This window comes from Mirounga leonina, unplaced genomic scaffold (assembly GCF_011800145.1).
Source record: "Mirounga leonina isolate KUSES-001 unplaced genomic scaffold, KU_Mleo_1.0 Mir_169, whole genome shotgun sequence".
Lineage (NCBI taxonomy): Eukaryota > Metazoa > Chordata > Mammalia > Carnivora > Phocidae > Mirounga > Mirounga leonina.
Genome location: NW_023270431.1, coordinates 5,787,841 through 5,859,929, shown reverse-complemented (window position 1 = coordinate 5,859,929; position 72,089 = coordinate 5,787,841). Strand labels below are relative to the sequence as shown.

At 36.8% G+C, this 72,089-nt stretch overlaps 1 pseudogene; it reads right to left on the bottom strand.

Moving 5' to 3' along the window:
- Window positions 1–35,481: 35,481 nt before the first annotated feature.
- LOC118017291 lies at window positions 35,482–67,068 on the bottom strand (annotated as a pseudogene).
- Between the last annotated feature and the right edge of the window lie 5,021 nt (window positions 67,069–72,089).

Below are 72,089 nucleotides of genomic sequence, written 5' to 3'. Positions count from 1 at the left end.
CTCCAATTGAATGTAAAGTAGGCATCAGAAACACTATGCAGCCAAAATAAAATATTTGATTCTTCCACTCCATCTCAATCCAGGCTTTCCTCTATCTCTCCCATCCCAATGTCCAGCACTTCCTTTCATCCAGTAGCTTAAGTGAAAAGTATTGAGTTTATCCTTGATACTTTGTACTCTCCCATCCAATCTGTCAGTAGGACTTGTTGACTCTGTTTTCAAAAGATACCCTAAATTAATCACCCTCTCTCAATCTCCACTGTTATCATTCTAATCTGTGCTTGTACTCTTACAATCCATTTCTCACACAAAAACAAAATGATTTTTTATAAAACCTAAATAAAATCATACTGCTCCCCTACTTAAAGCTGTCCAAGAGACTACTTTTTCATTCAGATGAAAATCCAAATTCCTCTTTTGGCCTCAGGATTCTTTCTAACCTGGACCATGCCTATTGCTCTAAATCCAGCTTCCACTCCAGTCCTACAGACAAACTAGACATGTAGCACCCACACACTTCACAAGTTTGGTCCCATCTCAGCGCCTTCATATTTGCTGTTCTCTCTGTTCAGGATGCTCGTCTCTGAAACTGGATCATGGATGGCTCCACTTAGATATTCAGAGCTTGCCTCCAAAGTTGCCTTTTTTCAAGGTGACCTTTCCTGGTGGTAATATTGCCTTACCTATTATCGTGTGACTCTGTTTTGTTTTCACATTAGATCTTATCACTATTGGAAATCAAATTATGTATTTCTGTTTTCTTATTTATTTTCTATGCCCCCTAGCCCCAATTCCATATTTATAGCTCCATCTTCCATAGTGAGAATCCTGGTCCCCAACCACACTAATATATGCATTTATTTGTTCTACCATACAATACACACAAAACATCTACTACTAACAACTACAAACCTACCAAGTGAAGTTCTCATTTCTTTGCAGCTCTGTTTGTCCTTAGACTCTGTGCTCTGAAGGTGTCTGGTCAGGACTCTATGTTTAGAAGTTCCATAAATTCTTTTTCTCTGTGGTTATATTACCTGCTTGATATATAGTTACATTCATCTGTTGATAATTTCAACTCAAGTTCAAGAGTAGCTTTTCATTCTTTTTTATTGAATACTGTTTCTGAATATGGAAAACACTTACATAGCACATAAGTCAAAAGTTACGCTCCAAGAAAACTTGCTCCCATCCCAACTTTAATATCTTAGAAATCATGGCAAACATATGATTACTAATCTTTTAGTTAAAATTACCAATTCTCCACTGTTGTATTTTTAGAAGTCTCTTGTCCTTTTTCTCTTTAAATGATGCTGGCATCAACAAATGTGTCTTTTAAAAAAATTTCTTGATACTTTTCTGATCTTTTGTTCTAACTGTGGTATAGAATATTTGCCATTATGAAGTTTTTGCTATTTATTGTTTCTCTGTATCAAATATCTGCAATTATAATTAGTATAAGTATTAGTCCAAATGTAGGGGAATATTACCTATTACAGATGATAGAGTTTCTCTCTGTATAGACACATAACAAATTCAAAATTGAACTTAGGTTCCTCGCCCGCCCCCGTTTTACCTGTGCATATGGATCTCATTTAGCTCAGTCTAAAGTGGGCTTAATAGTAGCCCCGTTTTGGAGTTCACTACATAGTCAATCATTATCCTGACCTGAGTGATTTTTCTAGAAGTAGCCTATATTCTAATTTATTAATGGTCCTTTGTTTAGATTCTTTTAAACTCATAGTCTTAGGAGATCATCTATTTTCTATCACAGAGTTGTCTTGCGAGTGAAGGTGTTCTGGCAGACATGTTTTCCTCTCTACCTGCCCCTCCCACACCTCCCCGCAGAGAAGCTGACTGGGGGATGTGGGAGGGAGAGAGAGATACAAATGCACTAGAGTCCCTGGATCCACATAAAGACATACAAAGTCTCATTTAGGTAGTTAGATTAATATCATATATTCCCCTCTCAAAGAGTTTACATTCTAAATTTATCTAAAACTTATTCATGTGTTACATGGCTAGTTATAGCATAAGGCAGAACACTACATGACTGTAGCAGAAATGTCAAATGTCCTGGAAAAAAGATAGAAGATTTTCATTTCAGTATGAAGGATCAGTCAAAAGATGCTGTTAATAGTGTTTTTTTTTTAAAGATTATCCAAGAAATGAGTTTGTGAGTATTTCATTCAATTTAACAAGTATGTATCAGCCACACCAATAGGCCTATACATACCGCATGTTGTGGGTACACGGTATTATGAGAATCACTGAGCATACAAATATTGGGCAAAAAACAGCATCAGCTTACAAAGAAGTGTAAGGCTATCCACATAATAGAGTCACATGGACTCTGCTTGAACATCATCTTCCAAAGCCATTATCCTCCTCCTAATTTATCCTGCACACAGCAACCAGAATAATGTGGCTAATGCAAAGTTTTGAACATTTGGGTCTTTTACTTGAAAAGTTTTAGTGGCTTTCCATTTTCTAGATATAATTAAAACAAGTGTTTTAATTGCTCACCCTTATAAATATTTTTTTAAATTTGAGCACTTCCCATTGCACTTAGGTTTTTTATTTATAAAACACCTATATGTATCCTTGTGCTACCAGGCATAATAAAATATACAAAAATAAACAACAGAGAAAAAGAAAAATAATGAGATGAAAAAATGAGATCGACATGATAGAAGTCATTTAAAAAATATCTTGCTAACTATGATGGCATTTTACTATAATTAGCTAATATTTGAAGGATATATAGATACAGATTTGAAGGATATATAATATTTGAAGGCAATATACCTATGTACACATACATACACACATGCAGGTGAAGTATTTTAAATAGCACTCTGAACACAATCTTCTTTTGATTTTAGATAGCAATTGTTTTTACTCATTAATGTGATCGATGAAGAACTCAGTCTAGTATTAATAACAGTAGTAACTATTAGTTAACAATTAGTAACTATCAGTAGTAAACTATTAATATTAATAATCCTAATTAATAACATTAATACTAATGTTAGTATTGACAAGTTACTGCTATTATTAATACTCAATAATGAGATACACTGTAACACTATAATAATACTAGCAGTGGAAACAATACTACCGTTGTTTCCTTTTGCTATTTTCTGGTTTACTTATACCAGAAAAAAAATATAGGCCCATTATTATCTTTTTTCTACCTTATCCCAAAACACCACCTCTCCTATTCTGTAAGATGTTTGTACACTATCACACTGGAGATTTAAGCCTGAAGTCCTTCATCCGGCTTCAGAATTCTCTGTGACATGACTCTAAATTAGTCATCTTCGTCCAGTTATTTGGAAGGATTGATCCGCATCTCCTGACCAGGCTGTGTGCCTAGATCCACATTTGGCCTCCACTTGAATGCCCTGTCAGCTGTCACGGGAGAACAGTGGGCACCTCTCAGTCATGTTTCACTGCCTCACATCTAGAACAATCACAAAGAACGCAGATCTCATTGAGAACTCACTCTTGACCTTACTGTATTGGTTGATAGTAAGACCTCCATAATTTCAAATTAGTGAGATTTTTACCCTCCTATTTGCTATTTCTTCGTCCATTCATGAAGGGACCAATCTCAAGATTACCAGTATATCAGTAAAATTTATTTTTTTCTCTTACCTTTTTTTTTAATTCTGCATTATATGGTAAGTTTATATAAAAATAGAAAATATTTGGATAAATGAATCAGTAGGTGAACACAGTCTCTGGAATTCTGTATACACTGATGTTCATAGCAGGGTTTTTTTTTTCATATATTTTTAAGTAAATCACACATTCTGATGTGCTGTGTTTGTTTCTAATTAAAACCTCTTCCAATAGCTCATGTGAAAAACAATCTTAGGTACTAATTATGGGTAAAATTTACTGTAATGTTATAGTATCCAGGTATTTCAATACTGGGAATCTTCAACTACTTTCTGAAAAATGTCAGAAACAAGAAATTCACACTGGCACATTGGATTCAGTATCATGCCCTGTTCAATTATTTTACAAAAGAAAATAATTAAGAATTTAATTTGTAAAGAGCATTTTAATTGTTGGTAAATCTGTCATGGAAGCTGACTACTTCTTATAGCTTGCATCACTTGAAGATGTGTATTTCTGGAAGCTATCTCCTTGAAGTTTTCTACTTCTTTACTAGGAAAATTTTATATCTGTTTTTTGTTTATTTGTTTGTTCTTTCATCTGCCAGTTAGGTCATTTTTAATTATTCTATGTTTTATCAGCTAGCAAACCATTCACAAGGACCAAATGAGATTCTTTCTTTTACAGAAGTTCAGCATCCAGCCCAGGGAGGTTTCACAAGGAGTTGCAAGTTCATGACTGATTATTGCATGAGAATTTCAGGTTTCACATTTTTATCCAGCAAACTTTATGTCACCTTTAGGATTAGCTGGTCTTGTGGAAAGATAACCCAAGAAGACATGGAGATATTCTATGCAGCCGTGTAACATTACAATGATGATACTGACTTATCAAAAAAAATCCTGTTTAGCGGGACTTTATCTTCACCAACATACCAATCCCTATGCTCTTCAGCTCCAGGCGCCGTGGTCGTAAACTTCTTGAATTTGCAGTCCTAAAAAAAGCAATTTCCAAACATTTGTGACAACACTTGCCCATAAGGAGACATAGGATTTTGGATTTAGATATATACAGAAAAGTTCAAAATAACTGAAACCATCTAATATTGATAAATATGCATTCGGTTTCTTCTTCTTCTTCTCCTTCTTCTTCTTCTTCTTCTTCTTCTTCTTCTTCTTCTTCTTCTTTTTTTTATAATTCAAACTTAACTTCAAGTGCCAAAATTTAAGAAACATGAACAGCCAAAGTCCTAATGAGTGAAAATTATTCTCACTCATAGTTGGGATAGATCTTTCTGAGCATAGGACTGGAGAAAAACAAGCTTTTTTTAGGCACTTTTCATGTCAGAGTAGCTGACCTCTATTTCAGAGCAACATTATTGTGATTGTCTCAGTCTTGTCCAGTTGAAAATATTCTGTCCATGGAATTTGATACAGCAGTTTCTGTTTCACCGTCCCTGTGGAAGAAAGCAAGAGAAGATACTGAATTTTCCTGTATTGGACAAAGTTTCCCAAGTAATGACTGAGCCTCATGCCTTCTCTTCTTAAAATAGGTATTATGAGACCATCTTAGCGCATACTTCCATGTAATCATGAATATGTCCATAGATGCTTGAAAAAAATGTGTGTATGTGTAATTTTCCATAACCTAAACACAAATAGATCTTAAAGCAACCTTTAGGATTTAATGTCATATTTGACTTGCGTAAAAGGGATTAGGCAAGTAAGCCTTAGAAGGAAGTATTCCAAATCAAACTCAGCTTTATTGTTTGGTGATAAACTCTCATATAACTTGTAACACAATAATTTAAAAAATCTTCTCTGTTCAGTGCCTAATTGAATTTTCTCAGATTTATGTGCTCTCTTCCTCATAATTTCTTAGTTTTTTCCAATTCTTATATAATTGGCCTTTACTCCATGACATAAACACCTAGCAGATGAATGGCTATTTATATATCGTTTTCATCTCTGTGCATATTTGCTTTGGTATATGTCTTATATTTGTTTTTTCTTTGTATTTTAAGACATACAGTTTCAGAAAATAATTTTGAGCATTGTGTTTTCTATGCATATGTAGAATTCAAAATAGAATTTTAAACTTAGAAGACACAATGTGATAGAAACTGAAGAATAACACATTCAACTAATCATCAGTTGTAGAAATAGTCTTAGCTTTAAAAAATAAAATAATGAAAGTATATTCATAGCTCTGTAATATTATTAAATAATTAAATTGTCTGTTAATCCACAAATATTTTCCTTTTGGCAGCAGTTGATCACTCTCAATAGCTTGTTTTTATGGAGATAAGATGTTTTGATGTACTGCATGTGTGATATATCCAGTCCATCTGTTATGAAAAAAATTGAAATTATCTCTAAATTAAACCAACAATCCTCAAAATAAACAACTAAATAAGTATATAAGGCATATGGCACAAACTGTTACTTTTGTGTATTGTCTAATCTCTAAAAAAAAAAACCCCAATAACTAAGCATTTATATTGTAAACCACAAAGAACCAAAGCTACTCACAGATAAAGGAACAGTTAACTGACCTGCCTGGTGTATACTGGCAATTCATTTAATGAAGCTTAACCCATGAAAGAAGGGGGGATTACTAGTATAAAAGCCAGATGAGACATGGGCTATCGGAGTACATGGATTTCAAAAGGGACATGGAAATGGCCATGCCTGCTTTCCTTTTCAGGTTTGCTCCAGGTTAATAGGACTAAAAAATCATTTCTTTCTAGGGAAAGTTTGGCCAAGGAAGAGAAGGAGGAAAATGTGGCTTATTTCCAGCTCTTAAAGAAAAGCAGGGCTGAAAGGAACAAAGAGATGAGACTATCAGGATGTGTTTGTAGTATACCATCTTTAAGAATCACATTAAACTGAACCACCTTGTCCACTGTTTACTTGGTTTCTAATGTTTGACGTCACTTACTACATTTCAGTGAGAAAAAAAAAGTAGACAAAATTACTTATTCTCACATTGTTAAACATGGATGATCCTATAGAAATTCTTTTCCCATTCTGTTATCAACCTTTCAGGGTTAAAAGTGTGTGTGTGTGTGTGTGTGTGTACCTAGATATATAAGTAAATAAATAAATAAGCAAATAAGCAAATAAGTAAGTAAATAAATAAATAATAAGAATACTTACAGCTCCCAAGTGGAATAAAATCAGTACAAAAGCTTTATGCAGCATTCAAGGTAGTCAAAAATAATGACATTTCATTGTATGGCATTGATCTTGCATACTTTAACTTTGATTTAAAAGGAAATCTTGGCAGGCAATTAACCTACATATAAAGATTTGTATAATAGGAAGCTCTTTTTGAATTGCTAATAGGTAATTCCTTTTCTTCCTAGCAGCCCATTGAGGACTTCTATTTTTTAATGTGAACTCTGTCTTCCATAGTATATTAGCATGAACTCTTTCAACTGTCCTTGGTGTCTAGTATTATATGAGTTCTCCATAGGGCCGTTTCCTCCTATTTCTTACGAGATAGATTCTGTGTAAGGGGAAAATAGCTGAAATACAAAGCCCTACTGGAAAATGCCAGCATCTGAATATGTATCTCATTGCCTATGCACCTTGCCAACTAAGAATTGATCAAATTAGAGTAGAAGGAATATAATAAGATTTTTAAAACCACAGAAATTAGATGTCATTGTTTTAGAGAAACAGACATCATGTACCAAGAAAGACCAGTTGTTAATCAAGAAATTTAAGGATATAAATTGAGACTGTGATGAAACTTTGTTCAATGGCCACATGTCTGAGAGAAAATGTTAGGAAAGTTTCAGTATCAGCCTTATTAAGAACCATACCTTTTTAAAAAAGAATCATATATTGGGTGCCTGGGTGGCTCAGCTGGTTGAGCGACTGCCTTCGGCTCAGGTCATGATCCTGGAGTCCCTGGGATCGAGTCCTGCATCGGGCTCCCTGCTCGGCGGGGAGTCTGCTTCTCCCTCTGACCCTCCTCCCTCTCATGCTCTCTGTCTCTCATTCTCTCTCTCTCAAATAAATAAATAAAATCTTTAAAAAAAAAAAGAATCATATCTTCAAGTTAATCTTTAATAACATCTGGACTAAGAAACATTGTCTTTCCTCAGGCTATATTCAATATTATCCAATTATTTTATAAGAAAATTGTTCAATTAACAGCATCTATTAGTTCAGAGTATCTTAATGTGTCCAACATCTTTAGCCCTATATTCAAAACCTTTGAAAATCTGGTCCTATCACATGTTTCAAAATTTATGTTCCAAATCCTTTCCTAGACAAATCTATCTTAGCCAAGCGAGTCTACTGATTTTTCTTGAAGTATACCTCTATCATTATTCCTACTTCAATTTATTTCCTCTTGACAAAAGTCATTAATTCTAAATTATACAGTAGGTACTTTGTTATTATTAAGTGCACTGCTTTTCAAATATATCCCTGATAAAGTTTATTATTGCTAGTTTTTTTTTAAGATTTATTTATTTATTTATTTGAGACAGAGAGAATGAGAGAGAGAGAGCACATGAGAGGGGGGAGGGTCAGAGGCAGAAGCAGGCTCCCTGCTGAACAGGGAGCCCGATGCGGGACTCGATCCAGGGACTCCAGGATCATGACCTGAGCGGAAGGCAGTCGCTTAACCAACTGAGCCACCCAGGCGCCCGCTAGTTTTAATCATTACTCCCACCTTTCCATGTTTAGGGGAAAGGTAGGGGATATAGCTTCCTGATTGTGTCATCCAAAGCGCTCCCTATTTCTCCAACTTAACATGACATCTGATTTGATGATCTTGTTCTTTCTATCTCCATGCCTGATGAAAGATGCAGTGATTTAGGTATGAAGTGATAAGAGTTAGGCTCAACTGGTGATAGTAGAGATGGAAATTAAAGATATCTAAGTAAATATAAGAGAATTAAGGATTAGGAAACAATTGTGAAACATGAGAAAATACGGCTGTGGGCAGAGGGCCAGATTATATGGAGAAACAACGAGTTCTATTCAAACATATTAAATTTGAAGACATGTACAAAACTACATTTGGTTCATGTATTCTTGATTATATATCACTATAAATATATATTTATACATGCACATTAACATATAGGGTTTCATATATAAAGCCATGAATTCTTTCATTTATAGGCAAAAGAATAAAGCTTCAAGTATGATTTTGATACTTTGCAGTTTTGCCCTAAGTCCTGTCATTGGCCCTCGGTCATGATCTGAATGCACTTCCATCCTATGAGGCTAGAGATTAGGTAAGACATTAGAGCTGAAGATGATACTATAAAGTGATATTCACATAGATGTGGCAGTTGAATATATTCCGGATAAATTGGCACAGTTAGCAAGGAGGGTGAAACAGTGATGGTGACACCTATAGCCAAGAATTATGCTATTAAAAAACAAACACACAAAACCTACTTTTGTATCAGTTAACTATCGTATCACAAATCATAACGGGGTGCCTGGGTGGCACCGCGGCTGGTGAAGCAACTGACTCTTGATTTCAGCTCAGGCCATGATTTCAGGGTCCTGGGATCAAGCCCTGAGTGGGGTGGGGGGGGGGGGCCCTTGCTCAGCAGGGGGTCTGCTGGAGATGCTTTCCCTCTCCTTCTCCCTCTGCCCCTCCCCCTACTCATGCTCGCTCTCTAGGTAAATAAATAAATACATACATACATAAAATCTTAAAACCAAATCATACTAAAACTTACGGTTTATAATAACCCAAATTTATTATTTCACAAAGGTCTAAAGTCACCTGGGTGTCTCTGCTGATGGAGGCCACACTCACCAGAACTCAGGTGAGTTCACTCGTGCATGCACAGTCGACTGCAGAGTCGGCTGAAGACTGGCTGGTCAAGTAAGGCCTCAGCTGGAAAACGTGTCTTAGCTCCCCGTGCCCATGCCCTCTCTGTCTCAGGCAGGCTGTCTTAGTCTTGTTATTATAGTGGGGCCACCATTTCAAGAGAGAATGAACAGAAGTACTCAAGGCTTCTTAAGGCCTTGACACAGCCCTGGCGCACTGTTTTGGTTAAAGTAGGATTCAGACGGCAGGTCCAGACTTTAGGTGTTCAAGTTTGCACAGGAAGAGAGGCCTTCCCCTGCTCCCTTGCTCTTCTCAGGGTACTGTGCCCCAAAGTATCAGGCCGCATTGTATGGAGAATGCAACAGTATTATAAACAGTTGTTTCCACAACAAGTTTACTTTTCTTCTGAGAATATAAAGTGTAGAGGCATGAAATTATCAAACTGAATGCATGCAATTAAAAAAATAAGAGAATAATAAAACAGGTCTCCCAAGGCAGCATCTGATTAATTGCAACAAGTAAGAGAATTCCACAGAGAAATTACAATAGCTGGATGAAATGTCCTACTAATCAGTGTTCCAGAATAAAATTTGGAGTATTTTGTGAAAAAGAGAATACAAGAATTTATATATTCTCCGAATCAATTGTAGGTTCTTCACCCCATTGCATGAGCTTACATGTAAGATGAACACAGAGCAAGATCTTGAGGAATTCGGGGACAGAAACAGGAAGTTTGGATGGGGTTGGGGGGTAACAGTGCTGATTAGAGGGACGACTGTGTGACTCAGTCATTTAAGCGTCTGACTTTGGTTCAGGTGATGATCCCAGGATCCTGGGATTGAGTCCCACATCAGGCTCCTTGCTTAGCGGGAGCCTACTTCTCCCTCTGCCTTCCGCTCCCTCTGCTTGTGCTCTTTCTGTCTCTTTCGGAAATAAATAAATTTTAAAAAGGTGCCAATTAGAAAGTGCTGCTAGGAAGGCATGCCTGTTGGGGGTGCTGCAATGTGGTAGACAGGACAACAAGAACTGGGACAAGGCTAGGGGCATGGGAAAAGAGATTTCCCAGACTAGTTACTTACTTCTAGGTGGTTATAAGGCAAGCCCTGCCTAAGGCTTAAAGTGGACAGAACTTCATAATGTGTGTGTGTGTGTGTGTGCGAATGAGAGAGAGAGAGAGAGAGGGGACCAGGTGTTGGGGGCGGGGCTGTTGATTCCATATGTGCTTTAAACAAATGTGTAACTTAAAAGCACAGTAAATATTTACTTTCTCTGCAATCAAAAGTGTAAGTGCATGTCGGAGGCAATGTGGGGCGGGGGAGGGGGGTGGCAAGGAGCCAAGGTTGCCGCATGAGAGGACATCAGAACCATCCTTCCAATTAGTCACTGTTTTACCTTGTTATGGAAGCCCCGCTAATCTGCTTTGTTAAAATAGTCAAGCCCTTGGTCTGTACTGTTTGGATTGTCAAATTTTAAACCTTTGAAATGTTGCTCAGGTTTATCTTCTCTGATGTGCTAGCAAGAACACATCGTTCCATATGAAATTAAGAGAACAGGAAAGGGTGGCTGGAGCGCACAGAACCAGAGCAGTTGGGCTCTGATGAGCCGGATCAGTGTGGATATCAAGGGAAAAGTACTTAGCTGTTCTGAATGACCACCTTTCTTCATTGGTGCAAACTGTGGTGAATTACTGAGTGACACGCGGGACAAAATAATATATGACACCGAGATAATGAAGAGGATAAACATGCATGTGGAGCAGAAACTATAGCTAATAAATTAATCAGAAATAAATAGGTAGTGATATTTTCAAATAAAAGAAGTACAGTTCTAATGCAAAGTGGTTCTGCAGTGGTTTTTCTGCTCATTGCTCAATTAGGTCCCCAACTACTACTAAAAATCATTTTGTATTAGAATAATTGTATAAGTAGAAACATTATCAAATACCCTTGCTGTTTCCTTAAAGATATTTGGCAGGATTGGATTATTTGTACAATGTTATATTCTGTCAAGAAATTATTGGAGAAAAGCTGTTAAATTTTTAATTTCTGCCAGAACACTTTGGGTGTCAGGAAAATGAACTTTTTAATACCCTGGCAACAGATTAAATAACATCTTTAAATATGGTTTGACATTTATTTGAAAGAATTATGTATTTTTTTCATCTTTTTATTAAATTATGGCTGTCACCACATAAAGATGAAAAGAATGTATTTTTTAAAAGACTGCAAATACAGTAATCAGCCACCAAGTTTGCTCAGTCTATTGAAAAATTTGCTTTTCTCAGCAGGTTGGCTTCTTAATTATCTTATCATTTTAGAGCTCTGCTATGTATTTTGCTTAATGATCTAATCGTATATTTTTATTTTCCCCCAAACAGTGCAGTTGTTGATTATATGTGTTTTTGCCATTTGATAAAGTGGAAGTGGTCGGCAAAGATTACCTTAAATCTTGGCCTCCTGTTCTTCATTTCCTTTGAGATAATCCCTTCACTCATTCTTTCTAACCAGGCCTCTCCATAAGTATGAATAATAACTATTAAACTCATAATACTAACTATTAAACTACTTTTAAGTTTAAAGCACTACACATTACATATTGCCATTTTAACATGGAGTAAGTGGATGGATTTAAATTCTAGAACTTGAGGCTTCAATAAACATGTCTTTTTTTTTTAAAGATTTTATTTATTTATTTGAGAGAGAGAGAGAATGGGAGACAGAGAGCACGAGAGGGAAGAGGGTCAGAGGGAGAAGCAGACCCCCCGCTGAGCAGGGAGCCCGACATGGGACTCGATCCCAGGACTCCAGGATCATGACCTGAGCCGAAGGCAGTTGCTTAACCAACTGAGCCACCCAGGCGCCCAATAAACATGTCTTAAGAAGCGATTCTGACAAAAGCTCCTGAAAACAAGCATTATAGGTACCTAAATCATAATGTTGGCTTCTGGTAGACACTTCATTAATAACTAGATGTGAACAGTGTTATATACAATGCAGAAGTTTGGGGAAGAAAGAACTGTATAGTTTCTACATGATTTCCAATAGACTAAGAGTCTCAAAAATGAATTAGGTGCAGTTTTAGAAAAGTTTAAGAGGTTTTTAAAATATTTTGAAGAGTGCAGAAATATATTAAAATAGCATCCTTTAATTACTTAAACTTAAAATAGTCAAGCTACATGGATTGGAAATGATGTACAATGTAGATACTGATTACCAGAGCAAAAATAACCCTCCAGACCATTTTTTTTTTCATTTTATTACAGTTGAAACAATGTTGCATTAGCTTCAGGTGTACAACCTAATGATTCCATAAGTTTATACATTATACTCACTACAAGTGTAGCTCCCATCTGTCAGCTTGCAAGAGTATTACAGTATCATTGACTATATTCTTCATGCTGTGCCTTTTTTTCTGGTGAATTATTCCTTCCATAACTAGAAGCCAGTATCTGCCACTCCCCTTCACTCATTTTGTCCATCCCCCACCCCCTCTCCTCTGACAACCATCAGTTTGCTCTCTGTATTTATAAGTCTGATTCTTTTTGTTTATTCATTTGTTTTTCAGATGTCATGTATGAGTGAAATCACATGGTATTTGTCTTTCTCTGACTTATTTCACTTAGCGTAATACCCTCTAGGTCCATCCATGGTGTTGCAAATGGCAGGATCTCATCCTGTTTTATGACTGCATAATATTTTCTGTGTGTGTGTGTGTGTGTGTGTGTGCGTGTGAGAGAGAGAGAGAGAGAGAGAGAGAGAGAGAGAGATCTTCCTTATCCATTTGTTTATTGATGGACACAGGCTGCTTCTATATCTTGGCTATTGTAAATAATGCTGCAATAAATATGGGAATGCATGTACCTTTTTCAAATTCGTGTTTTCACTTCCTTTGGGTAAATATCCAGTAGTGGAATTATTGAATCATAAGGTATTTCTATTTTTTTTTATATTTTGAGGAACCACATACTGTTTTCCATAGTAGTTGTACCAATTTACATTCCCAGCAATAGTATATGAGGGTTCCTTTCCCTCCACATCCTTGACAACAATTGCTATTTCTTGTCTTTTTTATTTTAGCCATTGTGACAAGTATACAGTGATATCTCATTTTGGTTTTAATTTGTATTTCCCTGATATTCTCATTAGTGATGTTAAACATCATTTTATGTGTCTGTTGGCCATCGAACACCATACACAACAATAAACTCAAAATGGATTAAAGACCTCAATGTGAGACCTGAAATCATAAAAACCCTAGAGGATTCTGAGCATAGGCAGAATTTCTCTGATATGGGCCATAGCAACATTTTTCTAGGTATGTCTCCTGAGGCAAGGGAAACAAAAGCAAAAATAAGCTATTGGGACTATATCAAAATAAAAAGCTTTTCACAGCAAAAGAAATCATCAACAAACAAAAAGGCAACTTACTGAATGGGAGGAAATATTTGCAAATGATATGTCTGATAAGGGGTTAATATCTAAAATATATACAGAACTTACACAACTTGACACCAAAACAAACAAACAAACAAACACTTTAAAAATGAGCAGATGACCCAAATAGACATTTTTCAGAGAAGACAAACCCTTCAGACCTTTTGATGTCACCTGACCTCTAACTTCTGTGAAAATTCATGGCCCTCAGGCCCAAACCTGATCTATAATATAATGTATACTTGCTATGCACTTCTGAGAAAGCTCTTTATTCTTTCATATGTATTTTAGCCTCAAAAACAAACCAGCTACAATATCATAGTTTCACATTTTTCAGTAGTCCTTTTTGTAAATGTACAAATCCATGTCTTTCTAAATAAAAGTCATAATACTATTATCATCTAGCAGAACTAGAGAAAAGCATCTCGGATGTTCATCAGTTTTTGGCTCTAGGCACTTAATTAAATCTGTGAGTATCTGTGAGTTTTTCAGTGGCCAGCTGTTGCATCATGTCCCAGACACTCTCAATGTAGGTGAAAAATGCTGATTTAATAGGCACGTGCCTGTTAGTGGTCCTCTGCTCAAAGCCCTATCAGATCTTTCAAGCTATTCCAATGGCAGCTTTATATAAATAGATCATTTGATCTAAACTTCTAGTATTCTAACAGATTTGTTTCACATTAGTTGGTTTCCAACATGCTACTGTTTTTGGAATGAAACAGGATTTGGGAAATAGAAGCCTTGGGTTTAAGGTCTAGTTGTATCATTTCCTGGTTATGTGATAGTAACCTCTTGGCTTGTTCCCGCTCTAGCTTCTTAATCTGCAAAATGTTAACACTGTCAGCGCTGTGAGGACTAAAGACCAAGGCTATTCCATTTAACCATCTGCAGACATCAGCTTTTCCTCCTCTAGTGGTATTATTCCCAGTTCACCAAAGTTTCCTTTTGGAAACTTCTGTCCTGGTCCCAAAGTGAACTGCAGCCCTGGGGGCACCGAAAAAGCACAGAATTTCTCTGAAGGGAATAGACCACGTCATTATCATCAGGGCCACTGGCTGGTGACTATTTCAACTCTGAGCCCTAGAACTGAAGTATAGATGTTTCTGTTACTGGGCCTTTTGCCCTTGTCCTGGAACTGGTAGGGAGGAGCACTCTTCTGACTAATGAACAGTCACAATCCCATTGTTAAGAAGTAGGAATTTCAGGGGCACCTGGATGGCTCAGTTGGTTAGGCGTCTGCCTTCGGTTTAGGTCATGATCCCGGGATCTTGGGATCCAGCCCCATGTCAGGCTCCCTGCTTGGCGGAGAGCCAGCTTCTCCCTCTCCCCCATGCTTGTGGGCTTGCTCTCTCTTTCTCTCTCTCAAATAAATAAATAAAATCCTAAAAAAAAAAAAAAGAGGCAGCGATTTCAGGTCACCCCATTGGGCTACAGATCTGCTTGGAGGCCGTCCACAATAGGCTCAATTCCTCTAGCACCACCCCCTTGCCTTTCCTTAACCTCCCCAAACCTGTCTATCTTGCTGTCATCAGACTATCAAGTTGCCAACTTGTATGAGCCTTAACAACCCATAGGATACCATGCAGTTTCCCTGACCCTCCCAACTAAGAGGCATCTTTCACATATCTAAACTCTAGATTCATATCCAGGTTATACCACTTTACAATGCACTTCTTGACTATTTGAATTTCCATAATAGATTTGAAGACACAAATTTTTTCATCCTGTGATGTTTAGGACTATGTTTTAAATATCTTTGACACTGAATAAATAAATGTTGCATAAATGAATCAGAGAATGAACAAATGCATAAATTGTATTGGAAATACTCCTTAAGTACGAATCTCTTCAATAAGAATGAAGAACCATACTACCTAAAGTTAATTTCTTGGTATATTTTAATTTTCCTGGTTGCATATGACCTTAAAATGTTGGTCTAGTAAAAGCTATTGGAGAGGATGACGGATTCTCTCCAGGATTTGAATTTAAAACATTTTTGACTATAAAATGAAGCCTGAAAAAAGACAGGTTAGGCATCCCTTCTATTAATATGAATAGGAAAAATGGGATACATGCCAAACCATTATTCCAACCAAAAGGTGGGTTCAAGTTAACTCTTAAAATGTCAAATTTTCAAGATGGAAAAAATAAAAACAAATCTTGAGCTTGAGATGCTGCATTCTTATGTAAGACTAAATACTGCAATTAAACAGTGATACCATTAAAGTATTTTACAAATGGTCAGTGCTTGTGTAGCAAATGCCAGCTTCTATGACAACTAATCATTTTATGCATGGCCATTTAAAATATGCACATATCTTAAGATTCAAAATAATATCAAATTATACCAAAATTGTTTATATTTTAATGACTGCCCCTCACAAAAAAGTGACATACAGATATGTTTTCCTTCTTTTTAAAAATTAATTGCTTATTTTCATTGGTCAATGTCACTAAGTAGCTTGGGGATAGGTATCCTTTTTCTAAAGAAGAGAGAGCGTCTTACATTTTAAAACATGTATTAATCATTTTATGTTTAAACATATCCATGTGAAAGAATGTCAGAGCTGTAAGGTTATTTTAATATTTTTTATCCAGGTGTCTGTGAAATTATTTTCAGAATCTTAACATGACAGTCATTTACATATTCCACAAGGGACTAACATATTTGGAACTGTCATTGGAATAGGGTGATAAATTAAATTCAGCTGAAACATTAGCCTCTATCCCCTGAAGGAACAAGTTCCAAACTTCACCCCTAAGTGGCTCTATGACTGATACTTCTTTTTCTTTTTGAATTCCACTTTTTAAAAAGCCCTTTCCATTCCCACAACTTTTCTATGTAGTTCTTCAATTGTTACTGAGACTTGCTTTTGTTTTTAATATAAATGTATGGCATAATTACTAAATAAAAAAATAAGAATGATGGTCCTATTAAAGAGTCAATATGAGATAAAAAGCCAATTAAAACCCCAGATGGAAGTGATGCATGAGAGAAAATAGTATAAATGGATAACGGTAATCAGTTGATTGGTTTAGAGATCTAATGTTCCCCACGGGATGTTTTAAATCCACATAGTGGCCTAGAATGCTGAATTTTGCATTTGGGAGCTTTTATTGAATGGAAAGATCCTTAGAAGGATATGTTCCCTCTTGGCTTCACATCCAAGGAAGACTCAAAAGTAAGTTAATTCAGTCAGGGTCTGGAATAAATTGCACACAATAAATTCACTTTAGAAGATCTTGTCAAATAAGCTGGAGGCTGACCCATTACAAAATTCTAAAGATTGGATACAAAGCCATAGTTTTAGGGAAATGGCAGAATTTCAGTGGCTCAATATTTGACAATTTATTTATTGTTCTCTGTAGAACTGTAGTCATTCTGTGTATTTCTGTAGACTTCAGGATGATCCAGCTCCCCTGACTAGCTATGCTTGCAAGGTCTGACAATAGAGAAACATTTGTGATGTGTTATTCCCCTTCTCTGTAAGCTATTCAAAATTAATAACACAGTCTCTCAAGTGTTGTAAAAGAGATCATAATCCATAGATCATTTGCCATCTGTATTCTGGGTCAGAAGTAAGGCAAAATAAAAGAATAAAGGGTAGACAGGGGACAGTCAAAAGACACATAGCTTACATATAGGATCAAAAAAAAATTCTATTTTAACAATGAAATACAATACTTCAAGTATGAAGCAAATTGAAGCAGACATCATTAGCTTTGCTTCTTGCTAGTTACAAATATTGAAGTTTTTTATTCGTTTTAATAAAGGTAAAGGAGTTAGGATTTCCTTGTCTATTAAGAAAAACCCTAAACCTTAGTATTAAACCTAACTTCAGCCTCTGTTTTAGTCTGTTCATGCTGCTATGACAAAATACCACAGACTGGGCAGTTTAAACAACAGATAGTTATTTCCTCACTCTCTGGAGACTGGGAAGTCCATGATCAAGGTGCTGGCAAATTCAGTTTCCGGTGATAGCTCGCTTCCTGGTTTGCAGATGACTGCCTTCTCTGCACAATCAGGAGGCATAGAGCTCTCTGCTGTCTTTTTCTTTTTTTTTTTTTTAAGATTTTATTTATTTGAGAGAGAGAGAGAGCACGCATGAGAGAGAGCACTAGCAGTGGGAGGGGCAGAGGGAGAGGGAGAAACAGACTTCGCATCGAGTAGGGAGCCCAAGGTGGGACTCAGATTCCAGGACCCTGGGATCATGACCTGAGCCCAAAGCAGACACTTAACCGACAGGTGCCCAGGTGCCCCTCAGCTCTCTTTATCTATAAGGGTTTCAATCCTATTGGATCAGGGCCTGACCTGTATGATCTCATTTAACCTTACTTGCTTCCCCATCTCCAAATATAGCCCCTGGGGGTTGTGGTTCAACATATGACTTTGGAGGGGACACAAACCTTCAGTTCATAACAGCCTCAAAATAAATTATTTTGTTCTGATGTACTTTCTCAATCCTCAGTGTTTATGTATTATCCCTTATACTGCATATTCCTTCAAAAACCAATGTATTTTGTTTCTATTTGTGCATTTGTATTTTGGTGTTCAGTACCTTCATATGAATTTAAACTTTCCTAAACCAGATTTATATTTATTATGAATTATCATGGCTTTTTCTTATCTGCTTCATTTTCTCTTGTACATCATTTTCTTTTTTTTTTAAGATTTTATTTATTTATTTGCGAGAGAGAGAATGAGAGACAGAGAGCACGAGAGGGAGGAGGGTCAGAGGGAGAAGCAGACTCCCCGCTGAGCAGGGAGCCCGATGCGGGACTCGATCCCGGGACTCCAGGATCATGACCTGAGCCGAAGGCAGTCGCTTAACCGACTGAGCCACCCAGGCGCCCTTGTACATCATTTTCTATCTTCTACATAAATGGAATGTATCTGCGTAGTACCTTAATTTCTTTTACATGTCTCTAGATTCTCTAAAGGATACACTGGTTTGTAGTCATTTGAAACTTGAAATTCTATCTTCATGGAAATAGATATTCAAATATGTTTCCAGAAGACATATCTCGCAGGTTGGTTAAATATTTATTGTCACTAAATATAAATCATAACATTCTGTTGAAGAAATAGAGGAGGTGAGAAGAAATTTTATAGTACATTGGCAAGACTTGGATATCAATCCCAGGCTTGACACTTTGTGGATGTGTGATCTTGGGCTGGTCATTGAGCCCACCCACCGAGTTTCTGTGTCCATTTCACAAAAATATGGACTTTTTATAATAGTTGTCCTATCTATGCATAGAGTTGTTGCAAGGATAAAAGGAAACAATGCATATGAAAAATATACAAAAGTTGGTTATTATCCAGGGAAGCAGTTAAGCATAGGAACAGGTTTCATATATTCTTCCTTTGCTTCAAAAGAAATATAAACAAAAGTACAGAATATAAACTTGTATGCATTCAAAAAATTAAGTATAGCAGGATTCTGTCCCACCTCTAACAGGTGAAATTTCCTCTTATATTTCTAATTTATATTTTACCTATATTTTTACCTAACTTTTAAATTTAGCAACTCTGTGCAAAATGTTTAGAACTGATAATTGGATGAATTATTTTTAGTAAAGAGTTCAGTTTTACTTGAACAAATTTAAGGAATATAAGTGACATACTTTTTCATATTATAGTGTCCTTTCTACAATGACATAATATTAGAAATACACCAGAAATCTGCACATTCAAGATCCTCCCTACCCCGTTAAAAAACTCTACAATTTGCAAGAAGAAACCATGCAAATGGTTGCATATTCAACACAATCTAATTGTACAATGAAAGATTTTTCTGAGAAGTTTGCTCACCGACCTACAGATGGCAGAACAATGTAGCAAATGGAAAAGAGGTGTGTTCTCATTGTACTTGCAAAAATCAAAGCAAAGGATTATATCTAAACTACCTTTGTGAGAATTGTATGAGGTCAGAGAAGGGAGAGTCAGGAAAGGGAAAAAAGCCACTGCCAGTTACTTTTCTTTTTTGTGGATTTTGTTAGGTAAAATCCAGGGATCTTCTTTGTGTTGAAATATGTTGAGAATAACACTTAGACTGGAAGCTTGGTATTCAGTAAGTGCTATGAGCTGACTTTTCCTAAAATGTGTAAGGGAAGTTGCTTGTGTAAGTGGGCCAAAGGGATTTCACATATGGAACTTATTTGGGTTTTCCCATATTGTAGTCTTTCTACATGGGGAATTTAGATTTCTATGTGACTAAGGATTTGCAGATTTTCTACAGCTTACTGTATTTTAAAGCAGGGAGAAGAAAAAGACAGTATCTTCCTAAATGGAGTTTTGTGGATCTCTTATGTCTTTACATTAACTAGTGCAATTGGTTTAAGACACATTAATTTTGGTGATGTATGCACAAGAAAAGATTTTCTAATTTGCTTCCCACTATTCAGATGGCCCTATAGATTGTGTAAACTCACTTCCATGTACGTTATGGTATGAATTCACAGGGTATTTGAAGGTATTAGTTGAAAATAAAGTGTGTTCTTACAAAGTTTTGTGTAAATTAAAAATGTATTAGTCAAATCAGATAAAAAAGCACAGAGGGTCTGGTATTAAGGCATTATTGCTCTGAGTTCTCTGAAAAAAATATCAACCTTTTTATGGTATAAAATATTTACCAATATTTTATCTGTTTGGGGGCTGTCTAAGTGACTGAAAGTATGACTCGCCTGTATTTAGTAATTTCTTTCTGGGTGAGACAGGAGCAAAAACAGTGGAAGTGGATTTAAATGGCCAAAATCAGAACAGGTAGTTTACAGTGACTACAGTCTGAGTCGGGTGTGGGGGAGGAGTGAGGACAGCAAAGTGAGACAAGCTGCAGAGTGTGCCTGGGGGAGAAAGGGAAGTGGATGTTTGCAGCAAGAGAACACGTTCCTGTGGTTAGCGAGGGCGAGCCTGCTTCTCAGGCATAACAGCCTCGCACCTGGCAAAATTTTAGGCGGTTGGTTTGTGGAAGCTCTGAGCCCCCAGAAAACGCCATCACCAACCCCTGAGCCCACTGAGTTTCGGTTTCCAAGGATTGCAAATACAGTCTACTCTCTTTCAACGTGCAGATGGTAGTAATAGCATCTATCACTTGCATAATAATGTGCAGGTATTTTTAGAAAGTGATTTTCCACAAAGTCATGCTTGTGATCCTGGCAAAGAGGCTCTAGGACTTCAGTACTGAATGAGTTTATCAGGTACCTTTCGAAACCACACTTGACTATCTGGTTGTGGGAAAAGACAAAGGAGAGGCGCAGAAAAGAAAGCGTGTATCATTCATTCATCCTTTGTTCATCGGCGTTCTCTATGTGCCAGGCAATGTGCCGGGACAACGCAAACATCATCCCTATCCACTTTCATGAAATGCATAGCCTCATACAGCAGAGCAATATTAAGCTAATAAACCCATAATACTCAATTACGAATTGTAAGAAGAGCGGTTAAGTGTTGATCAGGGAAAGCCCCTAAGGAAGCCATATTTCATCTAAGACTTCAGTAGTAATATGTACTCGAATCTACCGTAGGAGGTGCTGTTATCACCCACAGTCGTTGTCCATGATCAGCATCCGTATTTTAGAGCGGAAGAAACAAAGTTGCTGAGACCTGGAACGCAAGTCCAGGCGCACGGTTCAGTAAGCAGCGCACCTGAACCAGGTATCCCGGCTTCGATGCGCCGGCTTCACCGCTGCCCACCGCGACCGCGCAGCTGAAGAGGATGACACAGCACTCTCTCAGGGCTCCAGTGCAGAGAAATCTGGAAAGCAATTTCCACCTCCCAGTCTCACATAGGTCGGCTTGACCCTCAAGCTGTACAAGCTACCGGAGTCAGCGTCCCTGCAGGTGATGCTATTGGTTATAAGCTCGGGGACTCTAAGGGCGCACGTTGTCTGAAAATATGCTTACGGGAAGGAGAGCCTCGCTGTAGGTGGCCCCTGAGCCAGAAGTCACCTGAAACCTGGAAATTCTCTTATCCCATTCAGACTGAGCCAGCCTTTATCTCCTTGTGATAGAGACCACGGACAGTGAGTCAAGAGCGGGGGAAAAATTACTATACTATAGATGATACTTCCTCCGTGTAAGATTTTTTAATTGTGTTCAGCTAGTTAGTGTAATTACACCTAATCACATAATTTCTGTAAATTGGTGAAGTGACATAATTTAAGTGTTTAACAAGAAATGTAGATTAAATAATTATAATGTATAGCTGCAATTTATGGATAATGATGGGCAAATTTTTTAAACTTTGCAAAATAGTGTAATTTGAACCTTCATGAAAATTTCTCACCGTTTCAGTTTCCTATTTCTGACCAAGTGCAACAGCTTTGAAAGCTACCTAATGTAAACTTAGGGGCTTCTCTCTTTCTAGGACATCCTTAATATAGAGTATTCTTAGGAGGCTAATGTGGTTTTAGCCTCTTCCCAGAAATCTAATATGAAATAAACTGCCTCAGAAGGAATTCAGAACTCCAGCTGTTTCTTGAGTAAAATGACCATTCCAATGTCAGAACACTGTAGAAATAAATGGTGACTTTGATCCTGGAGCTCTCATTCAGTTAAGTCAGGCAACACATATTTATCGGGGGCTGTTATGACTCATGTGTTCTGCCAGCTGAGTGCTGGACATCCTATAGAGAACAAGAGTCTCAGGGAGCCAAGAAAAGAGAGAGGATGCCCCACATTATCTTATCAAGAGAGCAACGAAGATAAGGGTCTTTCAACAGGGAGCTGATGTTGGTGACTTTTATGGGGCTTTGCAGGAGAGTGGTGAATGTCAAAGCCAGAAGGAGTAGCTTGGGAGGCAAGTTAGAGGTGAAAGGGAGAGACCACTTCTTTTAAGAAGTTTCATAGTGAAGTAGAAGAATGAAATCAGATAATTATTGAAAAGAGGTGTAGAGCTTAAGGGAGACTACTGTCCTCCCACACCCTCAATGGGACTGGTTTATTCAAATCCAGTTGGGAAATACAGTAATAGCAAGATTTTATCAAAAACATTCATGCCAGATTTTTCCCTGAACCATTATTTTCATTTATTCACCACTCCAATCCTGTGAGGTATTTGCTACTATTATTTCCACTGTACAGGTAAAGAAACTGAGGTTGAAGAAGTTAAGTATCTTACCCTGGATTGCTAGCTAGTAAGCAACAAGACTATAAAGAGCACCAGGTCTGTCTGACTGAGTCAGCATAAGCAGATTTTCTATAGGTAGAATTAAACATAAAAGGATGACAGCTTATAATCAAAGCTCCAGGTCCCTGGAAGTCTGGAGTAGATGGAGAAGTGGAAAGAGATGACTCAATCATCCAAAGCAGAGCAGTACCATTTTAATAGAAGGGAGAGTTAAAAGTGGAAGTATAGATCCAAGTTGATAGATTCACTGGAAGAAGTCAGTGGTACTTTCATGCAATGGTTTCTATTTCTTTCTAAGTTCAAGGTCCTCTGATGATGGAGCAGAGAGATGAAGGAGCCAAGATTTCAGACTGAGAGGAAAATGGTGCATAGCCTGAACCATTGGGAAAAGAAGAAGGAGCTACTACAGAATTGCATTTGCTTGTTCTCCCTTCAGGACCAAGTATAGGTTATTGACAATGAGTTTAGTACAGATGTACAGACATTATTGCCAAGAGCTGGATGAATACACAGTTGTAGCTTTGCAAAGCAAGTGACAAAGGAGATTAAGGGCACTCGGAGAGCAAGAATACTGACTGGTACAGTGTGGTTATGGTCATAGGTAAACCTTAGACTTTAATCCTGAGAGGAAAGGAAGTGAAGCAAGGAGAGAGCCAATAGATAAGATGGAAGTAGAAGATCCTAAGGACTGGAACTTATAGTGCATATTTAGATATGTTTGGGAATTGAGTGAGAGAACTGAAACATTCGAGTCTGTAGTTACAGTGAAGAATGGCTGAACTTATTATTTCAGAACTCAGTCAGAATGGAGATTGCCCCCATGTATTAGGAGAGAAGATAGCCCTAAAGGGTTCTATTTCTAAGAATATTTACTCTCATGGCTTCAGAGTTACATCAGTACCACAGTATATTTTCTGCCAATTCCTTAGAAAAGGAGTATACATTCAGGAGATATCCATGCTTATTAAACATGTTAAAACTAAAGTTAAGTTTTCTGACATGTGCTTACCATGAATAGCTGTAAAAAATGTTTTGTATGAGTTTCCAATGTCAGTAAGTTTTTGATAATTAAAGTATTTTATGTAAAAAGAAAAGCAAGTATGGCTAGGAGCCAAAACTGTACAAAAACTGGATTGATTAATCCCTGCTAATTGTGACCATATAATTTAAATTATGACAGAGTACATAATTAGCAATGACTTAAAATTGATGTTTTCTAGAATTTAAGCATTCAGCATATTTAAAGTGAACACAAACTCTATTTTTTAACTTCCATTATATTCTAATCCTTCAGAATTTGAACCATGGTCCATGTGCTGAAAATTGCTTCTTGGCAGATGATCACTCAAATGATGATGATTATTTTTATTGTGAACTTGATATTGGGGCTTTCAACTTGTAAGTCAGAGGAAGAAGGGATTGTGAGGGGGAATGTGTCTGTGTGTGCTTACACATGCATAGATGTTCACATGTGGGCATACGCGGGAGTGCATGTGTATGCTTGTAGGCCCTCTGGTATCATTCTCTGCAAAGAATTAGCGGTCATGAATTAATTACACACATCTTATTTATAAATGTAAATAAAAGGTAAAATTTGTTGAGTAACCAAAACCATGTAACTCTCATTTGTGCCTGAATCATGATGTGTAATCTGAGGATGGTCCACCTAAAAGTAGCTTCAAAGAAGTTATAAAATCATTGATATCAGCAATGAGGAAATGCACAATTATTTTAATTTAAAATAACATTACCACAGTTCCCTACATTTCTTTCTTTCTTTCTATGTCATGGTCACATTGACTACAAGGCAAGAAAGGAAAAAAAGGGCCTAACTGAAGAGAGTGTTTTTTTGAAAAGGAAAGAAATTACAGCTGCTTCTGTGTTTCCAAGGCAGACCGAGAAAAGTCATCATCGTTAAGATTGGGGCAAGAGAAGCTGCATGAGTGGCCTTATTCATGGCTCTGTGTTTCACATAACCATATTGTTTCCTCTGAGTGGCTGAGAAAAAGAATGGCTCTCCCCTTTTCTGATAGCTCATTTGGAACATATAAAAGCCTTCCTCATCAGGTTGAGAAAATTACATCACTGATAAGTCAACCTTCTGTACCCTTTTGGATCCTAGTCTCTAGATAGAAAATGTGGCATTTTTTAGACATTAAAACTATTTTGGATTCTTTTGAATTCCTCTAAGAGCAACTGGATCTGATGCAATATGGTTTTTTCCCCTTATCTCCTGGGCTATGAAAAGCTCTTTCATCATCATGGCATTCGAGTTGGCCAAGTCCCTGGAATAGGTCAGAAAAAGCTCCTACGGAGGTTTTTATATTACAGCATTGTTAGCTAAATTAATCCTTTTGCCTAGATTTTCTTCACTGAACAGAAATTTTGTAAAGTTAATTGGAGTCTCAGGAAGAGAACGAACAAAAGGCAGAACTTCAGTGGGGTCAAACAGGCTTATTATCTCAAAACCAAAAAGATGAATTATAAGGGAGGATACTTGGCTTTTAACACAATTAAAGCCTGAGAGGAAACTTAATTTCATCTAGTCCATTCTTTTTTCCTCATGGTAAGAGAGTTCATGAACATTTCTAGAGGGATACATTTTTATCTGTTACTCAGGATCTGCAGTGAGAGAAATTATATAGCTTTTCATGAAGTCTCAGGGTTTCAAGTATTTTGCTCGGTAACTTCTCTTCTCCAGCTTAAATATCATGTTTGAAATTCTACCAAATTTTTGTCTAGTCTCTCCCAGACAAAAAACAAGTTGTCATTTTTATTGTGAATTATTAGCCATCTTATTTATCATAACCTTAAGCAAACTCTTGACACTGAAAACATACTTCATTCTACTGTTTTTAAAAACTGATAACCCTTTCTCCATATAAGGTCTTGTTTATCCATTAAAACTACCTTCTTATGTATTTCATTTATTGATTGTCTATGTCTTAGATACACATAACTCCTCATTCCTTGCTAAATTGTTAAGTATTAGACTTTTAGTGCAAATATTACATGTTTGTCTCATTATTATACACTGAACTAAATCTCTTGAGGAAGTAAAATTACATTTTAAAATTCATACCTATATATGTGTGTGTGTGTATGGTATATGTGTATATGATATCGTGTGTGTGTGTATGTGTGTGTATGTGTTTGATACAACTTTGTATCATTGGCACCCTCTACTGAACTTGATCAGAAAGGATAATCTGTTAACTAGAGGGGGAAAAAAAAAGGTAATCTGTGAACTGGTTTTGCCACTAGATGGCACTGATCTGCCTTTGGAAGCTGCCAAGGACATTTGCCTAATTGAGAACAATTATTTTTTTTAATCAAAAACTGTATCACCTTTCTTAACCAGTAAGCTTTTAAGTTCGCAATGAGTTTTAGTATTCACAAATATCTGATATTGTTTAGAGCAACCATAAAAAGTTAAGAGATCAAACAACTAATGAGTACTGCTCTTTTCTATACTAATATTTTTAATCCCTCCAACTTTATAGTATATACAGAAAAAGTAGAGTTCAACATTGAATCTAAACATTTTCAGCCTTGCCAGTCTTGATTAATATCTTCTAAAAAGATAGCTATTCCTTTCTCCTGGCTTAAAGCAACTAGAGTTTTTGATTCAATCGGGATTACTTTTTAGGAAGTTAATTTTTATCTAACACAAAGATGCATAACAAGAAAATGCTGTTATTTTTAAAAGACATTTTATTCCCTTCAAATTAAGATTCACTGTAAAGTATATCAAGAGAAATATTGGATATTTCCAATATTTTTGTCTCGCTTCAACTTTAATTTGCCGTCATGTGGAATAATGAAGGCTGGCAAATACGATATATCAAATTAGCTTAGGATACGACATATCCATTAGATACCACACTGCTTCAGACTAAAGAAAGAATCTACATCAAGGTTCTAAACCCTGGAAGTGTGCATCAAAATTACCTGTGGCGCTTCTTAAAAGGAGAGAAACACAATCTCCACCACAGGTCTATTTATTCAATCAGAAACTGTTGGTTGGGTGTATGGTCATCTGTAGTGGTTAAAGGCTTTAAAGACTGCTCTGGGATGCAAACAGAGATAAGAACTACTGGTCTTCAAAGAGGAGGTTTGATTCAAGGGCATCATCTTATTTAAATATCCTGCCCCATGGCTTAACACTCTGGAATCTGGAGCCAGCTTGCTCCCAGCATTTCTACTCCTTATCTTTGTGACCTAAAGCAAGTTCCTTATGGTGCTATGCTTCCGGCTTCTTGACGATTATAATGATGACAGTAAGAATATCCATGTTATATGAGGTCATCCTGAAGAATAATAGATCTAATCTATGTAAAATGATAGAAACTTAGTCCTCAATAGGGGAAAGCTATTATTATTATTATTATTATTACTATTATTATTATAATTAGTACTGTTGCAGACATATAGCTCTATTGTTGATAAGCTGTAAGTTTGTATAAATTTATTTTTGCTACTTTTTTTATTTTATTTATTTTTGCTATAGTTTTATTTGTACTTTGGGTGAGAGTCACATGGATTAAAGTCCAAAGAGACAAGGTTGGGGAAAGTAAGGTAATGATTTTTTTTTTTCTTGTTTTATCTTTTTATTTTATTCTTATGTTAATCCCCATACATTACATCATTAGTTTTAGATGAAGTGTTCCATGATGCATTGTTTGTGCATAACACCCAGTGCTCCATGCAGAATGTGCCCTCCTCAATACCCACCACCAGGCTAACCCATCCTCCCATCCCCCTCCCCTCTAGAACCCTGTTTGTTTTTCAGAGTCCATCGTCTCTCATGGTTCGTCCACCCCTCCGATTTCCCCCCCTTCATTCCGCCCCTCCCGCTACCTTCTTCTTCTTCTTTTTTTTTTTTCTTAACATATATTGCATTATTTGTTTCAGAGGTACAGATCTGAGATTCAACAGTCTTGCACAATTAGTAAGGTAATGATTTTAAAAGCACATAAAATCTTTATAAATTATTTCACATGCTTCTGGAGTCAATAGAAAATTGGTCACAGAAAATTCATTTATGGATAGCCAAGAATCGATTTCATGTCTTTTTCTTTTTTTTTATTGTCATTTAAGATTTGCTCAGAACTCCCATTTATAAAAGTTTAAAAAAAGTAAATGTATTTCCTGTATAAAGGCTTTATATTCTCATACGATCATCAAGACCTTAGGCCAATACCATGTAATTAAGACATAACTAAACTCTTCTTAAAAGAGGAATTTAGGAATTAAAACTACTGAAACCTGAAGGTGGGAACGTTTGGATTCCATCCCGAACTTTTTGAGAGCACGTATATTACAATATCTCATACTCTTGTCTTGGGTGTCACCATCATAAATGGAATCCAAAGAGTATTCCACAATTTGCCTGAAATTATTTTTCCTTTTTTAATCTGGTGACTAAAGTTTCCCTCTTCCTTCAGGCTCAGCTCAAGTATCACCAACTCCAGAAATCCTCAGTGGGCCCCCAATCCACTTACTCTGAAGGCCATCACTCCCACCATTTGTAGGTATCTTAGGGTACCCCTACTTTATAGTGCTATTTAAGATCCTTATATAGAGCTGCCACATCCCAGGTGGATTGTACACTTACTAAGAACAAAAAGCCATGACTGAGACAACTTGGTATTTCCAGCCCCAGTATAATGTGCTTTTTGATAAAAAATTACCATGTTGATAGAAATTTTTTCGGCTAAACGGTGATGGGTATTAAAGAGGGCACTTGGTGTGATGAGCACTGGGTGTTGTATGTAAGTGATGAATCACTAAATTCTACTCCTGAAACCAATATTATACTATACATTGACTAACTACAATGTAAATAAAAAATTGCCACACACACACGCACGAAATTTTTAGGATCTTCTCATAACCCTACATAAGTTTATATTAATAAAACTGGCAAATTCTAGATTATTAAAATAACTGAGGCTTAGATAATCATTTTCATAGTTTACTTGATATGTTGGGCAAAAAGTGAGTAAATCTGGCATTTAGAATGAAACAAAATTTGAACCATCAGGATCATGGATATTTGATAATTGGAACCCTTGAAATAAGGTCAACATTAACCACCAATCCAGTAATAACAAAGATATTTTGGAAACAGTTCACATGCAGACAGAAAATGAACCAACTTCAGTTTATGTATATATATGTATTTGTAGCTATATAATTTTAATGATTGACTATATATTTTCTGTGAATGTTGACATTACATGTGATATGGTGTCATATATCAAATATGGTTCCCTCTTTGTTTGGAAGTTTAACCAGTTATTGAAATTTTAAAAAGATTTATTTGTTTATTTGAGAGAGAGCGAGAGCAAGCTGTGGCAGGGGGGGTGCAGAGGGAGAGGGAGAGAGAGAATCTCAAGCAGACTCCCAGCTGAGCAAGGAACCCAACATGGGGCTTGATCTCACAACCCTAAGATCATGACCTGAGCTGAAATCAGGAGTGGGATGCTTAACCAACTGAGGCACCCAGGCACCCCTAACCAGTTATTGAATTAAGTAGCTTTTTTTAAACCGTGTACAACCAAATGCATTTCTTGATATTTATTTTCCAGATTTGAGGCATTTTTAAAATGCAGAAAGAAAATAGAAAGGCTTATTTTGATTTTACAAATTATAGGAGCAAAGTATGTTTTGGATATTTATCAAGGAGTTAATTGAGTGATTCATTTGCTGTTTCATCGTTACATTGTTATAGCATGTTGATGTGTGATTTAGTTTCCATTAAGTGTTGCTAGAAGATTAATCTAGTTTAAGATACTGACTAGGCAAGCAAAATGTTTGCTCACTGCAAGCATTTTTATAATTAACTTAGCAGCACAGATAAATAAAGAGGTAATCTTATAGTAACACAGAGGACATGATATGACTGGTGTCTGAAGAAATACATCTTAAATAGCGATTCATTGATATATATAAATGGATTTTTGTAGGGGGAAGAAAGGGCTCTAGCTTGATGTTTAATGATGACATGTCAAAACTTGCAGTATTTTTCAATTTACATGGCCAAAAAAAGGTTGAAGGCAATAAAATACATGTTAAATAGTGCAATACATTACTGATTTATAATGGCAAATGTGTGAGTGGGTGTATTATTATAAAATCATTTGTGCCTTTCCATATGCAGGAAGACCACTATTCCATCCTAAAAATTATAGCTCAGGTTTAAGAAAAGAAGATATTTTATTTAAATTCCTACCTTTCTGAAGTTTGTCTCCTTTTTTGAAGTGGAAACTAGGTCTCAAATCTGCAAGTACTGTTAAATGTATAGTGAGACTTCTATCATGGGAAACTATAAGTAAAGCACACCCAGACACACCTTGGATTCCAATTTATGTGTTGAAATCCCAAGATAGATTTCCAGAAACAAAAAATATTATCTGGAGAATCAGCAAAGTAAGCAAATGACCCTCTTGGGATATCGGTCTTCTGAAACCAGATGCAAAGCGGAGAGAGATTGTAGTCAAGTAGAATCTTTTCTATGACCTTTGCTTATTCCTTTGGACCCCTGATGACTATGCCTACTCCCGAATTATACTTCATTTTCCTGGACCAATAATAATAGTTGGCACTTATATAGTGCGTGGTTTGGGCCAAACGCCATTCTTAGTGTTTTACAGCTATTAGAACACTTAACTTTATAAGGTCCACATGGGTGGTATTATTTTCACAATCACATTTTACAGATAGACAAACTGAGGCAAAGAGAATAACCAATATGATGAAGATCACATAGCTGTATAAGTGATAAAGCCAGAATTCAAACAAAGGAAGTCTGTTCTCGAGACTGCTCAAAACCAGTATTTGAAACCAGAAAAACACACCAGCAAACAGATCCTAATCTTACTTATATTCTGTGAACGCAAAGAAACCAAAAAAGTTTGTATACAGAATGCTATCTCCTCCTTTTAATTTCATGTTTTATTCCTTGCTTGCGTTGATCTAAAAATGAAATTTGAGTCCATTTATTCAGCTTCAGAAAATCAGGAACCAGATCTCATATTTTATATGTACAGAAATGCCTTCTGGCTCCACAACCAGAGGAGGTTAGTGCTAGATGTTAGCAATTACACTTAAATGAGACTTGTTTCAAACAAAGTCACAATTAAGGAATCTGATTTGGCAAAGTGTCGCGTTTTTAGAAGTCTTGTATTCTCTCCAAACCACCTTGTCCTCGGGGAATTCATTACCTTACAAGTAGGCTTGTGGCAGGTCGAGTTCAAATTGGTATTTTGACTGTAAATGTAGCCTCTCAGTAGTTGTGATTTTCAGTTGGGCAAATACTTTAGATAAACAGCTTCATTATTTTTTCTGTATAACTGAGGATAATTGTATAAATTATAACTAAATTCTGTATAAACTATGATCTCCTTGTAATTACCTCAATTAATGTTTTTAATTGACATAATGATTCACTTTTTAGCTTAATACCTGGGGCATTTCCATTAACTCTCTGCCGTGAAATATATATTGCAATTGCTCGTGGTGTCCCACAGACTTGTTTGCTGCTTAAGTAGATATAGAAGCCTCTTGACTTACAAACTGGTGGGTTCTAAAAGGTTATTGTCCTCCCTTTATAAGCCCAAAGTAACATCATTTAAGTGTGTGCTTTCACTACCTGTTAGAGACAAGAAAAAAAGACAAATAGTAGAACGTGTGTTATTCTGTAGGTTAAAGAATTTTCTTAAACTTTGAAGGTAAAATTCCTCATTCGTTCTATGGAGTGTTCTGATCTTATATTGAGGATCATGAAGACAAACTCCTCCAGAAGCAGGTATAAAAGGGAAAAATTAATGAAACTAGAAGTTTAACAGATCCACCACCATATCATGGCTTCCTGATTGCCCAGCTCATGTGAATACATGAGAAAAGAAATCAGTTCCTTTTGGCCAAAATTGAAAGTACCTAGGAACAAAGAACCCTTTGTATTAATCCAGAAAAAAAAAAAAATGGTCTGAAGACAGAGTGCAAATAGAGGAGTCTTAAAAAATTCTATTACTCAGAGAAACTCTAGTTTTCTGGTTGGTCTGAGGCAACTGCCCTGAATGCCCTGAAACTCTCTTCTGGTCATTGATTTCCTTTACAAACGGAAAGACAAACCTACAGACCAGCACATTGACTAGGAAATGTCAGAATTAGAAAAAAATAGAGGCAAATTCAGATATTGGTCTATACAAGGACACAAATGACACAGTAGGAACAGTGACATGAGAGGTTAAAAAGTTGGGTGATACTGAATCATGAGCCTCCCTAGACATCTACAGTGGAAAATATGTTTTTTTCCTTGGGTGAATTCTGTCCTGTCAACATTCTGTTATCTTGAGTCTTTTATATTCCTAAGAAGGACTAAACCCCAAGGAGAATACATTTATGGTTGAAAAGCCCATGCTAAAAATAAAGTGAGTAGTAAGAGGAGGATGTTTGCACTTTCATAAAAGCATCTAATTCTTTTCAAAAAGATGTTAGGTCTTTGTATTAAGACCTACTCTGTTAATGAATCGTGTCTAACAATGGTTTAAATCTGAGATCAAAAGACTAATTTTGTGAGCATTTCTTCTGAGATGATAAACAACGTCTTCTACCCATTAAATAAAAGTTTAAATACTGTGGATGTTGTATGAATGGGAAATGGATTTTCTGAGTTCTTGGATTTAAAGTGTAGAACTGAACCTTGGTAATACTACTCTGATGGGTAGTATTTTTGGAAATGCTATTTGTGGGTAGTGTTTTTGAAAATAAAATACATTTATGAAAATGGTGATTCCATTCACTCACATGCTTTCCACTGCGCTCTATATGCCAATGACTCCAAAATTCACTCTGTTGCAGTGGTGTCCATTACCTGTTGGAGTAGATGACTCATGAGTTGTGGCAAATGCGTCAAAATAGGCTAGGAAAGAAGAAGCGGGACTGATGACAAAGGTATAAAGGGTGGTATGATTGGAAACCTTGAATTGTTATTGTGCCAGTCAACATATTTAAGTGATATAAGCCAGTGTACTCAGTTGTATAATTGCAGAGCAGAGATGGGGGATTTAGCACTGATCTAATGTGGGGATGCTACTGGGCAGCTCCAGTGGAATGACAGAGGTGCAGAGTAATCAAAGATACTGGTATGAGAGCAGTACAGATGGTAGATCAGGCCTTTGGAAGGCAGAGGAACAGGAAAGATCAGGAGGAAGTTGACTGAGATAAGATGAAGAAGGCAAGAGCCTGGATATCTGGATGAGATCAAGTGGCAGTACAGGGTGAAAGAAAGAAGTTCGAACTATTCCCCATCATTCTCCTTGCCATATAAACTGTGGTGAGGATCAAGTCTGATTGTACCTCTAAAAGTTTAGAGGAGTCCCTGGCACGTGGTCAGTACTCAGTCAATCCTCTCCACTTGTGGTGGTGGTAGTGGTGATGGATTTAGTAGTAGTAGTGATAGCAGTCGTGGTATTATACCGCCTTTCCTAGACTATGGCAATAACTTATTTTCTCTTCCTTTGGAACCTAACTTCTGGTGCATCCCCCACACTGCCACCATAACCCTCTCCCTAAAACCTTTCTGAGCTGTTGACTGGATAAATCAGAATTATTTAACCAGGTATAAAAGAACCGTCTGCCTTTACCCTAGCCTTTCTATGTCCACACACTTGAGTTGAGGGATTAAGCAGGTAAAAGATCATTAGATACAACCATATTGTGTTTCCCATCACTTCATAACAGAGTAAGCAATCACATGACTACTCCAAGTCTGGTTTCTCAGATTGGAAATCATTTTGTGTGCCTGTGTGCATTTATGTGTGGTGTGTATGCTTGCATATTCTTCTCTGTGAAATCAATTCTTTCAGATTCAGCTAGTCGGAATTAATTTCTCTTCCTCTTTATGTCTACTTTAATCATACATCTACTATAGCATTTCTCCTAGAACTTAGCAATTTGGCTGTCTCTCCCACTAAATCCTTAACAATTTATCTCAAGGACTCAGAACAGTACTTCATATCTAGTATCAACTAGCTAAATGTTTGGAGAATAGTGAATGCTACAGTCTGAACATAAAGAAAATAACACATTCAGTTAGCTAGATTATCTCTGTACTTTTGCTCTGGTCTCACACTTTTTTTCTCATACTTTTGTTATAGATAGAGACTTAGGAAAATAGTTTGTTAGTTAAGCAAACTGCATACTTATGTTATTCAGTGGTACAAGTTGAAAAGTTAATATTGATTCTTCACTCTTTCTACATAGTACAGTATCAGTAGATTGACTAATTTAGAAATAGCTTCAGTTCTCTTCAATCTGTGTGATAGTTATGTTCTGTGTATTCAAATTTAAATGTGTGAAATTAATCTGTCAAATTTATAATCAATGAGCATCCATAAACCTTTTTAGTTGATGAATTACATGGTAAAGGCAAGAGAACAGAAAAGGGAAATGTAATTTGTCTAGACATTGTGCAGAATTTTTTTCCTCTATGACTTTCTGGCATGGTTTAAGTATTAAAGGAAAGTAAACCTAACAGTTTAATGGCATACTTCCATTTCTGGTGAGCAGTCCTGCAATTCAAAAGGAAGAAATGCAGCAAAAGGAAGATCTAGCAGGAGGATGCTCCGTTCAAAATTACCTTGTCAGGATTTTTGTGTATGGAATTAACTCGGCAGGGGCAGAGGAATGCTTAAAATGGCAGCTAGCTTCTTCTTGTTGCAAAGACATATGTCTTGATTTGTAATTACTAGAAAAACAGGTTACACATACTGTACTTTAAATGATTTTCCCAGAAATGGGAACTAGTACAGACATGTATGCAAAGGGCACACCACACTCTCTTTTTAATTTCCCACAAGTTTTGTTTGTTTTTTGTTTGGTTGTTTTTGTTTTTTTGTTTTTGTTTTTGTTTTTTTTGTAAATCAGAACCCTTTAATTAGAAATAATCACTGGATAGTTAGCTTTTATATAGCTTTGTTGAAAGAACAAAGTCATTGAAAAAACAAAGTCAAGATGTAAAAATAGACCTCATCTTCAAACAGCTGAATTGAACAGGAATGAAATGAATACTCACCAAAAATCATATATGGAAAGAATTATAAGAAATGTTATCCTAAAATAATTGGGAACTTAAAGGAACCAAAAACTTGATTTTGTAAAAGTAAAATCTCTTTTTGGCCTTCACTTTACCGTTATTCAAAATCAAACAAACAAATTAAAAACAGCAACAACAAAAAGGATTTTGCTTAATGTGAAGAGCGTAGCCAGAAATCTATGGGCTGCTTAATTACTATCCACTATATAGGCGATTTAAATTTGAATGAGATTTTGACATTTAAAAGAATATCAATTTATACACTTGATCTTTCATTTTTTTTAATTTTTAATTTTTTTTAACAAAAGGGTCTTTATATGAAAAAAGCCAAAGGTGCTTCTGGGGCGACAGGACAGGCAGGCCAGCTTCTCAGGGCTCAGGGACATTTGGGCAGATGCGATGAGTCCTCTGTGTCAACCTGGGCTGTTTCTGGGAGAGGTGGCATGGCTCAAAGACAGGATAAGCTTCAGGGGCCCCAGCCTCCAGGAGTTCTGGAACAGGCTCCTCCTTGGACAGCACTGAGAGTTCATCACTGCTGCCTGCAGTTATGCCCCCAGGATCTCTCTCTTGGCCCAGCGTCAGGGGCTGAGAACCCTGTGGGACCTCTGCCAGTGGTCCCACAGGTGACACAGGGTGGCTGGGCAGGGGGTGCCTCCAGGGCTGGGCTCAGTGCACTTCTGCAGGGAGCCTTCCGAATGGAAACTCTGGTTACTGTTCTCATCATTGAGATCTGGCAGGATGAGGAGGCCACCCCCTTGGGGACTGGCACCCATGCCCTGCTGCTCCAGGCCTCAGTATCTCTCGGCCCTGCCACTTCCCCTTTGTTTCTCCTCCTCCTGGGGTCTACCACTGGCACCTTGAACATAAATGAAGGGAAGTGTCGCCCACAGTCACCCAGTGCTTCTCCCATCTCCAGACATTCTCGATGGTCTCCATCAGCTGCTTGATGTCATCCTTGGCCAGGCTCTGGGTCACGGCTCAAAAGTCCACCTGGCCATGCTATAGGGGCAGGGGCCAGGGCTGGTCCACCTCCAGTGCCTCAGACCCAGGCTCGGTGACAGGCCTGGGCACCACTCTCTTGTCCCTCCTGCTGTTGGCCCAGCCCTCCCTTTATAGCTGATCTTTTTAAAGTAAACCACTCCATAAAGTTCAGTGATCATTTTTTTTTAAATGTTATTATGTTATGTAAATCACCATACATCATTAATTTTTGATGTAGTGTTCCATGATTCATTGTTTGTACATAACACCCAGTGCTCCACTCAATACGTGCCCTCTTTAATACCCATCACCAGGCTAACCATCCCCCACCCCCTCCCCTCTAGAACCCTCAGTTTGTTTCTCAGAGTCCATAGTCTCTCATGGATCGTCTCCCCCTCCAATTTCCCCCCCTTCATTTTTCCCTTCCTACTATCGTCGTTTTTTAAGATATAATGTATTATTTGTTTCAGAGGTACAGGTCTGTGATTCAACAGTCTTAAACAATTCACAGTGCTCACCATAGCACATACCCTCCCCAGTGTCTATCACCCAGGCACTCCATCACTCCCACCCCCCACCACTCCAGCAACCCTCAGTTTGTTTCCTGAAATTAAGAATTCCTCATATCAGTGAGATCATATGATACATGTCTTTCTCTGATTGACTTATTTCACTCAGGATAATACCCTCCAGTCCCATCCATGTCATTGTAAATGGCAAGTTTTCATTCCTTTTGATGGCTGCATAATATTCCATTGTATATATACACCACATCTTCTTTATCCATTCATCTGCTGATGGACATCTTGTCTCTTTCCATAGTTTGGCTATTGTGGACATTGCTGCTATAAACATCAGGGTGCATGCACCCCTTTGGATGCCTACATTTGTATCTTTGGGGTAAATACCCAGTAGTGCAATTGCTGGGTTGTACGGTAGCTCTATTTTCAACTTTTTGAGGAACCTCCACACTGTTTTCCAGAGTGGCTGCACCAGCTTGCATTCCCACCAACAGTGTAGGAGGGTTCCCCTTTCTCTGCATCCCCGCCAACATCTGTCATTTCCTGACTTGTTAATTTTAGCCATTCTGACTGGTGTGAGGTGGTATCCCATTGAGGTTTTGATTTGGATTTCCCTGATGCCGAGTGATGTTGAGCACTTTTTCATGTGTCTGTTGGCCATTTGGATGTCTTCTTTGGAAAAATGTCTGTTCATGTCTTCTGCCCATTTCTTGATTGGATTCTTTGTTCTTTGGGTGTTGAGTTTGATAAGTTCTTTATAGATTTTGGATACTAGCCCTTTATCTGATATGACATTTGAAAATATCTTCTCCCATTCTGTCGGTTGTCTTTTGGTTTTCTTGACTCTTTCTTTTGCTGTGCAAAAGCTTTTTATCTTGATGAAGTCCCAATAGTTCATTTTTGCCCTCACTTCACTTGCCTTTGGTGATGTTTCTAGAAAGAAGTTGCTGCAGCTGAGGTCGAAGAGGTTGCTTCCTGTGTTCTCCTTTAGAATTTTGATAGACTCCTGTCTCACATTTAGGTCTTTCAACCATTTTGAGTCTATTTTTTTGTGTGGTGTAAAGAAATGGTCCAGTTTCATTCTTCTGCATGTGGCTGTCCAATTTTCCCAACACCATTTGTTGAAGAGACTGTCTTTTTTCCATTGGACATTCTTTCCTGCTTTGTCAAAGAGTAGTTGACCAGAGAGTTGAGGGTCCATTTCTGGGCTCTCAATTCTGTTCCATTGATCTATGTGTCTGTTTTTGTGCCAGTACCATACTGTCTTGATGATTACAGCTTTGTAATAGAGCTTGAAGTCTGGAATTGTGATGCCACCAGCTTTGTTTTTCTTTTTCAACATTCCTCTGGCTATTCAGGGTCTTTTCTGGTTCCATACATATTTTAGGATTATTTGTTCCATTTCTTTGAAAAAAGTGGATGGTATCTTGATAGGGATTGCATTAAATGTGTAGATTGCTCTAGGTAGCACTGACATCTTCACAATATTTGCCTTCCAATCCATGAGCATGGAACGTTTTTCCATTTCTTTGTGTCTTCCTCAATTTCTTTCATGAGTATTTTATAGTTTTCTGAGTACAGATTCTTTGCCTCTTTGGTTAGATTTATTCCTAGGTATCTTACAGTTTTGGGTGCAATTGTAAATGGGATCGACTCCTTAATTTCTCTTTCTTCTGTCTTGTTGTTGGTGTATAGGAATGCCACTGATTTCTGTGCATTGATTTTCTATCCTGCCACGTTACTGAATTCCTGTTATGAGTTCTAGTAGTTTTGGGGTGGAGTCTTTTGGGTTTTCCACATAAAGTATCATATCATCTGCAAAAAGTGAGAGTGACTTCTTTGCCAATTCGGATGCCTTTTATTTCTTTTTGTTGTCTGATTGCTGTGGCTCGGACTTCTGGTACTATGTTGAATAGCAGTGGTGATAGTGGACATCCCTGTCGTGTTCCTGACCTTAGTGGGAAAGCTCTCAGTTTTACCCCATTGAGAATGATATTCGCTGTGGGCTTTTCATAGATGGCTTTAAGAGGTATGTGCCCTCTATCCCTATACTCTGAAGAGTTTTGATCAAGAAAGGATGGTGTACTTTGTCAAATGCTTTTTCTGCATCTATTGAGAGGATCATATGGTTCTTGTTCTTTCTTTTATTAACGTATTGTATCACATTGATTGATTTGCAGATGTTGAACCAACCTTGCAGCCCAGGGATAAATCCCACTTGGTTGTGGTGAATAATCCTTTTAATGTACTGTTGGATCCTATTGGCTAGTATTTTGGTGAGAATTTTTGCATCCATGTTCATCAAGGATATTGGTCTGTAATTCTCCTTTTTGATGGGGTCTTTGTCTGGTTTGGGGATCAAGGTAATGGAGACCTCATAAAACAAGTCTGGAAGTTTTCCTTCCATTTCTATTTTTTGGAACAGTTTCAGAAAAATAGGTATTAATTCTTCTTGAAATGTTTGGTAGAATTCCCCTGGGAAGCCATCTGGCCCTCGGCTGTTGTTTGTTGGGAGATTTTTGATGACTGCTTCAATTTCCTTCGTGGTTATAGGTCTGTTCAGGTTTTCTATTTCTTCCTGGTTCAGTTTTGGTAGTTTTTACATCTCTAGGAATACATCCATTTCTTCCAGATTATCTAATTTGCTGGCATATAGTTGCTCATAATATGTTCTTATAATTGTTTGTATTTCTTTGGTGTTGGTTGTGATCTCTCCTCTTTCATTCATGATATTATTTATTTGGGTCATTTCTCTTTTCTTTTTGATAAGTCTGGCCAGGAGTTTGTCAATCTTATTAATTATTTCAAAGAACCAGCTCCTAGTTTTGTTGATCTGTTCTACTGTTCTTTTGGTTTCTGTTTCAATGATATCTGCTCTGATCTTTATTACTTCTCTTCTCCTGCTGGGTTTAGGCTTTATTTGCTGTTCTTTCTCCAGCTCCTTTAAGTGTAGGGTTAGGTTGTGTATTTGATACCTTTCTTGTTTCTTGAGAAAGGCTTGTATTGCTATATACTTTCCTCTTAGGACTGCCTTTGCTGTATCCCAAAGATTTTGAACAGTTGTGTTTTCATTTTCATTTCTTTCCATGAATTTTTTTAATTCTTCTTTAATTTCCTGGTTGACCCATTCATTCTTTTTTAGGATGCTCTTTAGCCTCCATGTATTTGAGTTCTTTCCAACTTTTCTCTTGTGGTTGAGTTCTAGTTTCAAAGCACTGTGGTCCAAAAATATGCAGGGAATGATCCCAATTTTTTGGTACTGGTTGAGACCTGATTTGTGACCTAGGATGTGATCTATTCTGGAGAATGTTTCATGGGCACTAGAGAAGAATGTGTATTCTGTTGCTTTGGGATGGAATGTTCTAAATATATCTGTGAAGTCCATTTGGTCCAGTGTGTCATTTAAAGCCTTTGTTTCCTTGTTGATCTTTTGCTTAGATGATCTGTCCATTTCAGTAAGGGGGGTGTTAAAGTCCCCTACTATTATTGTATTGTTGTCGAAGTGTTTCTTTGCTTTTGTTATTTATTGCCTTATATAATTAGTTGCTCCCATGTTAGGGGCATAGATATTTACAATTGTTAGATCTTCTTGTTGGATAGACCCCTTAAGTAGGATATAGTGTCCTTCCTTATCTCTTATTACAGTCTTTGGTTTAAAATCTAATTTGTCTGATATAAGGATTGTCACCCCAGCTTTCTTTTGGTGTCCATTAGCATGGTAAATGGTTTTCCACCCCCTCACTTTCAATCTGGAGGTGTCTTTGGGTCTAAAATGAGTCTCTTGCAGACAGCATATGGATGGGTCTTGGTTTTTTATCCTATCTGATACCCTGTGTCTTTTGATTGGGGCATTTAGCCCATTTACATTCAGGGTAACTATTGAAAGATATGAATTTAGTGCCATTGTATTGCCTGTAAGGTGACTGTTACTGTATATTGTCTGTGTTCCTTTCTGGTCTATGTTGCTTTTAGGCTCTCTTTTTGCTTAGAGGCCCCCTTTCAATATTTCTTGTAGGGCTAGTTTTGTGTTTGCAAATTCCTTTAGTTTTTGTTTGTCCTGGAAGCTTTTTATCTCTCCTTCTATTTTCAATGACAGCCTAGCTGGATATAGTATTCTTGGCTGCATATTTTTCTCATTTAGTGCTCTGAATATATCATGCCAGACCTTTCTGGCCTGCCAGGTCTCTGTGGATAGGTCTGTTGTCAATCTAATGTTTCTACCATTGTAGGTTACAGATCTCTTGTCCTGAGCTGCTTTCAGGATTTTCTCTTTTTCTCTGAGATTTGTAAGTTTTACTATTTGATGTCGGGGGGTTGACCTATTTTTATTGATTTTGAGGGGTTTCTCTGTGCCTCCTGGATTTTGATGCCTGTTTCCTTCCCCAAATTAGGGAAGTTCTCTGCTATAATTTGCTCCAATATAACTTCGGCCCCTCTCTTTCTTCTGGGATCCCAATTATTCTAATATTGTTTCGTCTTATGGTATCACTTATCTCTTGAATTCTGCCCTCATGATCCAGTAGTTATCTCTCTTTTTCTCAGCTTCTTTATTTTCCATCATTTGGTCTTCTATATCACTAATTCTCTCTTCTGCCTCATTTATCCTAGCAGTTAGAGCCTCCATTTTTTATTGCACCTCATTAATAGTCTTTTTTATTTCGACTTGGTTAGATTTTAGTTCTTTTATTTCTCCAGAAAGGGTCTCTCTAATATCTTCCATGCTTTTTTCAAGCCCAGCTAGTATCTTTATAATCATCATTCTGAACTCTACTTCTGACATCTTGCTAATGTCCGTATTGATTAAATCCCTGGCAGTTGTTACTGCCTCTTGTTCTTTTTTTTTTTAGGTGATTTTTTCTGTCTTGTCATTTTGTCCAGAGGTGAATAGATGAATGAGAGAACAAAATGCTATCAGGGTAACAATGACCCCAGAAAAATATACACTAAACAAATCAGAAGAGACCTGAAACCAGGGGAAAAGAAAGGGAAAGAAAGAAAAAAGAAAAGAAAAAGAAAAAAAAAAAGATTTAAAAAAAAAAGAATATGATCAAATATGATCAGGCTAGTGAATAGATCAGTGCCACACACTAGATTTTGGGTGTATTTTGGTCTGTTAGAAGAAACTGCCTCCCAAAATTTTAAAGAAAGAAAAGCTTATATATGTATAAAAATAAGGGTAAATACGATGAAGGGATGGAATATGACTATAAAAGTTTGAGTGATCATTAATGGCTCCCAAAACTTCATCTAGTTTAATTTTACTTCTCACAGTTTTCTCTGAGATCACTTGAGATGTTTTCATTTTTCTTGGGAGTGGAATTGCTAGGTCAAAACTGCAAGTTTAAATTTTGAAGGACTCCTTTTCTCTCCTCCTCCTCCTCCTCCCTCTTCTTCTTTCTTGGTATGTTGCTGGATTCAGTTTGCTAGCATTTTGTTGAAGATTTTCACATCTACTTTTATAAGAGATGTTCATTTGTGATTTTCTTTTCTTATCATGTCTTTGTCTGGTAGTCTGGTTTTAGGGATCAGAGTTATGCTAACCTCATAGAATGAGTTAGGGAGTTTTCACCCTTTTCTGTTTTTTCACAGGATTTTTTGAAAAGGTGATATTAATTTTTCTTTAAATGTTTGGTAGAATTCACCAATGAAGCCATCTGAGTTTGGACTTTGGGGAGGGACGGGATATTTTAAAATTTCTAATCTAATCTCTTTGCATGTTATAGATCTGTAAAATTCTCTGTTTCTTCTTGAGTCAGTTTTAATAGTGTGTCTTTTTAGGACTGTGTCCATTTCATCTAAGTTATTTAGTATACTGACATATATCCTACTCTTAATTTTTTGAAAGATTTTTTTAAGATAAATGATAAGAATATTATATTTTTTATTTTATTATGTTATGTTGATCACCATACAGTGCATCATTAGGGGGTTTTTTTTTTACATTTTTTTCTCTCTTTTTTTTTTTTTTGTTTTTAAAGATTTTATTTATTTATTTTGAGAGAGAGAGAATGAGAGACAGAGAGTATGAGAGGGAGGAGGGTCAGAGGGAGAAGCAGACTCCCCGCCGAGCAGGGAGCCCAATGCGGGACTCGATCCCGGGACTCCAGGATCATGACCCGAGCCGAAGGCAGTCGCTTAACCAACTGAGCCACCCAGGCGCCCCTTACATTTTTTTTATTATGTTATGTTAATCACCATACATTACATCATTAGATTTTGATGTAGTGTTCCATGATTCATTGTTTGCATGTAACACCCAGTGCTCTATTCAGTACGTGCCCATCACCAGGCTAACCCATCCCACCATCCCCCTCCCCTCTAGAACCCTCAGTTTGTTTCTCAGAGTCCATAGTCTCTCATGGTTCATCTCCCCCTCTGACTTCCCCCCTTCATTTTTCCCTTCCTGCTATCATTTTCTTCTTTTTTTTTTTTAACATATAATGTATTATTTGTTTCAGAGGTACAGGTCTGTGATTCAACAGTCTTAACACAATTCACAGTGCTCACTGTCCTCTCTTATACTTCTGATTCTAGTAATTGGAGTCTTCTCTCTCTCTTCTTCCCACCCTACCCCCACCCCACCTCTCTTTTTGGTCAGTCTAGCTAAAGGTGTGTCAATTGTGTTGAATTTTCCAAAGAATCAGCTTTTGGTTTCAATGATTTTCTCTTCTCTGGTTCAAGAATTTCCACTTTAATCTTTATTATTTCCTTCTGTTTTCTTTAGGTTTACTTTGCTTTTCTTTTTCCTCTGTCTTAGGTAGAAGATTAGGTTATTAACTTGAGATCTTTCTGCCTCTTTGTGTGTGTTTGTGTGTGTGTATGTAATATCTATTCTTTATATATATAGGCATTTATAACTATAAAATTTCCCTCTGAGCGTTACTTTAGCTGAATTCCATAAGTTTTAGTATTGTGTGTATCTTGCGTATCTTTATTTTTATTCCTCTCAGAGTATTTTTTGTTTTCTCCTGTGATTTCTTCTTTGACCCACTGGTAATTTAGGAATGTGTTGTATAATTTCTACATAATTATGTATCTCCCAGATTTCTTTCATTAGTGTTTTCTACTTTTATTCCATTATGATTAGAAAACATACCTCATGGTGGTGGTGGTGGTGGTATTATTATTATTATTATTAATATTATTATTATTATTTTACATTTAATGAGGTTTGTTTTATGCCTAGCATATGGTATATCCTAAAAAAAGTTCCACTCACACTTGAGAAGAATATATATAATTTTGCTGTTGCTGAGTATTCTATAGATGTCTATTAGTTCCAGTTGGTTTGTAGTGCTACTCAAGTCTCCTATTTTATTTTTTTCTTTTTTAAAAAAGATTTTATTTATTTGAGAGAGAGACAGAGAGAGCACAAGCAGGGGGAGGGGCAGAGGGAGAGTGACAACCAGACTCCCTGCTGAGTGGGGAGCCTGATGTGGGGCTGGATCTCAGGATCCTGAGATATGACCTGAGCTGAAATTAGACACTTAACCGGCTGAGCCACCCAGGTGCCCCTAAGTCTCTTATTTTCTTGTTAATGTTCTTACTAGTTGACTGTCCATTATTAAAGTAAGATATTAAAGCTTCCAGCTATTATTGAAGTGCTGAACCCTGATGAACATTTGGCTAATGCTATGTCTGATGAACAAGTTACTGACATTCTCTCTGGGCCTTAATATCCTCATGAATATGATCATGCATTTACTTCCAGTTTATCTTCATAGGCTTCTTACCACTTTGTGACTCTATCACTTTTATTAGACCTAGGTCATAAATGAAACAAATCCATAACTCATGAATTCTTATGCTAAAATGCCACAGATGTTTTACTTTCTTCTACAAAGTTTTTTCAGTGTTACCTTCTCAAGTAGAGTCAGAATCTGAAACCTTAGGAAATCAAGACAGAGATTGGCTAGGTTGTTGGCCAACTATTGTGCTATATAGTATGTTGTTTGGATGTTATTAAAGCAGCAGAATGTTAATATTTAGACTCAATTGATATTATTTTTCCAATGAGACTTTGGGGTTTTAAATTGAATTATTATTCAGTCATAACCAGGCCTGTTTGGAGAATAAACTTGGAACTTTGATTATAGGTCTCTTGTGCTCTGTCCCTTTGGAAATGGGAGGAAACATACAAACATTAACTTTGCCATATGCACATGAAGTTTCTAAAGTATTTGTCTCTTTCCCCTTTCAAAAACAGAAAATAAATGACTCACTGGTAACTTTTGCTGACAAACATACCATACAGCATCAGCCAAATGCCTGCCTGAGATGGTTGTCATTAGAGATCCAAAACTGTTTATAATTCAAAATCCAGAACAAACATGACCACCAATGAGATGCCTTCTCCAAATCCCAAAAATTACTTTATTAGTCCTCTGCCTCCAAATTACTTTGTGCACACTTATATTATGACACTTTTTCCTATCTGCCTTCCCCACCTCAAAAAAAAAAAAAAAAAAAAAAGGACTGAATGTTTGGAAAGAAAACTTTACCTCACAGGTAACAAGTGCAAATAAATGCATGCATTTTCATTTTAACACAATTGATTGTCATTATGGCCATGAAAAAAAAACTGTGATATTTGTGTTATTATCTATGCATATCTCAATGTAACAAAAATAATATAGTCTACACTCTCCTACTTAAGCCTTCTATTCACAATCTACTACATTTGGTTTTAAGCTGATGGTTTACTCAGTGCCTTTGTTGAAAATTCTTATTGGTGTGCTTAGGTGAGGGGGTCAACTGCTTTTCTTCCTTGGCATGGGAATGTTATATGCTACATTTGTTGTTACGCTTTAGCAAGACTCTGAGGCCGTTCTCTGGTCCTGCTTATGGTGGCTCCCCAGAGATCGCCTGCTGGCAGGGTATTTTCTCATCTATCTCCTCCACAAGGGTTCCAAAATGTTTTTGCCAATAATACTATGTTGTCATTTATTGTCTGTAGTTGAATATATTGAAATTATTTGACATGTCAGATGTCACTTAGAAGTTAAATCCTTTATTAATTTAGCGACCAAAATGTATTCTTTACCTATCACGTCATCATTATTTGGGACAGTTTGTTGAGACGATTATTTAGGCTGTGCTGCATGCAAGCTAATACTTGACCTTGACTGTCATCAGAAATATTTTAAGTCCAACAAACATGCTGACATATTAGAGAAGTTTAGGTTTTCCCCAGAATCCTAATGTCAAGCAGTGTAAGTGTTCAGTGTCTTTTAAGGCATACATACACATTATTATTTAATGTATGTTTATTAAAATATTTAGAAAATAAAACTAAAAATGAAGGAAGAATTAAAACACCCATCCATCCCTTCTGTATTATCAATCCTTGAATAAAAATATTGTTAAAATTTGGGGTATAGTCCTTTTCAGACTTCTGTGTGTTTATCTGTATCTATTTATCTATAAAACTATATGTATCTACACATACTTTTGCTGAGAAAAAAAACACATACTATTTTGTGGGATTTTTTTTTTTTTACTCATCACCATATTACGAATTCCAAGAAAACATTAAATTAAATTGAGTATTCTGACTGTCTACAATTTAAATTTCATAATTATCATAGCCACAAATAAAGTATCTATTAGAAAACTGTTTCAACTCTAACTGTAAAGTATAACCCAGCTCTTCTTTCTGAGTAATTCTTCAAAATAATCATTAATACAATAAATATGCATATGATTCTAGAATATGTTTCATTTTGCAAAATGATAATTTTAAATGATATGCGTCAGTGATCTGAGATGGTGAACAACATATTTGTGTAGCTCTTTTTAGGAAATAAGGCTTTACATTGGAACCTTTTTAATTTAGGAAATTTTATTTAAAGAGTCAGACCTCATTTGGAAAGTTGATGCTCACATAACATTGTAAAACTTCTGAGAAATGATTTGATCTCACACAGAAAAAAAAAAAAGCCGAGAAATATTCACTTAGATGCTGAGCATTTATGTAGACTACTGTTCAAAGTAGTCATTTATGTAGACTACTGTTCAAAGCATGTATGTTCAGACATAAGAGAAAGAAATAGGACTTTTTTGAAGAGTTAAAAAAGTGCTTCAGGTTTTGATAAAAAGTCATATAAAGTGAAACTGAGAGCCAGCCTGCGTGTTTAAGACATAATTTTCTACCTTATCATAACAGCAGAATTCAAAAGCAATCCCAACATACCTCTATTCACCCCACTGAGGTTTCAGACCTCTAAGAAATGGAAACTATGAGAAAACAGCATTTAGAGAGCCCTTCGTTCTGGCCAGAAAGATATATCCATAGTTTTGTGATCATCAGAAGCCACTTTCACTAAGCCACCATCAGCCCTATTTTGTAGTATAATTTTAACTCAGATGATTGTATTTCTTTATGAATATAAATAGTAACCAACATATAGCCATTTACATCAAAGACAAGAAAGTAAATGCAACAAATTTATATCAGTGCATCTGTTTATCTAGGATTTGGGGAATATGAAACTGACTTTAATTAGGCTCTTCTCAAAAATTATTCTTGACCTGATTCCAAATGAGTCCCCCCCCCATCTTAACTTCTCATTAATATTTGAATATTCTGGCCATTGTAGAATCTACCATATTTCAAACCTGTGCTGTATTAAATCATCAAGTAGCTACAAAGCACCCCAGGATGCAAGGCACCATGAAACACTGAAAAGTATTGGTAGAGTTTTAACAACAGTGAAAAAGCAACAGTGACCTCAATAAAAGTGGCGACGGCTTATAAACTGTCCAGAAGGGAAAGACCTGTTTCAGCGCAGTTGCTGATGGCCCTGGAATGTATGGCAGGGCAAGGAGGCCGCCCGAGAGGTTACAGCCTCACCACAGTCGGAATGTGGTCACTCGAGTTATCACTTCATGATTAGGAAGTGGCTGTGGTAGAGTTTAGATAATTCCAGTGAAAGCAAAACGGCATGGGTCTTTAGCTCTTTTCCTATTTTGTGTGCCTGAAGGGACAGGTTTTGAAAGGCACTGAGTAGCCTCCCTTTCACAGGTAAGCACACAGGTAATTAGACCCAACAGCAGAAGTGAAAGACTTCGCTCTAGTGAGGCAGTCTGGAATCCTTGCCCCCAGAGAGCAAAAGCCATCTAGATGAAACAAAGAGGGAAGAGAAGTGACATAAGAGAAGACTGGCCCTAGCTGCTAGATTCTTCATTGAGTCACATGTCAACTGCTTAAACCTCTGTTTTAGTCAGCAAACGCCTCTCAGGGACTTTAAATGACTAAGAGCAGTAAGTAGCGGGAATGGTCTCATGCAGTAGAAAGATGGCGGTCAAAAATGATTTCAAGATCAAAGAAATCATAAGGAACCAATTGGCCCAAATCCCAAATATACATTGTTAAAATACTGAGAATGGCACTTTCCACTTTTTTTTTTTTTTACTGAACAAATTTCAAACATACCAAAACATTGATAGAACAATAAATGAACATTTATGTTCCTCTTCCTGTATTAAAATTTGTTAATATTTTACCACAATTATATCATCTCTCTTTAAAGATATATATATATACATATGTATGTACATTATTTTCTTTGTTCTATCATTTGAAACTAGGTTCAGACTTCAACATGCATATCTTAAATAAAGGCATTCATTTTTCTAACCATAATAAGATCACACCTCAGAAAAAATAACGATTCTATTATATAATGCCTAGCCCATGGACAAATTGCCTAAAAGTGTCCTGAGAAGGTCTTTTATAGCTGCTGTCAATGTTATTTTTAACTTTAAATTATAATCCCAACTGGATTCACATACTGCATTTAACTATTAATTCCTTTTTATTTTATGGTTTCTGTCTTTTTACTATCAATGTATTGGGCCAATAATTCTTTGCTATGGAAAGGTGAGGGCTGTCCTTTGCATTGTGGGATGTTTTATACCCACTAGATCCAAGTAGTACATTCGCCTTCCCCAGACAATTTGTAATGATCAAATTGTCTCCTGATGTTACCATCTGTCCTCTGGGGAACAAAATCACCTCAGACTGAGAACCACTGTTCTCTTAATCTAGAAGAGTACTTCCATCTGTACCTAATGTAATGTCATTTAGCCATGCCTAGAAACAGGCCTATATTTTACACCTGCATCATCTCAACATATACCACATCCATCCCTCTGTGGACTGTTTTAGTATTACGAATCTCAAGAGGAGACAGCCTCTGAGCAATCATAAAAATCACCTGAGAAGCTTGCCAAATACCAATTCCTGCATTTTTCTCCTAGATATTCTGAGTCAGTTCTGGATTGGGACCTGGAAACCTGAGTTTTTTTATAAGCAGTCCAAGATTGCACTGTCCCAAGTCAAGTTTGGGGAAAAACAACAACAACAACTGTCTTCTGACACTTCTTCTTTCCACTTAATGTGGGGACACCTATGTCTTAGGCCCTATATTTTGTTGTAAAGCAACATCCAGTATTTAATGGTTTCAGATGTCATTAATAGTGCAATATTTTCAAAATGTTTGTGTTTAATGTTGAACTCCCACTAGTTCTCTCATTGTCTCAAGTCTACTTCTGTGAGGATTTTTGTTCATTTTGATTCTAACATGTTGGCAACACAATTTAGCATCTTTTCTACCATGAATGCTTTTCTACCATGATTTCTATTATGATAGAAGGCTATTATTTTTTTTTAGATAGAAGTTTACTTTAAGTTTCTATTGTCATTCATTGCTAGTGGGAATGCAAAATGATACATTCGCTGTGGAGGACAGCTTGGTGGTTTCTTTAAAAACTAAACATTCTTACCACGTAATCCAGCAGTCATGCTCCTTATATTTACCCAAAGGAGTTGAAAACGTATATCCAAACAAAACCTGTACATGGATGTTTATAGCAGCTTTATTCAAAATTGCCAAAATTTGGAAGCAACCAAGATAGCCTTCTGTAAGTGAGTAATAAATAAACTGTAGTACATCCAGACAATAGAATATTATTCAGCACTAAAAGAAATGAGATATCGATCCTTCAGTGAATATTACTAAGTGCAACAAGCCAATCTGAAAAGGCAGCACACTGTATGATTCCAACTATATAACATTCTGGAAAAGGCAAAACTTTGGGGACAGTGAAAGTATTTGCTAGGAGTTCAGGAGGAGGAAGGAATGAATAAGCAAAGCACAGAGATTTGTGCGGCTACCCGACTCTGTATGTCACTCCAATGGTGGACACAGGTCATTATAAATTTTTCCAAACCCATATTATGTACAATGCCAAGAGTAAAACCAGTGTCACCTATGGATCTTGGGTGATAAGGATGTATCAAGGTAGGCTCACCCATTGGAACAAGTGCACCATCTGTGGGGAGTAACAGGAGGCTGTGGGTGTGTATGGGCAGGGAGTATATGTGAACTTGGTGTACCTTCTGCTCACTTTTTTTTTTTAATTTTATTATGTTGGGGCGCCTGGTGGCTCAATCGGTTAAGCGACTGCCTTCGGCTCAGGTCATGATCCTGGAGTCCCGGGATCGAGTCCCACATCGGGCTCCCTGCTCAGCAGGGGGTCTGCTTCTCCCTCTGACCCTCTTCCCTCTCGTGCTCTCTGTCTCTCATTGTCTCTCTCAAATAAATAAATAAATAAAATCTTTAAAAAAATAAAATAGAATAAAATAAATAAATTTTATTATGTTATGTTAATCACCATATATTACATCATTAGTTTCTGATGTAGTGTTCCATGATTCATTGTTTGTATATAACACCCAGTGCTCCATTCAGTATGTGTCCTCTTTAATACCCATCACCAGGCTAACCCATTCCCCCACACCCCATGAGAGACTATGGGCCCTTCTGCTCACTTTTGTTGTAAACCTAAAACTCCTCTAAAAATTAAGATCTATTAATTTTTATCCCATTAATTGCTCTATCATGTTTTCCTGAGTCCTAGACTGGCTGCCATGTAATCATTGTACTCTTTTTCCCCTCTACACTCCCAAGTATGGTTACCATGTTCTCTTAATTCTTCCTCTAGAGCAGAACTTCTCAAACTTCCATGTGAAAAGAAAAAAAAATCACATAGGCAACTTGTTAAAATGCTCATTCCCATTCCTCTGCTGGAAAGAATGACATTAAAGAGTTTGGGCATGTACTACAGAAAAATGAATTTTTAACAAACATTCCAGGTGATTCTGAAATAGTGAGCCAAGAACCAAGATTTGAAACCTCTTGCTTTATAGCATCTGACATATTCATCATTTTGGCCTTTTTTCCCTATGGCTTCAGGCCGATTCTGTTCAAACAAGGGCTACGATAACTTCTTTGCTGGTGATCCTAATTCCTGTCTCCTTTTGCTACAATTATGCCTTTGTAAGCTGCTGAAATAATCTTCTGCAAATGCCATTTTTATCACACCACCTTCCTGCTCAAGAATCAGCTACTCCTACTATATCAAGTCTAAACTCTTGGCTTTTAATTCAAGGTCTTCTGTCAACTGGCACTTTTGTACCTCTCTAATTTTATCTTTTCCCACTACAGACTGACTCTCCCCTCTAGCTAAATCTAGCCAACTTTCCATTCTTCCATGCTGCTTATTTGTGTGCCTTTGAGCTTCCCATCAGTTGGAACGCTCTCCTGTTCATTTTCTCCAACGTGGAATAAACATTTGCTCCCAACTCACCTACTTCAGGAAAATTTCCCTGATTAAATTTTTCCACCTAACTGTTATGCTGACTGAATAAAAATTAACAAGCTGGTCTATAATTTCAATGGTTAGAAATTACAAGATGGCCTCTAATATTATGAAGGAGGAATGGTATGTTATCTTTCCAGTTACAAAAACAAAGAATTACTGCAATAAAAGTATCAATCAGAATTTTAAAGGAAAAGTAAGTGCAACAAAGTATTAAGAATAAATGGTTAAAAGTTGAATATAAGAGCAGTAGTTGGAGTAAACACTACTGTGAGACAAGAAAACAGAGAGAGCCAGTACGAAATAAATGAGTGGACAAAAAAAAGGTAGTAACTCCTAAGATGTGAAATGAATGTGGTGACAAAGTACGATGGAAATGCAACAGGAAAACAAAGCCTCAGTTGCCTATCCAAATTAATCTAAATCCTTCCCAGAAGCAGTTTCGGTAGCGCATGGACATTAGTTTTATTATTTTGTAGGCATAACTGCCACATACAACCAACGGTTGGCCCCTTCAAAGCAGTCATTTCCTGAGCCTATGGAGCAAAAACACTTGTACCAGAGATTTCATTCCAATGACATGCTGCATGCATACCTAATTCATTCAGTGCACCCAGATTTATTTCCAGATGGTTCTATGTGTTAGGAATTCATGAGAGTTACTGATTTTTCCATGCACTCACCAATACTTGGGTTTACCTATCTCCAAATTTTATTAATTGAATGGGTACATTATGATATCACATTGTGATTTTACTTGCATTTATATAATTACTAAGGAATCAGTGCATCCTCTAAAATACTTTAGAGCCATTTCGGCTTCTCTATCTTAGGAACTATCTAATCAAATCTGCCTAACTCTTTCATATTATGTCTAATGACTTCCCTGTATTCACTCTGTATCAGCCATGCTGAACTCCAGAAGTCACCCAGAAATACTAGAATTTTGCTAGCCTTCTTAGGTTTGTTTTTTTTTTTTTTTTCCTTTTCCTGCCAAACTCCAATATACTTCCTGTTCACACTTCAATTATAACACTTTGCAGATTTCATGAAAAGCATTTATATCTATATTTTTCCCACAAGACCTGGCCTTTTAAAAAAAGAAAAGAAAAACAATTTTGCATTCCTAGCTTCTAAGAAATAGGAAGTACATAGTGAAAGGTGGTGCAAAGGTACATACCTGACTGAAATTTTCTTCTTAACATCCTAAGAGGAGAGATTCCCTCTCTCTTAAGGTGAAGAGAGGCAAGACAAACCACCATGAGGTGCCACTCAAGGGAGTCTGTCAGACTCAGAACTACAACCCACAGTCACATCCACCCTGAACCCAGAGGTCTCACATTTGCCTTTTCCTGGTAACATGAATTTTTGAGCTCCAGAAGTCCTGTCTTCCCTTATTTAGGCCAAGATCCAAGTTCGCTTGAACTGGCTTGTATCTGAGAAGGTGAAAGAAAGATCACAACAACAGGAACCAGGCACTTTGCAAGCTTGAATCTTGCAACATAGCTGGGGAAGATCGCAGCAGTATGAAACAGGCTGGAAAGAGCAGAGATGGAATCAGACATGCCTTTGGGGGTGAGGCAGGTACTATCTTTTGGGGTGCATCCATATGCAAGATAGAGAAGTCCATTAAGGTGATGGCGAAAAGTCCAGCCAGACTCATGTAAAAAATTGGTGTCAAGAAACTCAAGTGATAGACATCGGGTGGTGGGACAGCAAGTGACTTCATGCAAGACCAGCAGAGCAGACAGGCTGTCCTACCTGCCAAGTGGGTGGGTCCAAGATGCAGGGAATCAAGAAACTAAAATATATAGATTTGGAGTTAGATGGGCATCTCATTAAATTATAAGATCAAAGGCATTGGAGAGAATTTAAAGTCAGCCAAGAACAAGATATATTCTAGACCTAGAGAAACTACAGTGGAGAGACACAAAATAGGGATCAAGATATGTTCCTTAAATAACTATACAAGTTGTAAACTTTATTCACTTATATAACTCATTATTTCTGAGTGCCTTCTAGAGATTGAGCATGGGCATCGATCAAGGGTACAGCAATAAACAGACAAAAATCTTGGCCCTCAAAAAGCTTAACATTTTATTATTTTTTTAAGATTTTATTTACTTATTTGACACAGAGAGAGCAGCAGAGGGCGAGGGAAAAGCAGACTCCCCACTGAGCAGGGAGCCCGAGGCAGGACTCGATCCCAGGACCCTGGGATCAGACTTGAGCCAAAGGCAGACACTTAACCAACTGAGCCACCCAGGTTCCCCTCAAAAAGCTTAACATTTGAGTGGGAGAATATGGACAATACAAAAGTAAAAAAGTAACATAGAGTATGTCAGATGTTGATAAGTGCCAAAGAGAAAAATAAAGCAGAAAAGAGAAATGGGGGTGTCCACAGGCAGGGTAGGATTTGGTTGTGATTCCATATTTGTTGACTAACAAACAAGACAACTGAGCACATGCATGCAGGTGGAGAGAGAGTGAGCCACGTGTTCACCAGCGAATGGGAAGACTGTGGCACACAGGTGTATTGCTGACATTTTTGTGGAAAAGCAAGGAGGCCCGAGTGGCTGGAGAAGAATGAGTAAGGCGAAGAAAAGGCACATGAAGTCAGAGATGTAACAGAGATGTCACATAACATTTGCCTTAATATTTCACTCACCAAAGGTCCTCAACATTAAACTAAACTAAACTAAACTACATTAAACTAAAACTAAAGTAGGGCCTTATGGTCTACTACCAGCATTTTGGTTTTTACTTACGGTGAAACACACTTGGAGCAGAAGAGTATGATGAGCTGACTTGCATTTAAAGATGACCACTGTTTCTGCTGTGTTGAGAAGAAAGGGAAGAGGAACAAGGATGGAAGCAGAGAGGACTATCTAGAAGCTATTGTACTAAACCAGCTCTGAGAGAGTGGCTCCGATCTTGGGGGCAGTAGTAGAAAGAGCAAGACATATGAAGAATCTAGGCACCTTTTGGAGATATAATCAATAATATTTGTTGTTGAATTGGTGGATTGTATGTATGGTGAGGGAGATGAGGCAAGGTTTCAGTTTGGGGCCTGAACGGAAAGAAGAATGGAGTTGCCTGTTACCTAAAAGTGAAAGGTTGCAGGAATGTAAAGTCAAGGATGTTTTTGAATATCGTGAAATTGAGATGATTATTAGCTATGCAAATGGAAATGTCAGATTGTTAGTTGCATACCACAGTGTGGAGTTCAGGTGAGAAATCTGAATAGAAATATAAATTTGAGTGCCTGGGGTCTCAGTCAGTTAAGTATCTGACTCTTGATTTCGGCTCGGCACCGGCTTCCGTGCTGAGCGGGGAGTCTGCTTGAGATTCTCTCTCTCCCTCTGACTCTGCCCCTGTCTCCCACCACACCCCACACCCCCAGCACATGCATGCTCTCTTGCTCTCTAAAAAAAGATATATATTTGAGAACATTTACTTGGCATTTAAATTCATGAACCCAGAGGAAATCATTAAGGCAATGGGTATAGAAATGGTAAAAGGAAGAAGTTCAAGGTATGTTTAGAAGTTGAGAAGGTACTGGCAAATGAAATGAGACTGAAAAAGAGCAGACAGCAATGTAGGGAGAAAACCAGGAGAAACAAATGTCCTAGTATCCAAGTGAAGAGACATATAAAGGGGTGGGAAGGATCCAGGGACAAAATTAAACAGTGAATTTAGCAACATGGAGATTACTTGTGACTTTAGTATCTTTTGTTGCTGTTGTTCAGTTTGTTTGTTTTTTTACTGAACATAATTTTTGCCAAAATTCAGGAAATATTCAATGATATTAGTAATACACATTGTAAATAAGTTGAACAAACAATATAACACCATTTGTGGGCAAACATAACATATGCTTATAGAAATTATACTGATTTTTTTTGGTTATGCTTATCCTGAGATAATCCTCAAAGAGTAACTGTTCAAATTATGTTAAAAAATGGCAATGTTATTAAAATTATTTACTGCCTCTTAATATAACCAACCTAAGATATAATATTTAAATTTTATCTCACTATTTTGTAAATCTTTTGTAATGTTTAATCTTGACTAGTAAATTTTTAGTTCCTCCAGGTCATTAAAAATGACCATTATTTATTTATTTATTTATTTTTATTTATTATTATTTTTTTAAGATTTTATTTATTTGACAGAGAGGGACACAGTGAGACAGGGAACACAAGCAGGGGGAGTGGGAAAGGGAGAAGCAGGCCTCCCCAGAGCAGGAAGCCCAATGCGGGGCTCAATCCCAGGACCCAGGGATCATGACCTGAGCCGAAGGCAGACGCTTAACAACTGAGCCACCCAGGTGCCCCCAAAATGACCATTATTTATTGAATCCCACCAAGAGCCAAGAACTTTACATGGATTTTGTAATTTATAGCTCAACAGGGGTTTTATCATCATCATTTTCAAGGGGAAAACTGATCTAAACTCTTCTGGGTAACAGCATTCTGTATGAAGCTGATACATAACTAATAGAGTAGGAGAGTAAGTTCTCTTGGAACAAAGACAGACTTAATAATTTTGTATTCACATAACATTTGCCTTAATATTTCACTCAACAAAGGTCCTCAGCATGTTTATTGAATTACATTAAAAAACTAAAGCATACCTTGAGATATATAGTTAACTCCAAATCTGGTAATTAGGTAACATACTTTCTGGCAAGAAAAATTAGGAATAGGCAAATATTTTGTGCAAAGTGATCATATTATGTGTGATAAAGTGATATAACAGAAAGCAAATGGGCAGTTTCAGGAATGAAGTTGGCAATTTCCTGAGAATTATTCATGAGAGTAAAATAAATCTATTTTGAAAACATGACTGGTTCTGTTTGACAGAGGCAAAAGAATATTAAATGCAATCTTTAAAGGTAGCCATCTATATAATTTATGCCTGAATTTCATAAGTAAATTTACTGCTATGTTGGTTTAAAATTACTTAGTCAAAATTCAAAATCAACAGATAATAAATAACATCAAGAATTGCTAGCATTTTTAATTGGATAAAATTAGAAATTCAGTGAATTTCATTTTATTTTTTATAAACTTTTTTAAAAATTCCAGTATGGTTAATGTACAGTGTTATATTAGTTTCGGGTGTACAATATAGTGATTCAGTAATTCCATGCATTACTCAGTGCCCATCAAAATAAGTGTACTCTTAAACCCCTTTGCCTATTTCACCCATTCCCCTCTGGTAACCACCAGTTTGTCCATTTTTTTTTCTCTTTTTTTCTTTGTTTTGTATCTTAAATTTTACATATATATTAAATCATATGGTATTTGTCTTTGACTGACTTATTTCAGTTTCAAGCTTTCATTTTTTTTATGGCTGAGTAATATTCCATTATGTATATATACCACATCATCTTTATCCATTCATCTATTGATGGACACTTGGGTTGCTTCCATATTTTGGCTATCATAAATAATGCTACAATAAACATAGGGGTGCACATATCCTTTCCAATTAGTGTTTTCCCATTCTTTGGATAAATAGTGGAATTACTGGATTATATGGTAATTTTATTTTTAATTTTTTGAGGAACCTCCATACTGTTTTCCACAGTGGTTGCACCATTTTGCATCCCTACCAACAGTGCATGAGAGTTCCTTTTTCTCTATATCCTTGCCAACACTTGTTGGTTTTTTGGAGTTTTGATTTTAGCCATTATGACAGGTATGAGGTGATATTTCATTGTTGTTGTTGTTGTTGTTGTTTTTTCCCTGATGATTAGTGATATTGAGCATCTTTTCATCTGTATGGCTATTGGCCATATGTATGTCTTCTTTGGAGAAATGTGTGTTTATGTCTTCTGCCTATATTTTAATTGGATTATTTGTTTTTCTGGTGTTGATTTGTACAAGTTCTTTATATATTTTGGATAGTAACCCCTTATCAGATATATCATTTACAAATATCTTATCCCATTTGGTCAGTTGTCTTTTTGTTTTGTTGATTGTTAGAAATTCAATGAATTTTAAATTGTAAAGTACTAAAAATAATCCAATTAATAATTCTAATTGATTTTGACCTTTTTACACAAAGAACTCAATGAATTTTTTATTATAATTTTTTGGACATCATAGCCTACTATTTCCTTATATTTTATAAGCTATTTATTCAAACTATTAACTAATAAAAGATCATTTTTACTAAGGTAGAAACTTTTAGTGTTCTTGATTGTATTAAAATCTTTTAAATATGTAATTTATTGAAATAATTATAAAGACATTTTCTTTTCCCTATAATAACGTCCCTTTACTGTTTTACAATTTAAAAGTTGCAGCAAATATTTTAGCATGTCATGTGGCTATAAAAATCATATTATTTGGCTTATATTTAACTTGGTTAAATAAATATTCTACATACATTTTGGCAGAGTATCATTATAAAAAAGCCATTTCTAGATCATTTCTATATCAATATGATTCCAGCATTTCCTGGTATGAGTTTCTTCAGTGAACATTTTTTTCTGTGGTATGACATAAATATAGAAGATGATTATAAAAGTACTATACTTAGTGAATTGGTACTAAAGATCTTAAATATCTTTTGATTCTGATACTTCTAAAATGGATTCCTTAACTTTTTTTTAACTTTTAAGTTATAAAAGCAAGCCCATAAACTTTAGTAAGATAGAGGATAAAAAAATTTGCTTTTTTTTTTCCTTATGTAGCAGAAAATAAGTGAATTAAAGATTTGTTTCAAAGTTGAAGGGATTATTTGGATGCCACAAACCTTTTAACCTACTAGTGTTTTCCAGTATATTTTTGGGTATGTGTAAACATCTTCAGGTCCTCTCTGCTGAGTGTCCTCATTCATGTATACATTTGTTCCATCATTAAACATAGATTTATTGAGCACCAACTACTGGCCAGGACACTGGACATAACAGTCACCCAGGCAGAAGTCCTACCATCATGGATCTAATATTTTCGTTGTAGAGAACAGTTACACTAAAGAAGAAAAAACAGATAATATGTTAGATGAGAGCAGGTCTTATGAAACACTATAAAAGATATAAATGGGGATAGGTAGTGGTGGGGAGGCTGGAATATTAAATGAGAAGGTCACATTTGGCCTCTCTGTGTAAAAAAGAAGACAAAAGAAGGAGAGTTGTGTGCCAGTCTGGAAACACTTATTTTATCATGTACCAGGCACTATATAATGCTTTGCATCCATGAACACATCTAATTCTCATAGTCAGCTTGTGAGCTAGGTAATAACTCCATTTTACAGATGAGGAAACTGAGGCACAGAGAGGACTGCTATTTGTCCAAGGTTGTAGGCTATTAACAAGATTAAACCCAGGCAGCTATTTCCAGATTCTGTGTTTAAACAAGACCAAAACATGCCAGGTATGGGAAACCACAAGGGCAAATGTCTGAGATGTGCAGGTGTTTGGTGTGTTGGTAAAGCAGCCCTGAGGATGGTGTGGGTGGATGGAGTTGGCAGGGTGTTGGAAGGAGAGGGGATAATGTGAGACTGGAGTGGGGGATGAGTGGGATGCAGATCATATGGGACCTTGTGGATCTGAGGACTGTGTGAGAGGCAGTCATTTAAAGCTTGATAATTAATAAGGATTTATGCTATGAACTTGGCTAATGTGTGTGCTTCCAATCAAAGACATTTCATAGGGCAGGGAAAAATGGCAAGAAAACAAAAATAATCAAAAAGAAAGGAGGGGAGCCTGGGTGGCTCAGTTGCTTAAGCAGCTGACTCTTGATTTGGGATCAGGTCATAATCTCAGAGTCCTGGGATGGAGCCCTGTGTTGGGCTCCGTGCTCAGTGCTGAGTCTGCTTAAGGATTCTCTCTCCCTCTGCTCCTCCCCCCACCCAGCTCTCTCTCTCTCAAATAAATAAATAAGCCCTTAAAAAAAAAAAAAAAGGAAACTATATAAAAACTCTCAGGCTAATTTTTGCAATCATAATGTAGCTTTTAAATATCACCCTAATACATCCTATTCTCCTTATTCCATTCTTTTTTTCTCGAGTGTACTTATCACTGTCTAACGTAACAATATGTTTTTAATAGATTTTATTTTTAAAAGTTTTACCTTCACAGCAAAATTGAATGGAAAATACAGAGAGTTTCTATGTTACCCCCCCCCATATACACAGCGTGTCCCGCTGTTAATATCCCCACACCAGAAGGTACATTGGTTACAACTGATTAACCTGATTGACACATTGTTGTTAACCTATGTAGACAATTTATATTAGGGTGACATTTTATTCTTTTTTTATCTCCTGACTTCCCCCACTAGAATATAAGATCCATGAGGTCAAAGAGTATATCTGGTTCACTGCCTTATCTGCAGTGCCTGAAAGAACACTTCTCAAATAATTGATACTCAAAAATTATTTAGGAATTAATTACTTAATTCAAACAGGACCTTTGTTACCAGGAAAGATCACTTAAGTCAATCTGGCAAATGTGGTCTTTTTCAAAACACTGACATGTCGATTTTTGAGGCTAGTTGAGTCTAATGGTGCAGCAGTCCCTACTGCACCCCGTGTTTATTCAGTAATTTTTTACTGATAATGAAGGCTAGTTGGAAGAAAGGCAGGCAGGGACAAGGGGCCCCCATTCTAAGTAAAAAGACCCCATCCTGTTATTCTAGGCTTTGCTCAATGGCCCAGGTGTAAGTCTTCCTACCGGGAGGACTTACAACTTGTATGTGATAGAAAGGAAGGGAATGGCCTTGGGCGTCCTAACCCAGGCCCACGGGCCAGCCCAACAGCCAGTGGGATATTTAAACGGGGCTTGATCTAGGGGCCTGTGGCTGGCCAGCATGCCTTAGGGCAGTGGTCGCCTCCGCCCTCTTGATCCCCAAGGCTTGGAAACACCACCTTGGGTGGAGCCCTCCACCCTTTCCCACGTGAACGACTGACTATCTGATAGGTAGATGAGCACGTGGACAAAATCCTGATTGGGTGACAGGCGTGTGGAGGGTTAATCAGATCAAAACAGACCACACCAAAGAGCCCATAAAACCCTCCGGATTTAAACACCAAATCAGCAACCCTCTCCGGTCTCTTCCCTGTTTGGGAGCTTTGTACCATTGCTGAATAAACTTTGCCTTACTCTCAATAAACTTTGCTTTGCTGCCCACCACTCTTCATCTGGTCAACCTCTTCATTCTTTGAAGTGGTGTGACCAAGAACCATGGGCACTAAAGGAAAAGAAATCCTGTAACACGGCATGCCTGCAGCGAGCCAGTCACACTTTTAGAGGCATATCTTGAGGGACGCCGCAGTGGTAAAAAAGTAAAGATGCACCCTTGAGTTGTGTGTTAGTATTCTAGTAGACTAGCTCTCACTCTAGAAGTTGGACCTTGTGTCAACTCTCTCAGTCTCAGTATTTTGGTTTTTGATAGCAAGCAATGAATTGTTCAACAGCAAGCCCTAGAATATTTGCTGGTGATATAAACTCATTTGTGCATCAGTATGCTTATTTTTAAGATTCATTTTTTTTATACTTCCTAAAGATGTTGCAATTGCACATCTTAGATTTTCTGGGACACGCTTGGCAGTAATATCTGCCTCCGTGTGTTCTTAAATATGTCAGTACTTGTTAGAACCTGCATGCTAATTTTTTTTCTTCTGAAATTAGGTCACTACACAAATAGTCACAATCTCAATGTCTGAGAATGTCGCGCTCCTTCATTATCACCAACAAACTTTAGTCAGACAATGACTCTAAGGCAGGAGAGAAACTGGTAGCCTATTGTCCTCAAAGAATTTATTTAGATTCCAAATGCTTTTCACACAGAGGGGGGATTTCCTAGGCATCTGGAAAATCTACCTCTGTTATTTGGCATACTTTTCCTGTAATACTTTTACAAGCTGTAACTGCTCCAGGTGAAAAAATTTCTTAATCACTGTTACGTGTTTTCTACTAGAAGGCCTACAGTATTCATTGCCACTGTTAATAAAATAATCAAGAGAAATAATTCAAAAAGTTGAAATTAGCAACCTACTTACAAAGACGACAAGGAATTTATTCCTATTTATTAAAAGAAAAATACAGATCTCTTTTTAAATGGCTTGCTTTTAAAAATATGTTTCAAACTGACATGCTTATACAACTATTTTAGTCTTAATTATTTTTCAGAGTAAAAACAAAACTGAATAGGTGAAGCAGATAGTAAACTAGAGAGCTTTTGGGAGGGAAACTTGTAGGACTCTCTAAAAGGTGAAATAAACTTTATAATATCAAGATCAAATTGTTGACTTAATGGTAAATCCTAGGGTATTTAATTCCTCATTAAATTTGGATTTACATTTTTATGGTCTTGGAGGTCATAATTTATTTATGCTGAAGTGTTCGTTTTCCTAAATTGCAGTTCTGTTCTTTCAAGCATAACAATTTGAAAATGCACCTCTTAGCCCTACACTAAATGATGCCAACTGTTTTATCAGTGCTGATTTATTTTTATTATTACTATAGTTAGTTATTCCATCAAGTCTAGAAAGATTCTTTGAACCATACAAGTCTGGTTCTTATTGTGATGCTTGCACTTCAGACGTATTTGTATATTCATGGCACATTGCAGGAGTTATAAACCTGAAGAACTTTGGAGCATAAAGTACTCATTCAATGCAATGTCATTATTTTAAAAATGCAGAATCAAAGGACTAGAAACTGAAGATCATTTCCAAGGGGCATGTAGCTAGTAAGAGCGAGAAGTAGGGAGTATAACCTAAGGCTCAAGCTCTGAGGCCAGTGCCCTGACTACACAAGGTTGTATTTCCAATGACTGTTGCCATTACTTCCGATACTTATTTCTCTGGTCTACAGCAGGGGTCACAAGTTTTTTCTTTTAAATGCCAGATAGTAAATGTTTTAAGCTTGTGGACCATACAGTCTTTGTCACAAACCTTCATTTCTGTAGTTGCAGCTTGAAAGCAGCCATAGACAAGGCACTCACACAAAAATGAGTAGGGCTGTGTTCTAATAAAACTTTATAAAAAATAAAATTCAAGGGACGCCTGGGTGGCTCAGTCGGTTAAGTGTCCATCTTCAACTCAGATCATGATGCCAGGGTCCTGGGATGGAGTCCTGCATCGGGCTCCCTGCTTCTCCCTCTGCCTGCCACTCCCACTGCTTGTGCTCTGTCTGACAAATAAACAAACAAATAAATAAATAATCTTTACAATAGCAAGAGCTGGTCCTATTAAAAAAAAGTAAAAAAATAAAATTCGAATTTCATATAGTGTTCATGTATTACAAAATAGTATTCTTCTTTTGAGTCATCTCAACCACTTGACAATTCAAAAACTATTATGAATTCATGGACTGTATGATAATAAGCGGTGGGCCAGATTTGGCCCTTGAACCTTAGTTTGCCAACCCCTGGTATAGAACAAAGGTAGGGATGTTTTAATCTGTAGACAAACAGGATATCTCCTGAGAAAATTTTAAATTTCCATTTAAATTTAGATCGTCCTTTTAAATTGCTAATTTTACTAATGCACATGTTAATATGTTAGTACCTATAAATTTAATTTATAAACAAAAATATGCACATTTATTGAAAGTGTCCTCAATTATTTTTAACAAATAAGGAGTTGCAATAAAAGACATTTAAAATCCACTGGTCCAAAACAAATGAGCAAAGGGGAAAAAAGAGAGAGAGAGAGAGAGAGGCAAATCAAGAAACAGACTCTTAACTATAGAGAACAAACTGATGGTTACCAGAGGGTAAGGGGGTGGAGGGATGGAGATTAAGGAGGGCACTTGTGATGAGCATTGGGTGATGTAGGGAAGTGTTGAACCACTGTATTGTACACCTGAAACTAATATTACACTGCATGTCAACTAACTGGAATTTAAACTAAAAAATATTTAAAAATAAATAAATAAAATCCACTGGTCCAGATAACAGTAATCGGAAACTACCAAGGGAAATTTAATAAGAATATGCATATATAATCTTGATGAGTACAGGATGGGAATTCTCTGATATATAAAATAGAGTTAATTCCACTACTTCCACAAAGTTGTATCAATTAAAGTGTTAGAGGTCAAGCGCCAATATAGTGCTTGGGACTTACTAGATACTAAATAATAATTAGTACTATTATATTTCATGTGATAATAGCTCATGAGTAAAAAGTAGATACTCAGCCAGACATAATAAAAAGGACTGAATTAATCTTAAAGAAAATACTGAAAAATAACACCACATGTACTCCACACTTTTATAATGCTTTACAATTTTCAAAGCACTATCAATTGTATTTTTTTTTAATTTTATTTATTTATTCATGAGAGACAGAGAGAGAGAGAGAGAGGCAGAGGGAGAAGCAGGCTCCCAAGGAGCAGGGAGCCCGATGCGGGACTCGATCCCAGGACCCTGAGATCATGACCTGAGCCGAAGGCAGACGCCCAACCATCTGAGCCACCCAGGCGCCCTCAATTGTATTTATTTTAAATTTGGTCTTCTAACTTCTACTGGTTAAGGGAGATGATAAACCACAATTCCACTTTTGGCTTGTTCCACCACTCATAATGAGAGGAATATTGAGAACCTGAGCACAAACAGGAGAGTGAGTTTTCTGTTACTTAATAACTTGAGAAAGGGTTAAGGGACCTGAGGATGTTTGACCTAGAAAAGAAAAGCTTTAGTGTAGAGGGGATGATGCTAAAAAAATTTTTAAGATTTCCACATGAAAGAGAGCATATAGACAGATTTTTTTATTACCCTGAAGAGAGAACTGGAACCAAAAGGAAACAGCTTTAGACAAAATGCAAAGAAGGATTTGTAATGTTGGAATAGTATAACTATGGAATTGTCAATCCTTGATAGAATGAGTTTTTCCTAGAACCTGTAAACAACCTGTTAAAGAGGAGATTTTCATGAAAGAAGTAAAGTTGTACTGGGTTTCTTTAATAGCCCTTTCCATCCCTAAAAAAAAAAAAAAAAAAAAATACTACTACTAACCCTGCATATTTTTAAGATCATGGGTTATAAAACTCTTATTTAGACACTGAATTTATGTACATATAATGTTATTATGATTTTCAAATGTTTTACTTTAAAATTCTGGCTCAATGTAACTCCTCGGTTTTACTCTGACTCAAAAACTCTGCCAGTATCTTTGAGCAAATCATGGTAAACAGATTTAAAATGTCTTTCACTTTAAACTTAAATTGTTCCTGCATTTAAGATTGACAAGTAGGCAAAATAAGATTGTTTCCTATGAATTATCTTACTAGAGCTGCCAAATGCCCTTTTAAAATATCATTTTTCAAAAGATGATGATATAAATTGGGGCATATCACAGAAGGAGCCTATGCATATTCATACAGGTGATGCTACTTTCATGAGACATTTGCACTTGAAGTAAAGCCTTGTGCCAGGTCTAACTCCTTTGATCTCAAATCATTTATAATGTAGCTTTCACTTTATAAAAGGGAGATTGTGTTAATTAATCCACCAGTTTTTGATGCAAAATAAGACAACACATTTAACCAACATACCATATTTTATATGTTTTGCACAATTTGGATTAACTGTGTTCTGTAAATGCTCTTAATTGTGCAAATGATCTAACAGAACAATAAACCTTGGCTTTCTCATTAGGTCTACATTTATTTAGATGGATTTATTATATGGAAAATTTACATCATTCTAGCCTACCAATGCAAATGAAAATATGAGCAGATCCATGATACTCAGTTTCATGCTGGGTTGTGTTATTTTCATTGGTGTGTTGCTGGCAGGAATTGAAAAGAAGCAGATTTTGTCTGTTGGTTTTTGGCTGTCATATGAATCATTCCCAAAGAATGAGCCCTTAGCTAAGGATTGGTGAGGACTAGAGAAAGGATCGTGGGGACTCTGCTTTCTTCTTTACCTTTTCACTGTGAAATTTATTGCTTTCCACACAAAAAAAGTAGCAAATGGTGATTTATTTCCACAGGATAGAGGACATTACGTATTTTCCTGTTCTCCAGCCATGTTTTTAAAATTTATTTTGAGAAATCCATCTTTAGTTATAAAATATTGATTAATGGCAATGGTTACATGTTTGTATGATTTGAGGATGATGACAAAGCTGAGGCACTCAGGAGATCTCTCTAAGTTTAAAATGAAATCAGACAGTGCAAGTACATTAGCTATTTCGTAATGAATGCTTGGTATGTTTTCTCCAATAGGTATGCCATATTAAAGGTATTTTTTTAACAGAAAGAAATTTATATTTAAGTATATATTTTTCTGAGAAAATATTTGATTGCCGAAATTAATTTTCATGTTTATATATTTTATATTTATATATATTTTATATTTAACAATGACCATGTTGGTCACTTCTATTTTATCTGAGCCTATTTATAGTATTTCTCTTAGAATGAAATAAATGACAATTTTTCAAAGAAAGCAAATGAAGTATTTCTGAAGGAAGGGCTGTAAAGTAGCCCTCAAATACTTTTCATGGTGACAAGATTGTCTTTCTTAAAAATTCCCCACTTGCTGCATTTCTTTGTCTATCCTTTATATATAATGTAAATAATGTTTCTAGCTTCTTTTTTTTTAAAGATTATTTATTTATTTATATGGGTGGGGAGGGCCAGCGGAAGAGAGAAAGAATCTGCAGCCGACTCTGAGCTGAGCATGGAGCCCCTGCGGGTCTGGATCCCATGACCCTGAGATCATGACCTGAGCAGAAATCAAGAGTTGGATGCTCAGCCAACTGAGCCACCCAGGCTCCCCTGTTTCTAGCTTCTTAACGCTAATCATGTATTAAGTATTGTACATAAATGAACTTGTTTGAGCAACATAATGACTCTCTTTACTGAGGAAGAATAGGAGGCTCAGAGAGGTAAATGACTTGCTAATAATCACACAGATAGTAAACAGCAGAGCTGGGACTTGAACCAAAGAAGTTCGATCCCAAACTCAACACTCTTCACCCTTAAACCATACTACTCACATATTGGAATCATTTTGTTGGATTTGTCCTTAGGAGGCATAATCTCATATGATTTCCTTGTATCACAAAATCATGCAATAATCCAAAAAGGATAAATAAATTTTACTTTTAGTTTTAAAGAACTTCAAATAAATAATCTTTGTTCTCCATGAAGAAAAATGACCCGCAGTCCTCTATAGGGGGAGCACTCAATGTACCTGACACTTCAGAATGAGTTTCCTCTTTGGGTTCCTCTCACAGTTATTTCTTAAATTATTTTTTCTCAAATTTTCAAACATTTGAGATGCCTTCAAATTCCCTTTCATTATGGCAATAGTAATAATAATTTTTTAGACAAGAAAATACTGTTTGAAAGTGAGAGGGTATTGTTTTACCTTATTAGAAACGGTTTTATATATTATCATGATTCATTAATGTGGTTCATTGTAATTTTTCCAAAGTACTATGTGACGCTCATCTTTTTTTGAAGGGTGGAAGATGAAATAAAAGAATATGTGGGGATGCTGCCTGAGATTATTTGAGGCATTCTATTGGATTTACCGAACCTGGCTATTCAAGCAGCATTCTAAGAATTCAAATATAGGGGGCCCGTAGGCGGAGGGAAACATTAAAATATTGTAATGCCCAGCTTTGTACATTCAATTACAAATTACCTTTGAACAAGTCAAAGTAATAATTATTGAGTGTGTAGAACTTCTGGAATCTACACAGACATTCTCATTTGATGCACAAAAGTGATCTGAGGAGTAACCAGGAACAGTGGTGTCAACAGTTCTCTGTCCACTTTTTACTCTGTCTACTGCTACCACACGTACCCACACCACCATCAACTCTAAAGTCCCTGATATTTTCCTGCCTGATCTCCCTACTTTCCTGCCTGATCTCCCCACTCCCTCCTTACTCTTGTCTCCCTGAGAGCCATTTTCTACATGGAAGCCAAGCGTCATCTTTTCAAAATCAGAATACCTAACTCATTGCTTTAGACCCTCTGGAATTTCCCATTGAACAGAAATGGAAATTTACAGATTTTAACCTGGGCCGCAAGGCACTGCATGCAACGTGATCCTGACTTCCATTCTGGTTTTACCTGGTGCTGTTCTCTGTTCTCTCTTGTGTTCACTACACCCTGGCTCTGTGGCCACCTCTCTCTTTCCAACAGGCAGAACTTACCTTGGGGCTTCTGCATTTGTTCCCCAGCAGGGGAATTCCTCTCCTGGAACTCTCATCATTCAGGTTTCGAATTTAGTGTCACCACTGAGGGAGGCTCCTTTGCCCTCCAGCATCTAAAATAGCTATTCTTGAGGAATGCCTGGGTGGCTCAGTCAGTTAGGCATCTGCCTTCAGCTCAGGTCATGATCCCAGGGTCTTGAGATCAAGCCCCGCATCAGGCTCCCTGCTCAGCGGGGAGCCTGCTTCCCCCTCTCCCCCTGCCCCTCTCCTTGCTTGTGCATGCACGTACACTCTCTCAAATAAATAAGTAAAATCTTTTTAAAAATAAAATAAAACAGCTATTCTTCCCCCCCCCCACCCTTGCCCACTCACACATTCTAGGATTTTTAGATCTTAGAGTGTTAATCACTTTCTGCAGACATTTTCTTTATATATTGAGGATTTGGGTGGTGGTGGGGGCGAGGTGGTCATTCCAATCTATAAGAGTTTTCTATCTATCTCTATTAGACTAGGAATGTTCTCTCTGATTTGTTGTTGACTTTTCAGTGCCCAGCAGAGAGTGGCTGCTAAATAACTATTCAGTGAACTGAACTGTTGAATCGTTCCCATTTCAAAAAGTCTCCACAATAATTTCTGTGAAGTTGCAGGACAGGCATTACCAGAGTGGGGAAATGTCAAAATTGTTCTTTTACCTAAAGCTTGATCGCCAGTGTGAGGCCAGCCTAAGTAGAGGACAAGGCTGGTTGTAGTCAGTTTTTTCCATTTAGATACCCTTTGTGTTTTTTTTTTTTATTGGTTTGATTATTTAGGTAGCATCTGTTCCAATTTCATAGTTAAAAAATAATAATTTATTTTCTAGTGCTGGACTTTTCACACTTGTACAGTTTTTGTAGGAACTTGCGTTCTCAGAAGAATTATGGTGGTTGGGCAAATGCTTGAGGATTTACCAAAACAATAAACAGGTTAACACTACTGTGAGGGTGCACATCTGTACTACTCGGTTAAGAAAAATGCATAATTTGGAACTTGAACTACCTCTCCCTGTAACCCTGGCTGGCTGTTGCAGTTACATCTGGACTTTCTTAATGGAAGAAGAGCTTGAATTTCCTACAAGTTTATCCTAAAAACAGTTATTAAGAAGGGATTTCTATTTCTATATCAAAATATATGGCAGTTTATAAACTCACACAAATGATGGTCAGTTCTATATCGATTGACAGTAGGATAATCTTAACCTTATATATCATAAGATGCCACTCTTTACAAATGGTATTTAACAGACTTATTTGTGCTTTGACTTTAGAATTGATGATATAATTAGTAAATACACGCATGGACAGATGCATGCATAGATAGCTTTCTGTGGAAATGAATGCTTAATAAACTAATGATATGTTTAATTCATCATTTTAATTGGAAATTAGTACGGAAATACCACCTCAAAAAATGACAAGCTAGACCAACTTTAAAATCACTAGAATTTAAAGCATGCAGACATATAGGTAGGACATTAGAAATCTGACAGACACAGATGTCTAAAATTATAATTGAAGGACACCCTAAAGCAGAGTAACCAAATTTTTTCCTCCTCATCTCACTTACCCCAGTTTGGATACATTTAAAATAAAAAGAAATTGATGCCAATTGAAAAGCATACATAAGTACTTTTGCTTGTTTTGTTTTTGCTTTGGGAATTGTTATAAATCAAGAATTATCTTAAATAGTATATTTTTAATATCCTTTCTCCCATTTCTTTATTCATGAGAGATTGCTTGAGTACCTATATGTCAACGCCCATCTGCAGAGATGTGATTAAAAAGACACACAGCGCTGGGGAAAATCTGACAGGCAAATGGACCAATATAGGGCTAAATGGTCATTATTACTATCCCGCTGTCAGTAAATAGGGAATACATTTTGAGCTATATTTTCTAGTGATGGGAATGGCTTTTTTGATGATCCCACTTATAATCTCGGACCTAATTTTCTTTGCCAGCAAATGTGGGCATTTGTCAGCAACAGTGTTTGGGTATATGGCCTTTTTTCTAGTCTATGTGATGCCTTCTTATCCAACAATTCCCAAGATTCATTTCCAGCATCCTGTCATTCTTGACATATTCCTGGATCTCCCAGAGTGGGCTCATTGTCTCTCATGTATGCTTCCATAAAGCTCAGCATATTCATGGAATTTTAATACGCCACTTCGTACTTGTTAGTTTATAATTTGGGTTTATGTTTATTCCCCATCTAATTCTCAAAAAGAGATTTCTGGCCTTCTTTAATCTGTGGGATTTTTCATGAAGAGCAAGTGTCCATGTTATTTGCTTTTCCCCAGCCCCTCATTAAATACTTTGTCTTCATGTGACCTATGTAGAACCACCAGAGTCCCTGGGTTAAGTTAGATTGATAGCATATTTTGTTCAAGTAAACCACAGCCCCAACAGCAATTAATCCAAATTTATGCACATTATCTAAATCCATGGTTCTCAGATTGTTGTTCCTGGACCAGCAACATTAGTAGCATCTTGGAACTTTTTAATAATGCAAATACTTGGACCCCAAACCCATCATACTGAATCTGAAACTCTGGAGGTTGGATTCAAAAATCAGATGATTCCAGGGGCGCCTGGGTGGCTCAGTCGTTGGGCGTCTGCCTTTGGCTCAGGTCATGGTCCCGGGGTCCTGGGATGGAGCCCCACATCGGGCTCCCTGCTCCGTGGGAAGCCTGCTTCTCCCTCTCCCACTCCCCTGCTTGTGTTCCTGCTCTCGCTGTCTCTCTCTCTGTCAAATAAATAAATAAAAAATCTTAAAAAAAAAATCAGATGATTCTGATGTCTCCTGAAGTTTGAAACCACCAACCTAGGCTAATCAGAACGACTAACGATATACCGACTATGCCCACCTGTGGGTTTGCATTTACTTACTCACATGACCCTTGCCTATTAAGGAGAGCATCCCCAAATACCCAGCCCTTCTTTCTCTGCTCTGATCCACATAACAAACAGGAAGCAGTACCTCTTGAGGAAACAAAATTACAGTTTTAGCTGAAATAGAATTTTCCTTGTCTCCAAACTTGCTTACCATGGGGTTCATACCATTCTAGGCTCTAATAACAGTGTTTTGCTTTCAAAGGAGGAAACCTCAGACCTCATTCTCTTGTAGTTCTTGCTGAATTGCAGTCTGCAGCTTTGAATAAAGGAGTGAAGAGAAAAGGAACCCATGTGTCTTGAGTACCCACTGCATGATAGAAGTCTATACAAATTATGGTGTCCAGTTGCACATATAAACAAAATAATCTCTAAGTAAAAGACTGGTGCTATCACATACAAAAATAGAAATTCAGTTGGAGCACAAAAGACAGAATGTATAAGATACTTGGAACACTGTCTGGTACAGAGTAAGTGTTCAGTATTTATTAGCTATTTTTATTACCGATCATTTCCTATTTAGAAGAGAATCTAAACTCATAGGAAAAACTGTGGATAAAATCCAAAATAAATACCCCTCTAGCAAAATATATTGACAATATTTAACAATTTTTAGTCACTTCTGAACTGAAAAGGAGAAAAAAGGAAAAAAAAATAAAAGAAAGGTTGTATCTATTCTGTTCTCACTGCAGTTAACATTACAAATTGACCTGTAACAGAAGGATGAAAACGGGCATTACTTATTTTGCATTTGCAAGTGGCAAAGTGAAAGCTTCTAAACATTCCTGTTTTGGAGGCTAGAATTTAACACGTAGTCACGTATTTGAATGGAGAGCAATCCTTAAGTGTAGCTTAATAGACATCTTTTTCTACCTTAATTCTTGTAATAGTTTTTACATAGAGAATTTCAGTTCTCAGCTTCGAAATCCCAAATATCTACGTGGTAGCAGATATAAGCAACTTAAATAATGGAGCTTAAATTTTATAAGGATGATCATATGCACAATTTTGCATGAAGCTGAGAGCCTTCACAATCCTATTGCATATTGTCTCTAGAGCACAAGTCCTGTGAGGGGCAGTACTTTATTTTGTGATATCCGTCATGTCTCCAATACCTAGAAAACTGTCTGACACATAATAGTCTTCAAAAGTATTTGATAATTAATTCATTCAATGAAAGAATTTGTGTGAACCCCTGTTATTGTTATGACACAGTCAATATTTAAAGTTATTTTTTTTTAATTTTTAAGGATGCATTGTTTATACTTTGTAGTCCAGGGTATTGTAATATTTAAAACACCTAAAATTTGAAGAAAACTGTACCACATATCTACTTTTATATTTTTGGAAGCATGCTATTAGGATCTCGAACAAGATTAAAAATACCACCCTTTGTTTTTTTTAGAAAATGAAACAGTACATTACCTCTCCTCCCCCCCCCATTACATATATTTCCTTTTATGTCTTAAATTTAAAACTTTCCTCAACTTAGGGTACTGGGGTCATGAAAAGAATACAGATATGTAACCAAGAAAAAAATGGTAAAATCTCAGTTTGCTACTATAAGCAGGAGTCTTTGTAAGCCTGTGTCCTCATCTGTAAAGTAGGAATGATAAAAACAATCTTGCTCTGTTATTTTAAAAATTAAATAGAAGCAAGTGTGAAAGCATCAATATTAAATGTAGTTTTATTTATATAATATAATAACATAATTTAATACAATGTATATAAAAATAATATATTAAACAGAA